The 72,089-nt window shown below is 35.2% G+C and overlaps 4 protein-coding genes and 1 pseudogene across 8 annotated transcripts in view; 3 read left to right on the forward strand and 2 right to left on the reverse strand.

The window, feature by feature from the left end:
• The window catches only part of LOC145802772 (sulfoquinovosyl transferase SQD2-like), a 1,564-nt gene extending 706 nt beyond the window's left edge, over positions 1-858 (reverse strand). Inside the window, exons 1-3 of the mRNA XM_082895549.1 lie at positions 795-858; positions 615-698; positions 366-453 (exon numbers count right to left, since the gene is read on the reverse strand). Of these exons, the coding sequence (XP_082751675.1) occupies positions 366-453; positions 615-698; positions 795-810 (188 nt within the window). The 5' untranslated portion in view covers positions 811-858. The remainder of the gene's footprint in view (positions 1-365; positions 454-614; positions 699-794) is intronic.
• A 4,240-nt stretch (positions 859-5,098) lies between these two features.
• LOC114295882 (bZIP transcription factor 68) lies at positions 5,099-14,628 on the forward strand. Of its 2 annotated transcripts, XM_082895868.1 has the most exons (14): positions 5,179-5,584; positions 5,866-5,981; positions 6,083-6,139; positions 6,234-6,308; positions 6,810-6,902; positions 7,669-7,758; positions 7,865-7,924; positions 8,022-8,191; positions 9,013-9,067; positions 11,629-11,671; positions 11,773-12,038; positions 12,860-12,937; positions 13,029-13,154; positions 14,207-14,628. In XM_082895868.1, the coding sequence occupies exons 6-14, from the start codon at positions 7,675-7,677 to the stop codon at positions 14,297-14,299; spliced, it is 975 nt and encodes a 324-aa protein (XP_082751994.1). In that variant the 5' UTR covers positions 5,179-5,584; positions 5,866-5,981; positions 6,083-6,139; positions 6,234-6,308; positions 6,810-6,902; positions 7,669-7,674; the 3' UTR covers positions 14,300-14,628. The 2 variants fall into 2 exon arrangements, with proteins under 2 accessions (XP_028095978.2, XP_082751994.1); XM_028240177.2 differs by lacking the exon at positions 6,810-6,902 and having other exon boundaries at positions 5,099-5,584.
• A 3,685-nt stretch (positions 14,629-18,313) lies between these two features.
• LOC114295881 (beta-casein (DUF760)) lies at positions 18,314-25,465 on the forward strand. Its single transcript, XM_028240176.2, has 3 exons — positions 18,314-20,386; positions 21,988-22,268; positions 24,516-25,465. Exons 1-3 carry the CDS (start codon positions 20,255-20,257, stop codon positions 25,324-25,326), a joined length of 1,224 nt encoding a protein of 407 aa, XP_028095977.1. The 5' UTR covers positions 18,314-20,254; the 3' UTR covers positions 25,327-25,465.
• A 4,813-nt stretch (positions 25,466-30,278) lies between these two features.
• LOC114295889 (putative xyloglucan endotransglucosylase/hydrolase protein 30) lies at positions 30,279-49,378 on the forward strand (annotated as a pseudogene). Its single transcript, XR_014344789.1, has 4 exons — positions 30,279-30,624; positions 36,492-36,580; positions 37,990-38,095; positions 48,803-49,378. The product of XR_014344789.1 is annotated as a putative xyloglucan endotransglucosylase/hydrolase protein 30 (transcript).
• A 2,820-nt stretch (positions 49,379-52,198) lies between these two features.
• On the reverse strand, positions 52,199-60,091 carry LOC114295888 (cellulose synthase-like protein D3). 3 transcript variants are annotated; one of them, XM_028240184.2, is made up of 4 exons: positions 59,794-60,091; positions 57,716-58,601; positions 55,502-56,309; positions 52,199-54,365 (listed from the first exon to the last, which is right to left on the reverse strand). In XM_028240184.2, exons 2-4 carry the CDS (start codon positions 58,570-58,572, stop codon positions 52,614-52,616), a joined length of 3,417 nt encoding a protein of 1,138 aa, XP_028095985.2. In that variant the 5' UTR covers positions 58,573-58,601; positions 59,794-60,091; the 3' UTR covers positions 52,199-52,613. The 3 variants fall into 3 exon arrangements, with proteins under 3 accessions (XP_028095985.2, XP_028095986.2, XP_028095984.2); XM_028240185.2 differs by having other exon boundaries at positions 59,615-60,065; XM_028240183.2 differs by lacking the exon at positions 59,794-60,091 and adding an exon at positions 59,121-59,703.
• Positions 60,092-72,089: the final 11,998 nt, after the last annotated feature.

Here is a 72,089-nt window from a genome sequence, read left to right on the forward strand (position 1 = left end):
TAAGATAAAGGAAAATGATATACAATAGCACTACTCTACGATAAGTAGAAGTATCTCAAATTCAAAAATAATTACATTATATTCTTAAGTTTAAAAGCTAATCTCATACAGGCCTTGCTAGTCTCACAGCATGTTATGTAACTTAATTATACTTGACCCTCCAAACTTCTCATGTTTTACTCATAAGTTTTGCTAAGACTTCAAATATCACTCATAAATTCATCTACAATGACGTGTGACAGTGACTGTTGTTTGATTTTTGAACAAATCAATAATTAATCTGTAGCCATCCGCATCGTTTAGGTTAAACTCAGGAATGAGATTTTAGGGATCTCAATCTTTTAAGGATTGAAAGAAAGCCATACCTTAGTCTTATTCGCATTTCTTGAGAGCGATATTTGGGATGGAAGCTTTCGGAATCAACACCCTTATTCCAAAGACGAATCTTGTTACCTGAAAATAAACAAAGAATTAACATGGATATGAGCTGCTATTTTCAAAGAAACATTTGAAAAAAATAAAATAAAAATTTAAGCAGAAGCATAAATGTCAAATTCTGTTATGTGATCAATATGAAATTTCAGAGAGTTATCTATTGGGCGATGTTCATTTACCTGCTGTTACCCTAGCTACTTCAAGCTTCTTTGCAAGGGCAGCTGATGGAACCAGTGTAAGATCAGCTGCCCTATGAAGAAACTCTGTTAAGAAAAGCACAAAACTTTCATTTATTAGTTCACAAACACGAAAAGTCAGAATCCATGTGAAATTGAGGCTAGAAACAAAAGTTCACGTACTTATGACCCACCACATAGGTTTGACCAGCCAACTAAAGGTGTATCTTGGTATGTATCTGCAAGTCAAAACATGAATCGGGCTCAACCCTTGTGGGGTGGCAAGCACACTGTGCAATTCCCGAAGATGATATGAAAAAAAATTATTGATACAAAGAAATTTTGTTTGATAAAATTTGATATGCATCAGCAGATTTTATTTTATAACAAATCAAATGTTGATCAGAAATAAAAACTACATAGAGATTAAAGAGTGAACTTTGAAAGATGACTAATTTTACATAGTGTACATAAATTTACAGAGATACTGTGTTACTTCGCATCACAATCAAGATTAATATTCCCATAGAGAAAGCTCAAGCAATTCATCAGAAACCGTCAAAACCACAAACAATTAACTAAATTTTCAGCAATTAAAGCAACAATAGGGGGTTTGAAAATTCAGCCCACAACAAAACCTGCTTGATTTGCAGGGAGAGAAACCAAATTACAAAATATTATTAAGGTTGCGTTGCGTTCGCTGGAATGATTTTAGGCAATAATGGAATGGCTATTCTTCTAAATTGGTGAATGGTGATTTCATTTCCCATATAAATTCCATTTTTTTTACTTAACCAAACATGAGAACGGATATTCTGATGGAATGAACCAAACTAAATAGGTACACAAAAGACCATCTAGGACTTTCATGCCATGTGCCAATTGAACCGTTACATCAACCATATCCTTATTTAGACCATAACCAAGAGTTGAATAGGTCAATAAAGTTCAAACCCATCTCCCATAACTCAAAAAATCACAAACTTTAATACACCAAAAAAATAATAATAATAAAAATAAAAATAAAATCTTGCATCCAACAAATAAGTACTGCATACAATTACATAAAATCATATTCATGCCCTTACCTTCTGTTTGAGTCTCAGATTTCTCTTTGCAAGAACTGAATGCTCCAAAACAACTCGTCTCTTTCACTCACAAACACTTCTGATAGGGACTGAAAAAGCTTAACTTGCAATCACATCTTCTCTTCAATCCAACACTTACCCAATTTTCTAACCACACAAACACTTACCTAATTAGTCACCAAAAGACACATCATTGACAATAACACCAAAACCCACATCGATCAAATCAAATCAATACCAAACCTGTGTTTTTCGGAGCGATTTCAATCAAATCGCGTTACACAACAGAATTGGGAAAGACCCATTGGGTGGCTCATCACCATCTTCTGAACATCCTCCTTCTTGATTGGGTTTCTAAACCACCTGTTGGGTTTCTAAACAAATAAACAACCAACTAATAGGAGGGAAATCTAAATCAACACTCAAAAAAATAAAAAATAAAAAATCTAATTTGACAACAAAATTGTTTAAAACATAATTGGAAACCATACCTATCCATTGGTTTACCAAGGAAACTCATAAAATGCAATACATCTTTCGGTACATTTCCGTTGCCTGCCACATTGTGGATGATTTTCTCGATAATTTCCTTCAATTTAGAAAAATCATCTTTGAATGGTGCCTTATTACCACAAACTAATTTAACATCAGTGAGTTTCATGTCCAAGCCTTCACTTAGCATAATATTCTGAGTATTTAATTGGCCACAGACATAAAACTGCTCATGTATGCTTTTGAAACTCTTTAAAATACCCCTGCATCAAGAAATATTAAAAAGTAACTTCACGAATTAGAATGATGTTAAGAGCAAATGAAGAGAAGAAGAAGAGGAAGAGGATACACATGACACAAACCCAATAATTGTTCTAACTTCTTGAGTCAAACGCCACTGAGTGCATTGGATATTTGGACCTGGCAGCACTTGAGTCTCCAGAATTTTAGATTGGTTAATTTGAAGCCATTTCTCAAGCGTCCATGGAAAGTTAATCTAAACCAAAATGATTATGAGTTAGCAATAGAGTTTCCTATTCTCTACTATCAAAACAAACAAAACTATCAAAGTTTAAAAGAAATAAATCACTTGGAATTAGAAGGAATGAAATTTGAAATCGTATAGTTTCCCATACGATTGTTAAATAAAAAATAAAAATAAAAGTTCATACCTAGGACCTTTACCACTTTGGATGAAGCTTCAAAATAAACTTAGCCTCTGTTTGGGAAGTGGGTTAGCTTTTTGACTTTTTCCTATTTTAGCCTGGGGCTAAAAAGCTTGGTTTGGGAAGGGCCTTTTGACTTTTTTAACTTTTTTTGTGAGAAAAGAGTGTAATGATTATGAGTTGGATTTGATGTTTTGTTTTTTGTGGCTAAAATAGCTTATTTTGTTTTTTGTGGCTATTTTAGCCCCTAACCCACCAAAACCAACTTCCCAAACTATGCCTAGAATAACTCCGTTAATTATGGTAAGGTCTTTTCAACGTGGAAAGTGTTGAAACTTAGAGATGCGGATAGGCATGATTTAGGATGGTCTCTTGTATGTTCTGGGGTATACCTTTAGAATCTGTACAGGGTTTTGTAAGATCTCATCTTACTCATCAAAAAAATGTCTCTCAAAAGTCTCTTTCAAATATTTGCAGACAATACTAAAATAAATTATCATTTCCTTGGATCTAGGCCTCATTGATGCTAATGGTGGTTACTGAAATGTGTAAATTAACCAAGCCAAATAAACATGCCTCTCGTTACCAATCAGTATGTTTCACAATGGAATATACATATTTAACTTTTCTCTAAAAAAAATTGAAATGCATTTCTTTATCACATGGTTATTTCGAGAAGGGTAAAGCAAAAATATCATATGTACAATGTTACAAAAGACACACCAACTAACACTTCGAAATAAGAGAAGAAATTTCAAACAATTGAGCTACATGTACATTGAAATTAAGCAATGGATGAGTATGACAGCTAGATTCATGCCAACACTTTCCTATCAATTTTTTTTTCTCAACAAAGTATTCAAAGCACATTTGCCAGACGAGTATGCTTCAGTGTTTTTCACCTATATTTCTTCTGCTTTTTCTTTTCCAGATTGGTTGTAACATGGTCAAAAGCATGAAGTAAAAACCTTATACTTAAATCGGTATCCAAACTTGAGTTCCCTAAAACAAACTATGGAAAAAGCTCCTTCAGGTAGGAAAGCAAACATACTAAGTTGAGCCAAAACCTCAATTACCATGGCAAGCATTTCAGCTATGTGAGAACTAAAAAATACAACTCAAGCTTGACAAAGGAAGCAGTTGATGGGCTGATGATCCCAATAGGCTGGCTCAATTAATTCAGCAATGTTACTTTATCCATCTACTTGCCAAGGTCTTATTGTAGTTTAACTTCAGCAAAGTTTAGACAAACCGTATAGACATATAGACAAATCGTATAGAATGATTAAAAAATACGCCCAAAAATATTAGATGGATTGAAAAATATTAAAACAAAGAACTGAAGTAGGATTCTCAAATTTGAAGCACAAAAACAGACACAACCACCAAAAAAAAAAAAAAAAAAAAAAGAGAGAGAGAGAGAAGGGGAGAGACAGAAACACTAAAAACAATTCTCAATTCTCTTACACTGTGCGTGCGAGTTCGAAGGGAGCCAAGTTCGAGAGCAGCGACAGTGATGATGAACAGCGGCGGCATATACTCTTTCTCTATTGGTTGAGAGAGAGAGAGGATTATACAGATTTTTGCGATTGGAGGAGTATCGATCGGTGTGAAGGATGAAGAAGGGGAAAGGTAAGAACACCTTCGGATGAAGAACTAAAGGAGTATTGAATGATCCTTGAGATTGTTAGCACCGTCGTTCGCTCCGTCGCTTCTATTTCTTCGGATGAAGAATTGAAGGATGATCGAATATGTGGGAGACAGAACACCTTCTATTTCTTTTTTATTTTGAAGAGAGAACGTGTCTGGACAGATGAAGAGATGTGTCTCGGCAGATGTGGGAGAAAGAGAGAGCAAAAGTGTTTGGGCGGAAAAATATTTGATCTCAACCATTACATATTATTTAAAAATCATCTCAACCGTTCAAATGAATTGTATCATTTTAACACATTTTCAAAATCAATTCTGTTTTATTAGATATATTTTTCTATTATTTTATTTATTTAGTGTCAAACATTTTTCATAAATCAATCACTCCCTGTTCAAAAAGGGTGAACGTGCTACACGGCTCGACAACAATGATTCATCCCACTAAAAACATTACCACTAATAGCACTAATGCATTAAAAAAGTAAAAAAAAAAAAAAAAAACACAACTCCAAGACCAAAACATCACATCTTTAACGACGGGACCCACTGCCACCTAATTAGTGGGAGCACTAATTAGTGCTCCCAAGCATTTTTCCACGGCTCGACGCATTTACTAATTCGGACTACCCAACATACATCTTATACCCACGAAACTATACGTCTAAGCGCATCACAGCCGTTGATACCATTCCCGACCCAAATCATCGAATCAATCATCATCAATTCATTAAAAGCACAAGAGGGCAATTGCACTACGCAGCAGATTGGGGTTTTTTTCCTTCGCCTCCAGCTCTCTCCCTCTCTGCAAATCAGCTTGACAGTGAGAGAGGCACAATTCGAACAACAACGATCTCTCACAAAAGCTTCAATCAAAAACCCTAACTCTCTCTCTCTCTCTCTCGCTCTCTCTACGTACCTTGTTTTCCCCAAATCTTCATCCGTGGTTTCCTCAAATTTGCCCTAGAATTTGTTGCCAGATTGATTACCTTGTCGCCTTTGTCTCAGTGCTCGAGCACTGAGTTGACTCACACGTTCTGATCTTCGATTGTGCTCGGACGATTTCGTATCAGCTTTTGCGGTAATTGAGCTCATCAAGTTCATATCTTTATACTCATTATTTAGCTTTCTTTGTGTTCTTTTAGGGTTTTGAATGTCAATTTTTTATTTTTTATTTTTTGGGTAGTATTGTTATTTTAGTTTTTGTGTGCATGATGGGTTAAAAGAATTTTCTCTATTTAGATCGATACTAATATGTTTTACACAAAAAAACAAATGTATTGTGTTCAAAGATATACAGTGTATGTGTATGATTTCGAATTGAATGAAATGCACTGTTGTAATTTTGTTTATGCATTGAAGGATGGTTTGAGGAATTCTTGAGGTGTTGGTGCTGTTGAATCATGGGTAGTAGTGAGATGGATAAACCTGCAAAGGTGCCGAAGGAGGCGAAGGAATCTAAGACGCCTACTACGCAGGTATACTTGTGTGATTTGTTGATTGCTGTTCAATTTGCAAGCATGCGTGTTATGCCGTTGAAGATCTGGTGCTAGTATGGTTGTTCTTTGGTGTTGTTCAGGAACAGCCTTCATCTACACCCACTGGCACAGCTGCTCCAGACTGGTCTGGTTTTCAGGTTCCTTTGTCTAACCCATCTAGTTTGGTCCTTTTTTGTTCAGTTGAGAACTTTGATATAGGTAGTTATTTGGTATAGATTTTGTTTGTAACAGGCATATTCTCCTATGCCTCCACACGGGTTCTTGGCATCAAGCCCTCAAGCTCACCCTTACATGTGGGGAGTTCAGGTATATTTTTTTTTTTGTATTAGTTTGTTTTATGAGTGTGGTTATGTCAATTCATATATTTAAAACTTACTTTTGTCAGTTATATATATATCATATTAGCTCATTGTAGAGATTGGATTTTTGGATTGCTAAGAGATATAATTTCATGAAGATGGGAGAGTTTGGAGACTAACTAGTTGATTGACTTGACCTATTAGCATTCCACGAGCCAACCCGAGCTCTATTTTGGCTTGTTGAATTAATCTTCACTTAGTTGAATATTGATCTAGCTAGAAAGTGCTCAACTTGCCTGGTTAAGCTTGTCTTTCAGCCTAACTTAGCGTCCCAATTCGTTTTGTCCCTCATTCATTTTGCCCAAGAGTTCAAAGATATTACCTTTGTAAACATGTGCTTATTCATTGTCAACCATTTATTTGGGCACTTGGAGGGTTTATGTTAAATGACTGTGTTACACCATACCAGTTGTTTGTTTACCTTAACGAGATGAACTTTGTTTTGCAGAAGTTTGGTATGCCTTAAAACATGAGTTCTGTGAGTTTGGTATGTTAAATGACTATGTTGCACTTTGGTGGTTTTGTTTGTCAGCAAGTCTAGGTAAGTTCTGTGATGACTAACGGTTTAACCTATTTATTCACTGGCACCCTGGTTCACTTGGTAGCACTACATTTTCACTAGACAATCCATGCATATGATATCTATATATATAGAGATGGAAATAGGCTTTCTGATAGTTTTGAAATTCCAGTACTTGCGTGTTATGTTATACTTGCCACATTTTTCTTGTTTATTTTTGGTAAATGATTGTCCTTGATACTGAAGGTGTTGGAGGGGGTGCAACCTATGTACAGTGAAATATACAGGAGCAAACAAAGCTGTGATCCTAAGTCCCACTAAAATGCTAGTATCACTTATAAAATCAATATAATTGTATGCATATATTGTAAAACATTTTTTTTTCTTCCTCAGATTATCTGTAACCATTATTATCATAAGTAAGCGATAATGGTCTGTTCAAGCAGGCTACAATCTGTTTTGCTATTGTACATGAAATCTTTAGAATATGCATTAATTGCAATATCCTGAACTAGAGTTTTTTTTCACTTTGCATCAGATCATTTTTGTGTAGCCTTGTCCTTATGTGTCTGTATTTATTTTTTTATGTACCTGTGTGGTTCGTATTTTTTTTATTTTTTATTTTTCTTCCAGTAACTATTGTCTAGAAATGGGCGAGGTTGGGTGATGGAGGCTTGTCCATTGCTTCAAGTGTCTGAGCTGTAGTGCAGAAATTTAGTTAATATTCTATTTGATTTTTGCAAATTAAGCTTCTGCTTTGTAGTGTAATTGTTATATTTATATGCAGCACATTATGCCGCCCTATGGTACGCCACCACATCCATATGTTGCTATGTATCCCCATGGTGGCATATATGCTCATCCATCCATGCCTCCGGTAATTCTTGCTGATCGTCTTTTATTTGTGCTTCTCAAATCATACCCTCATTGTTTGGATGCTATCATGCTACTAACTATATATGCCGTGTTTCAAACTTGAATAGGGATCTTATCCTTTTAGTCCTTTTGCTATTCCTTCCCCTAATGGCATTGCCGAGGCTTCTGTGAGTTACTTGAACTCCATTGTTATTTAGTTTGCTGTTAATTAATGTCACTGGCCATTTGGATTGGTTGTAGCATGACATGTAAATTTCCATTTAGGGGAACACGCCTAGCAGCATGGAAGCTGATGTTAAGTTATCTGAGGGGAAGGAAAAGCTACCCATCAAGAGATCTAAGGGAAGTTTGGGCAGTTTGAATATGATTACAGGAAAAAATAATGAACCTGGTAAAACCTCAGGAGGATCTGCTAATGGAGTCTATTCCAAAAGGTAAGATATGTGTGTCTGGGTCATGAATTGCATGGCCATAAATAAGTTTGAGTAGCAAATCCATGCCTACTGTGCACTGCCAGTTGATGTAATGAGGACCATTGACCTATGGCTTTGGATTCAAGAAACTAATTTATTGGACTCACTATTTTTTGAGTCAATCTTTTGGAGATTGGATGAAGGTGGGTTTAAAAAGGTTACATTGGTAACTAAGAGGAAACATTTATTTATGGTTAACGAGTAGGAAAGTTTGTAATAAACACAATCAAAACTTCAACGCTGTCAACAATTATAAGCATCTATGTATAGGGTTATCCTCCCTAGTCTCATTGCAGCCCAATTATATAGTAATAGAAACCCCAGAAAGACCCTACACCATCTGCAAGTCTTGTTTTCTTCAATCCATCAAAAGACCTGTTTCTGTTAACCCAAATGATCAAATCAAGCACAAAGGAGCCACTAGCCAAGCCTCCTTTTTGCCAGAGAACATGTCACTTCTCCATTGATGAGCAAATAAATTGTTTTTTGGTCTTGGCATCGCCCACGTGACTCCAAACAATGAAATAAAAAATAAAAAGCAGCGTATCATTTCCACCTTGATCATTTGGACATTTTGTGAAAGTTTATGATAATTGTCATTACATTTATGTTGTCAGCATATTATATTTGATGAATCTATTTAATAGTTTGTTCTTGCCTTTGGACTTGAGAAGCCCTGCTGCTTTTCTGCTTCATGGTACTTCTGGCCTAAGCTAGTGAATACAACCTACTTATCTTTACTATCACTCACTTGATACTGACGGCTGATGTTGGGTGTGCAGTGATGACAGTGGGAGTGAAGGTTCAAGTGAAGGAAGTGAAGGAAGTTCTCAAAATGTATGTATTATTGCTTTTAAGAATTGTTAAATTGAGTTGATTATGCATCCATTCCATTCACATCTGTCCAGTTTCTGCATGAAATTGTAGATGTTTGGAATTAAGGCTTTTATTGTTAATACATTTGGTTTATCTGTACTACGGATATTTAAGTTTTGTGTTGTATTTGTGATACTATCTTTAAGTGATTGAAGAACTTGCTACTTGAATTTGGTACCTCAAGATGGGCTCATATGTTAGGGTTGGTCCACTGTCTTTTGCTTACCATTCTTGCAAATTTACTCCCTGAGGCCTTTGAGGGGGTCAGAGTTCTGCTGGATTGAAGTCACTGTTTAAGGTTATGTTCAAGTTGTTCTGGAGGTTGTTATTTTCCATAACCCTTTTACTGTTTAAACTAGGAATTTCAAATATATCTGTTTAACAAATTTCTCTGTTAAATAAAATATGATATTTTGAAGTGAAAAAAGAGAAAATTACTAATCAATGTAAAGAAGCACTTTCTTCATCCCAATTTAGTAAAGGTTGGCCCAATATTCTTGTAGGCCTTAGGTGAAATCTCGAAGGTTTTATTTTTTAATATCTAAATTATATTATAAAAATTTTACATTGCTTTTTATAAAATTCATTTTTGTTTCATATCTATTCTTGTAGTTATGATTGGGTTTACCACCTTTACCATTGGGGGCCTTTGGACAAGGAGGGGTTTTTTTATTTGTTGGGCCTTAAGATAAAGCAGGGTTTTTGTTCATTTTTTTTCCTTGGGCTTTGAACAAGGAGTATTCTATTGAACCTTGATCATTGGGGCGTATCAAAAAGGATTGTTTTATTTTGTTGGGCCTTTGGACAAGGAATTTTTAATTTTTTATATTCCTTTGGATAATGAGGATTTTTTCCCCTTGAGACTTTGGATAAAGAGTCTCTCTCTCTCTCTCTCTCTCTCTCTCTCTCTCTCGTCTTTTTTCTTTTTTTTTTTTTATAAAATTTAAATAGGCTTTTGGATATGGGGAATTTTTTCAAGGAGGGCTTTTTATTCTGCTAGCCTTTAGAGTTTAGACTAGGAGGATTTTTTTTTTTTTTTAATTATTTTATTTGTGCTGGGTCTTTTGACAAAGATCAAAGAAGATAGAAATTTGGGTTCTCAGGCGAGTGTCTAGCTTGGCTAATGGGAGGGAAGAGTCAGCGCTGAATTTAGGCCAAGTTTGGCAAGTTGCCAAAAAGCCAAAAAGTCAAAAAGTTATTCAAAAAGTTAAAAAGTTATCACTGTTCACCAAAAGTAAAAAATTACGGCTGCACAACTCCCAATCCTAATTTTTCCCTACACACTAATTTATACAATTTTTTAATACACATTTTTCCATAAAAAGTCAAAAAGTTAACCCAAACATCCATATTTTTTTCCTCAATTTTTTAGTCCAAAAAGACAAAAAGTACACTTATTTAGGACACCCCAAACAACCCCTTAGTATAATCCTGAGCAAAATATGAAACTCTAAATATATGGGGGTTGGGTGTGTGTGGATTTACAGGTAATACACGGGTGTGCATGGCAAATACTTGTTTACTTGCTGCCAAAGAAGTATCACTAGCGATATTACGTGTGTTGTCTGTCTCTCATGTGGATGTGGATGTGGATGTGGATGTGGAGGCATGACATAAGCACATTGACACAATGAATATTGTAGAAGTGGGGCATGTGTTCAAACACAATGAGGACAGGACAATATATTGAGCTATTTAATTAACTATAATATATTTTCTTATGCGCAACAATAATATGATTTATAAAAATGTCTATTGTATGTGAACCTATACATACATACAATATTGTTCATGTAGTATGTATTGTATTTGTTGATTTTGGTCGTCTAAATAATGAACTTATATGTATGTCTCTATGAGATCAAATATGGAATTTTGAGCTATTTAACTGTAATATATTTTCCAACAATAATATAATGCATAAAAAATTCTTTGGAATATTTTTTTTTGGAAGACCAAAATCAACAAATATAATACACTACTATTGAATTTTGTTATATAGATAAATGTAGGTACAGAAATGTGTATATGTGCGTATATATCATTACAAACGTATTCTTAGGTCTTATTCAGCGCATCTGGTATATGATTCGCCTATTTGTTTTGTATGTATGGCATCGGAATTACTATTCTTAGCTTTTAGACGTGTTTGTGAGCAATGTTTGTCCATTGGTAGTGGAAGAATTTTCTCTGGCAGAGACTCAGACACAAACAAGGCTGCTTTTGAGATAGCCACACATGGACGAAATAAATTTTCATTTTATATTGACATGCCTATATTGTTGCATATAATAGCTATATATTATTTTGTCTGTTGACGCTTCATAAATTCTTTTTATAACTGCATGTCAGCCGAATGCACCACTTTGCATGAGGACTCGATGACTGTGTCTTATATGAACCATGTAATATTGTTCATTGACCACGAAATTACATGGTTCATGGTTGTAACTTCACTAAAAAAAAACTTTTTTGGGGGTAACTGCACTTTCATATACTTTCTTTGTTTTGATTTTGGGCAGGACTCACAAATGAAGTCAGGAAGCAGGCAAGATTCTTTGGAAGGTTCGGTTATAAGAATGTTCCTTCTAAATGCAGTCACTAATTTTGTAGTTTTCCATGATGTTTAATGAAAAATTATTGCAATTTCTTTGTCACAACTGAAGCATCTCAGAATGGCGGAGCTATGCATGGTTCCCAGAATGGAGGGCCAAATACACATCAAACAATGGCTGTCATGCCAATGTCGGCTGCAGGTGCTCCAGGAGCTATCCCTGGTCCCACCACAAACTTAAATATTGGTATGGACTACTGGGGTGCTGCAACTTCTTCTACGCATCCTGCACTGCGTGGTAAAACACCTCCTGCTCCAGTTGCAGGTGGGATGGTCACTGCTGGATCACGGGACATTCAATCACAGCTTTGGATACAGGTCTTCTTTTCTCCCCCCACCCCCCCTTTCTTTTTCTATCCATGATTTAAAATTTTAATCTAATTCATTTTCTTTATTCTTATGGTTTAGTGTTTACTTAATTAAATCTATCTAAGATTTCAAACTTTATTTGTGCCTGACCTTTGGTGATCACATTGTTTGTTGGTAAGGTCATAAGGAGTAGGATTAGGGGTCCCCTCCACCTCGCCTTTCTACTTCACACCTCCTCTCAAGATCGCATTAATGGCTTGCTTTCCAAGCATATATCTTCTACTTTTTATTAAACTGCTATATGGTTGCATGCATGATAGCATAAAGTGTGATCTTAGCAGTTTTTTAAGCTTAATGTTGGTTCGTTACTGTTCTTGTCCACCTGATCAGATAATGTTAAAAGAGGTGTCATAAGAAACTGTTAAAAACTCTATTGATAATTTTCCTTAATTTGTTGGGATCTCACTTTGCTTAGTATCACTATCTTCCATTAAAATTGTGCAATAAGCATCTGAGAAGAATTTAAATTAAGGCCCTTAACCACACAGACTGATTTGAGTATTACACCAATAAGATTAGGTGTGTTCACGAGTCACATTGTCTCAATGACTCAAGTTATTAGTGTGTGATATATTTATATGGGCACTGTTGTATTTTGTTCTTTGGTTATGAAAGTCAGTGTGGACCATCAGGTGAGTTTTGGTATATTAAACCATTTGCTTGTCCATCAATACTTTTCCACTACTTGCATTGTTATTTGTCTCTTTGTCATTGCTAGATCCCTATTGTTACTAAAATCTTGGTTTTACACCTCTTGTCCTTGAGTTCAGGATGAAAGAGAGCTTAAAAGACAGAAAAGGAAGCAGTCTAACAGGGAATCTGCTCGTCGATCCAGGTTGCGAAAGCAGGTAATGGTGTATTCCTTTTACTTTGTATATTCTGTTTGCAATTTTCATCACGTGACACGATGATTCTATTGTGTTTATGTTCCTGAGTCAGGCAGAATGTGATGAGCTGGCCCAGCGTGCTGATGTTTTGAAAGAAGAAAATGCCACTCTTAGATCAGAAATGAGTCGCATCAGGAGCGAGTATGAACAGCTTCTTGCACAGAATGCTTCTTTGAAGGTGATGTTGATATTTCAGTTTATGCATGGTCCTTTTTCATGCCCTCGAGGATTGAATCATTTATTGGAATTGTAAAGAGGATCATGTAAATGCTAGACAAAGTAGTGTTTGGTAATACTGTTAAAAAATGTAGTTCACATTATCAGCTCTATGAAATCATTTTGTTATCATGTGGTTGAATTGCCTCCGCTGTTTCCATTGAACCTACAAATGCTATGCATAATTTGGTTTGTGCTTCCCGGAAGAACATTTTTATGGAAAATTGTATTTGCTGCAGCAAAAATCAATATTGTGTTTGTCAAATAGTTTTGTGTATAGTGTTAGCTGTAATAAGAAAAGCATTTTATCTAAGAAGCACGGACACGGACAAGTGACACATGACACAACATGGACACGACACAGACATGCTGGCATGTCAATTTTCAAAAAGTGCAGGACACAGCATGTGGTGGACACACAAAATATATGATTTTATATCTTTATTATAAGTCATATATAATGTATACTAATATTTCATTAAAATGTAATACAAATATGACATAATAATACCAATTCCTAAAGTTTAAAGGAAGAGGGACTCATAGATATAACTCTATATTGTTGTTATTATTATTTTATCTTTTGTATTCTTGAAGTTATTTTGTTCAGAGTGTTTCATGTGTGTCGGACACATGCTAGGAAGTGTTCAATAAGTGTCGGTGTTGGACCTGCGCACATACACATTCTCAGGGGTGTCCGTGCATTGTATGGACATTGAATGTTGTAAGTTGTGAAAGTGATGACTCTAGTGTCAATTACAGCAATCCTGTGGGGGTGATGCGAGAAGAAAGCAAAATCTCTGCTTCCCATTTATTAGTTTTATTAGTTCTGCCGAAAGCATTAGTTTGCTTTACTACCAAAAACCGAAAAATAATTATTCTTTTGTGGAAATAAATCAAGCACATCTTTATTTCTACTTCTACCACATTTACTTTTAATCAAAAAGGAAAAAGAAGAAGAAAAAGGAAATTACTTCTGAAATGCTAATATCACGGTTCTGATTTTTGCTGCAGGAGAGACTCGGGGAAGTTCCTGGGCAAGAAGATGCTCGGTCTGGCAGGAATGACCAGCAAGTTGGCAATGATTCACAATCGACTGGGCAGTGATATCTAAGGAGGGGATTACGCTAACCAATCAGTAACATGTTGTCCTTATTTTACATAGTAAATGTAGGTCAAAATTCGTTAAAACCTGATGTTTTTAGTCACAGGATCTGTTTTATGTAATATTATCCGTCATTCTGGGTTCGACCAATCTTTAAGGTCGAAGAACCCAGATGGCATGTAGAGCCTGAAATCTGTGTCACACTCTTAATTATATGTGAAATGAGTGTAGGATGATCAGTGATTTGTCTTGGTAATATGTATTAAATAGGGTTTGATGAATGTGCTACACTGAGAATTAATAATCTTGAATATGCTGTATTTTGTATGAATTTCATGTTCAGGTGTATGAGGATTATGAATTTGTTGCGCTGAGCATATGAGTTGGTGGATGGATTTATTCATGTGCATGCAATAATAATGTGTTTAAATTACCAATGAGAGCCGATCATTCGCAGAATACTTTCTTCATGTTGAACTTGGATTAGCGCTATGACATCACTGTCCTGACTCCAGAGTTGATGCACTGAGGTGGAGTGTCCAGCCGCACAAGTGGCATATTGAACGCATGTGATCTGCTGGTGCCTAAACATTTACTAACCTATTTCAAGTAAATGCTATGGCATGATTTCAGTGATCAGTTCTATATTCTTCAGCAATTACTTCATTTTCTGAGTAAATTGGGCAGATCTCTCTCGCCTTCTTTCGCGATTGCTGAAAGTGTGTATTTGCTAGTGGAACTTTTCAATGCTTCGTTTAACAGCAACGACTTCTTTGTAGGTGGAGTGGTAAATTAGTTCTGCACGTTTAAATATTTACAAATTTTCCTAAATCGTCATGAACCAAGTCGGACAGGAAAGTCTCCTCTCTGAAATCTTCTGATCCTTGATGATCATTTAAGGGCCTCAGTTCGTCATCCGGGTTGTTTCCCTTATTCTCCCATTGTCTCAGTGGCCGACCTTGATTTCTGTTATTTTGAAGTCATATCTAGTATTTAGAGTTTGAGAGCAATCTGCAATGAAACAGTGCTTTACCCGAGCTTGAGGTGGAACAGTTTCGACCAACAATTGTTTAGACTGCTTCGGTTGTTCTTGAGGCTAGGGGGAAGACGATACAATTTAAAAATCTTCAGCCATGATGACCGTTGTTAAAGAAATAATTGTTTTTTATCACTATTTTAATCAATTGTGTACATTCAACATAAGAATCGTAGGTTGCTGGGCCATAAGGGACTGCTCATACAAATCCAAAAAGAAAAAGTTTGTAGAACTTTCTGAGTTTTTGTTTTAATTTTTTAATATAAATTTAAAAACATAGTCCCAGCTTCATAGTCAATTGCAAGCTTTTTATAAACAATTGTGGTGGCTTAGCATTTTTCTTTTCTAAATAACTATACATTAAAGTAATTTTATACAAATAAAATTTTTAACATAAATAATGTAATTTTTTTAATGATCTTTTTATTTCAAACCACAATATTTATAAGTATAATTATAAAAATACTCATATTATTCCAGATGAATTATTTGTGTAGAAATATTGTTCAATTTTCGTGTAAATTATTTAGGGGTCTTTTGGGAGGAAAAAAAAAGCCAACTTTTAGCTTTTTATTCGTTTTGAATCACATCACCTCTCTCATTTTTTACTCCAAAATAGACTACAAAAACTAAAAATTTAACTTTTTACCAACTTTTTAAAATACCACTTAATACGGGTTTTATTAAGGGATTTTTTTTTTTAAGGTCCCTGTTATTAAGATTTTATAGCATAAAGGACATTCAATATTTTCATAATGTCTAAGGTCCCTCAATATCGATCCAGAGAAAATTCGATCCAGAGAATTTCTCTGGATACATCACAGAGAAAATTCCAAATTTCTCTGGATACATTACAGAGAAAATCTCACCAGAGAATTTCTCTAGATTCAACCTAGAGAAATTTCCCTCTCCACCGCAGAGAAATTTACTCAATCCCAGAGAAAATCCCCTCCAACCAGAGAAATTCACTTGTAAACCCCTTGAAACAATGAAAACATACTTAGAAACATAGCAAGCCATTTAATCATTTGAGCTTCAAGTCCAGATTTCAGCCTTTGTAACTTCTTGAATTTATTTCAAATTCTACACAAGAGTTACTTCATTTTTGTTTTCTGCAGTTTGATGGCTTTAGTGACTTGGATACATATTCACAGAGAAAATCTCATCACCAGAGAATTTCTCTAGATTCAATCCAGAGAAATTCTTTAAAACCAGAGAAATTTTCTGCATCACCCCCCCCAAAAAAAAAAACAACAACAACAACCTAAAACAATGGCTTGAATTATTGAATGTCTCTGTAACTCTCTGCATCATCCATTCATCCATCAATCCCAAAAACCCAACTCAGTCAAATCTACAATTAACCAACTCTCTGCATATTTATCAAGTTCTTTTTAATTCTGTTTTTGGTCTTTGAAATTTCTCTGGACACTTCAACCCAGAGAAATTCTTCAAAACCAAAGAAATTTCCTCTCTACCCTAGAGAAATTCACTCAAACCCAGAGAAAATCCCATTTCAACCAAGAGAAATTCACTCAAACCAGAGAAAATCCCCCCTCTCTAACACAGAGAAATTCCCCCTTACAATCTTTTTTGGTTGAAAATCATAAACCTTAGGCAAAATGTGCTCCATGATTCACAAGAACAAAATAAATAAATAAATTGATTAGAACAAAATACTAACAAGTCAGAGAAAACTCATTCAATTGTTTACAAGAAAAATAAATAATAGAAATTACTTGCAAGAAATTTACTAGGCAAGTCAAGAGAAAATAACAAAGCATTGTCCATGTGAAGGTCCTCAACCATCTCACAGTGTCATCTCCTTGTAAAGCAAGGAAGTGTTCATCTTGCTTAATGCTCTCTTTAAGAGACTTCCCTTTCCAAAAATCCAAAAAATCCCTGACCTGTGGAATGTAAAAATTAAAATCCATAGTATGAATAAACTACTTAAGACAAAGAGGAAATTCACTCAAACCCAGAGAAAATTCAAATTTCTCTGGGTTCTTTTTGACCAATTTTCTCGGGATTTTCAAATTTCTCTGGGTTCATTTATAAACCAGAGAAAATTCAAATTTGATCAATTTTCTCTGAGTTTATTTTCACTAATTTTCTCTGGGTTCATTTTGATCAAAGTGTTGCATCTCAACTTCCACAACAAAAGGAGTTCAACCTGAAGAAACCTGCTTCATATCATTATGACCTCCTTCTTTTGGGCTTCTTAGTGAGCTATTGGCCATAGAACTTCACTTTCTTTCGTTTTGTTTTTTATTGACTTTTATCACTTCTCCAAGGGTGTCACAAATTATTGAACCAGAGTGATTGCCTATGGTTATAGTAAGTGCAGATTTTGCCTTCACTCTTTGATTTTTTTTTTTTTTCCCCCTTACCAGGTCATATTATGTGGTCTTATTGGTATTCCTCCTGCCAACGGAGTTATTCCCCAATCTCCAATGCATACGAAAAGTTTGGCCACTCTGAAACATCAGGTAATATTTATTTTACACGGTTGTTGTTTTAGCAGAATCGTTTTCTGTATAAACCATATCAAATTTCAATGTGTAGGAGTTTCTTTGCATTATGTATCTCTACCTTTTCTAATCCAATGGCATCTTACTTCCTTTTTTGTAGTCTGTTTTAAGAACTCCCTTGCTGTTTAGAGTGTCTCTTCATTTTGTCACATCAGTACCTGTGTTTCTATTCTTGTTTTTCTGTATTAATATCTGAAGAGAAAAATATTTCTTTTGTCTTCCTCCTTGAAACAACTTCTACGAAATAAACTTGTATCAACAGTAAAAAGAAGTATGAGTAAAAATTCAAACCTGGGTCAATTGTACCGGAGCATACAAGAAGCATACAATGAAATGCAGACTATGATCAAGGCAAGTGTCTGTCTACTAATTTCTCAAATCCTAACTACATTTTGTTTTTCTTTCTACCATACCCATCCGAATAAACTTACTTGTATTGGTTTAAACAGCTTTGCTGCAGAACCCTAATACTAATATCTTTGACCTAAAACTACCATTTCTGATTTGCTTGGTGTTTTCCCTATTTTGGTTTAAACAACTCAGCTGCAAATAATCAATCACTCTCTCTCTTTCTCGAACACATGTAGAAACACTCTGAATTATATCTATGGAAATATACCAAACTGATTGAAAAATTCTGTTTGATTTGTATATGCCTCATAACCCACAAAAATATACCAAGTTGATCTGAAGGGAGAGGCACTGGCAGTGGTGGCAGAAACAGTGGAGGAGGCGGTAGCTGCGGTGGAGGTGAAGTGATGAGATCGGGGAGAGAGAGAAAGGTGAAATTGATTTGGAAATTTCTCTGTGTATATATGAATGTGAGGGTTAAGGACCTTAGACATAATAAAATAATATTGTGGATCTCTTACATTACTAAATATGAGAGAGGGATCTTAGACTAATTTCCCTTTTATTAATAGTTGACCATGGACGCCAGTTGACAGATTTAAAATTGTTATATGTACGTAGAATAAAATATTTTATGAAAGTGGCTATTTGTAAGGCAATAGTACAAAAAAAATTAAGATTGCGTTTGGTAGAATTTTCTAAATTAGATTTGAGAATGGAGTTGTATTTTAAGTTTGTGAGTTTTGGAATTATGATTTGAGTGTGGAAAATTTGTTTGGTGAATGAGTATTGAAAAGAGTTTTGAATTGAGTGAGAAATTTTTGATGTGACATATGATATTTGATATAAAAACTTACAACTCATAACCAAACACACAACTCAAAATTCTATTAAAGCTCATAATTTTTTTTTTAAAATTCGGAAATTATTTTTTGTTGAATATATAAAAATTAACATCTGTTAATTGCAAAAAAAAAAAAAAGTTACACTATTTCAGTCAACCGATGGGACAACATGTTAGCTTAAATTTTTTCACCTTTGACCGAGTTTTCAAAAGTAAGTATGAAATTAATTTTTAAAAGTCACAACCAAACAACATATGCAAACTAAGAATTAGAATCACAATTCCAAAGTTGTTCCAAACAAAGCGAACAATACATTTGAGTCTCAATGATTAAACAAAACTCGTTTTTTAAAATAAAAAAATTTAAGTAGGGCTTGGTAGAACTTTAGAATTATAATTTGAGAATAGAGTTATATTTTGAGTTTGTAAGTTTTAAAAATATGATTTGAAAAAAAAAATTTGTTTGGTTATGAATTTAAAAAAAAAAATTGAATTAAATTTTAAATTTTTGGTGTGATATATGAAATGAGAAAAGTTGTTTGATTATAAGTTTTGAAAAGAGTTTTCAAAAGTTAATTAAAAAACTTATAACTCATAACCAAATGCACAACTCAAAACTCTATTAAAAATTCTATTTAAAACTCATAATCAAACTCTTTTTAAAATTCAATTCAAAAAAATAATTTATCATTTTAGTCTAAAAAAATAACTTCCATATTTAAAAAATATCAAAAAAAATATAATTTTTTTTTTCCAAGTAAAAGGTGGCGATTGGCAATTGCCAAAAGAAAAAAAAGTTATACTGTTCCGGTCAACTAGCCGAACGACCGGTTGAACATCCTCCAGATGTCCAGGTAGACGACCTGATAGACTAAAAATTTAAAAATTGTCTGCTTTACGAAACATATTTTCAAAATATATTTTAAAATTGATTTGAAATATAATTTGAAAACCCAAACCAAATATAACATTAGAATGTACAAGTAAAATTAATTTTACAAAACTCCACCAAACAGGGTCTTAAATTTTAAAAATAAAATAATTACAAAAATAAAATCAGAAATCGAGAGAAAATCATTCCCATCTGTTTCTGCTCTTCAACCACTGGACTCCACCCTCCTCTCTCTCTTTCTCTCTCTCTGTGGAATTGGCTTTTCAAAACCCTAACAACCACTGAAACATTCAAGCACGAGACATGGGAATTTCCGGGGTAATCACCGACGTATTGGTGGCTCTGCCGTCCGCCGCCGGCTTCAAGTCGCCGGAATTGAGGCATTCGCACGCACTCTCCGATTCAAAGTTCCTTCTTCATTCTGGATTCATCAGAGTAAGCTTTTCAATCACAATATCTCTTAATCTGTTTGTATACTCAGGAGCATTTCTGTGAAACTCTGGTTGGTTGCTGAGAAACTGTGAGAACGGAAACGAAAGGCAAAAGGTCGTGTAACTTTCGATTTGAGATGTTTTCTGGCCCATAGAAACAGTAAATGCAATAAAATAACTTTTAATTAGAGAATTTTTATTGTAATGAAACGAATTGAAATTTGTCAGAGCTGTTTGATGATCTAAAGAAATGGAAAACTCAAATCTTTACGAGGACTCTTTAATTATTAACCTTTAGGTAAGTTGATTTAGCTTACAAGTTACAAATGAGGAATCAAAAGCTCAAAAATGTGAATGACATTGACAGAACTCAATAACAGTAAGTCTCGTACCTTGAAACCATTCAATTCTTAGTCATTTTTTGGTTAATGATTTGAGTGAGGCGTGTGCTTGGATCTAGGTCGAATTTAACAATTTGTAAGTCGCGAATTGTTTTAGAAGAGATGGAAGTGAATAATAGTGATAAAACTGAGCCAAAAATTGAACTATTTTTGCATTCGTGGCATTGCACTAGTATAATAGGGATTGCTAATTTTTCCTAGAAATACACACAAGGTATTCTTTTATTTTCTTTCCATAAACTTTTTGAGCTACCAAATGCAAGTTCATGGTGTTTTACTGAGTTATCATATCATCCGAGTTTTATACTGTATTTTACTTTCTAATCTAATTTTGAACCTTATTTATGGCTTGCAATTTCTCTTTTCACTTAAGAATGGAGCTTGCATTAAAATTATTGTTTTAGAACTTTTAATTAATTGTTAATTTTAATTTTAATAAGTTTGATCTGCAAGGTACTTTGTATTGTAGTTTAGCTTGCTGAAGAATGTTTGCGTGATCTAGATTTGGGTTATTTATTATAGTTGGTGGTGTTTTATTTCTTTAATAAGACAAGGTTGTTAATTTAGGGACAAACGTATTGATCCACCACGTGGCTTGAAGGTGGATTATTTTTTATTCAATTAAAGTTCTGCTATTGTTAAATATTGGTACTCAATCTAGATAAGTGTATTGAATTTTGTTAGTAAATTATGTAGACTGTACAGCTATTAATCTAGTAAAAAGGCTTGAAGCTCAATGAGTGGTAAGTAAATTTATCTTCTTGCATTTTCAGCTATTCACAGCTGAATTGTATTACAGAAGACTTATTTTCTATTGAGAAAATATAGGAAGAGACAGAACCTACTTTTCAGTCCATTAATTGTGTCGTGGAAAAAGGGATCCTCTTCTTAATTGATCCTATTAGAAGTTCTTGAAAATTTTGAGAAGAATAAACTTCATTTTTTCTCAGAGTTTTCTTGATAACTAAGCCTTGCAAGCTAGGTTGCATATTTCTGTACTATCCTACTGAATTTGATTTAGAAAATCACTATAACTGGGCCATCATGCAGAGATTCCTACACTTCTTTGCCGCATGTCCTATTCTGGACTTCTTGTTTTGTTTGAGGCTTAGAAACAACAGAAAAAGTTCAGCGTTTAATACTTTTTAATTCAACTTTTTAGATGGCTCCTTCCCGTGTTCTCACTTCCACTTTTATTTTGTAGAGCTGTCCTTCACATTCCACTCCTAAGCTAGGAATTGGATTGGATAAGTCCCAAGTGAGAAGCTTAATAGTGAGAGCATCAGGAAGTTTAGGTGGTGATTTGGCACCAGTTGCTCCTCTTCAATTTGATTCCCCAGTTGGCCAACTGTTAGCGCAAATATTGCAAACGCATCCACATCTGCTCCCCGCAGCCATCGATCAGCAGCTTGAGAACCTTCAAGCTGAAAGAGATGCCCAGGGAGAAGAAACTCAGGCTTCATCACAAGATCTCCTTCTCTACAAGTAAGTTGTTTGATCTCCTTACACAAGCGGATAGAAGATTTTCCTCCTGTTTAATGGCCCCAGAACCATTCTTTTTTTCAAATTTTTTTTTTCTTAGTTATAGTGTGCAAACTTTTGTATATTACACTGGAGATTTGAAATCAGAACTGATGCCAGACTAACATGTTTGAATTGCATTGGTAGAACCAATTATTGTAGGCTAATGCAATTGCATTCAGCGTAAATGTTTGCCGGTTTATGACTTCCTACTTAGGGTGCTAGGCCAATTTAGATGGGATGTTTATTATAGATTGTAGATTGTACAATTTTGGAGCTATACGCTGAGGAAAATGCTCAAAATATTCTCAAATTGATAGAGAGCCGATTTAAGAATTGGTGGAGCTGATGTAAGCATTTTCTGTGACACGATTTCTGTTTTTGGGGAAAATATGAGAGTTAGCCTCATAATGCCCTTAAATACCCAACTCTAAGAAAGGCATTATTTGGGGCTTGGGTCTCTGGTGCAACTATCTAGGGATCTTGTGAGCTAAGCTAGGTGGCTTCTCTTGGAGATGCATGATATTGATTTATATAATTTATACTTTTTTATTCGCTCGTCCATGTTTCAGCTAGCAAACTCCTGATAAACGCCAGTCCAATCCCATTCTGTAAATGGGGTAAGCTTGGCCTGAAAAAGGAATTGAGCTTTGTTGAAAACATTGGGCAAAACAATCGTGCTTTAACTCTGATGAAATCACCAATATAATCTGAATTGAGACATCATTATATTCAGTTATATGATATCATTTTGCTTATACAAGTACATAAAATTCCAAACATTTCATTCTGTAGTCACATTTTCTCTTTGTGAAGTTGATCTTATGTATGTATATATGTATGAAGTTGAAATTAAGCCCCCCCCCCCTTATTGGAAATATTTGGATTGGAAATATATGGATCTTTGTGGTTAAGTTGTGTTGGTTATGTTTGGGACTTAGACTTGATTTGGGCATGCTTCTTAACGTGATATGTCTAATACTTTATTTCCTGCAAACAATATATGCACAATAAACATGTTTTAGAGGGTCACCATCCCCGTTGAATAGACTTAAGAGACATCAAATAGAATTGAGAATGATTTCTTAACCTGAGTGGGTTTCTGGATTTGTGATTTTATTTTGAGCATCATTGTAGCATCACTTAAAAAATTTTGTCCATGGAATATGGCACAATATAAAGACACGTCAAATGTTGTGCAATGTTTTCTGTACATAAGGTATGCCCTTTTTTAGAACAAAAACTCTTTATGCTGCTTTTTGACATTAGTCGAGAGTAAGAAATCCTACTTACCCAGAAATGGTGTGAAAGATGTTTACCCAAATGAGGATTGTGCGGTGGCGATTGAAATTTTGTTGTGTGGGGTCATATATAGAAAAATTTGGACCATAGATTGATAATTCTGGGTAAATATTCTGGTTTGTAGTGTTACTTTGTCATATTCTGCTAACTGGTAACCTGCTAACTAACCAATGGATGTAGAAGTTTCCCAGATATTTCTAATTTTTAATTCATGTCTGAAGTCTCAAGTCTCAACTGTTTAGCACTAGTGCAAAGATTGGGACTCAAAAATCTGTGCGGATCTATGATTCTTTTCTTCTTTTTTTTCACCCAATAGTTTGTCTAGATTGATGGTTCTTAAGAATCCTACCCCTACACCAGGTCCATTTCTATTTTGTTGCAAAATGTTGAAAGATTTGATTGAATTGAATGGTTAAAATTATCAGCAATTTTTTCTATATAATTTTATCAGGTATAGATAATGTCTAGTATAGTTGTTGAACTGAACTTGGAGAGCCCCAGACTATGGTGTTGACATGGCTTACAGGGTAAATTCAAATGAATTGGATCCAAATTTTAGATAAACTCAGTTATAGTAAGTTGAAAGAACACTCATTCGGAAGCAAAAATTTTGGAATGTCACTGATTGAGGCAGTAGTTAGTGCTGAAAAAAAGAAATGAATCAGGTTGATTGTACCACATTCTGTGGACGTATATGCATATGTTGGGTGCATCACTCATTCCATTGACAAGACTTACTGTGCTTGTCAATCTTCTCATTTTTTTTTTATTGCATCTAGAAAGTAAAAAAAATAATTTTTCTGTCTTGTAAGATTTCATAAAACCAAATCTTCTCTTTTCTGCCATGGTTAATTGATCCAATGCTGGTAATATGGAAGTGATTAATATAACCAAGAAACATGATTTCAGGAGAATAGCTGAAGTGAAAGAGAAGGAAAGACAGAGGACATTGGAGGAGATAATGTACTGTTTGATTGTACAGAAATTTGTCGACAACAATGTTTCAATGATCCCAAAGATATCAGAAACCTCAGATCCAACTGGCCGGGTAGATTTTTGGCCAAATCAAGAACAGAAACTGGAGTCTGTGCACTCCCCAGAAGCATTTGAGATGATACAGAGCCACTTATCTCTTGTTCTCGGAGAACGGGTTGTGGGACCCCTAGATATGATCGTTCAGATCAGCAAAATTAAACTTGGAAAATTATATGCTGCTTCTATCATGTATGGTTATTTCCTGAAACGGGTTGATCAGAGGTTCCAACTTGAGAGATCCATGAACACCCTTCCCAAAGGCTTTGATTTAGAGCAGATAAAGTTTGAAGATGCGGTACCAGTAAACCCGCTTTGGGATCCGGATTCACTGATACGTATTCCACCTGATGACGGTGACGGAGGCGGCATAACCGATTCCAGCGAGGGTAAGTCATATAGATTGAGATCCTATGTGATGTATTTAGATGCAGAGACACTTCAGAGATATGCAACCATAAGATCCAAGGAAGCTATTTCTTTGATTGAGAAGCAAACACAGGCACTGTTTGGAAGGCCTGATATTAGGATTGCCAAGGATGGTTCGCTCGATGCATCAAGCGATGAAGTTGTTGCTATTACATTCTCAGGATTGACAATGCTAGTGTTGGAGGCAGTTGCATTTGGATCATTTTTATGGGATGCTGAAGGCTATGTTGAATCCAAATACCACTTTCTTAAAAGCTAAACGACGAAGTGTTTGTGTGTGATATTTCATGTTTCAGCTTTGTGAACTGTAACGCTCGTTTAAAAAAAAAAAAAAAAAAAAAAAAATCTGCCAATTGAGCATATCGTTGAATGTAAATACCTTCCAGTTTTTCCCTTTAGATCTTCTATGGAGAATTTTTAGCATATACTTGATGTTGATCAGCATCAAGTGATAGTTAAGCCACTCGTGGCACACTTTAAATAAGGAGCATGACTCAATGCACGAGATTTTTGTTAAAACGGGGTTTGGGGAGACATTTTCGTGACTTGAACTTGTGTCACTGGGGATGACACTAATTGTAAGTCTTGCCATAGGGCCAGGTCAAGTATGAAAAGAAGCTGGGAAACTATGGGATGATGTTAATTGTAGATCTTATCATTAGACCAAGTCAAGTGTGAAAAGAAGCTGGGAAACTATTCAATAGTGAAAACAAATCGAGCAAAGGGAAGAGCTATATATTCACATTATGCAAAACCTACTCATATTTGATTGAGGATTTTCTATTTCTTCATCCCAATATTCTAAGGGCATGAAACGAAATTAAATAAAACATACTTCTAATTCTTTTAATAATTTTTGGTAATATCTTAATCGATATAAATGATAAAATTTATTGAGAACATGCATAAGAGATAATATAAACTTAAACACATATTATACTTAAAATACTTATAGATATTAAACAAAGTATGTACAGACACTCTACACTCAAAACTCACAAAAGAAATATATATATATATTTAAAATTTTCTTGATACTTGTAGACGCGTCCGCGAGGGACCCCGCTATTACAATTCGGACTCGATTTTGTTTACGGTTCTTAATCTGAACCAAAGAGTCCAAATCCGGCAAATCGTTTTGAGAAACAGATTTTTGAAAAAGAAGTGCCAAACATGGACTGCTTTGCCAGATACAGAGTCGCCACCTAAATATTTTTTATGGGGGAATTTAGGAAACCCTGACTCGGTGCCGAAGGCCACATGTCCGTCATCACTGGAGTTGTCTCGGCTCGGGAGCTAGGGTACGATTGGGGAAGGTCAGCTATGAGCACCTCCTGTCGCCCGATCCGAAGATCGGCCTCTACTAACCGTGATATCCGTTTTTGAAAACGTTATGTGTTCTTATTCCAGTTATTAGCCTAGAATTACTATGTTATGCGCACAGCAAACAAGTATAGACTAGATTGCCTAATTTGGAAATAAGCATTGCATATCCGTTTGTTTTGAAAAAACATTTTGGAATTTGCTACTCGCAAGTAGGCTAGAATACGGATTTCAACGAGTTTTTCCAACTCAGACAAGCCAACCTTCACCCACAGGCATTCAAACAGTTTAACACACAAACATCTAGCCACATGGTAAGCATACTGTCATGGTAGCATTCACACGCATGCGATATGCTAAATCATTAAAATACTTACATAGTACTCCATGCCAAAACAATAAACTTGTTAGCAAATGTGCATGGTCCTAGTTCATGTCAATTTGACTAATGCAACACATACATGGTGCAATTTAGAGTAGGCTCGGCTAACCTAAACATGGCATGTGAAATGCAACCAATTGATGCACGTATTCAATTTGGAATTGAAGTACAAATGCAGTTAGCATGATGTACCGAGCCCGGTGCATGCAATACTGATGAATGATGCACGCATGCATAGTATAAGGTATGCTAAATTAAACATGACCTATTACTAACCATCATAAGCAGGTAAGTAAAAGGGAGAAAAAAGTGGGGGTTGGAAGACATGCACACACTCACCCACACTTATTACAGATTCGCCCTCGCTCGGAGGGACCAAATAAATATTACAGATAATTAACCTACAAGCTAATTAATTATTACAAATCATCTAATTAATTAACAAATTAACTAAGCATAAGAAAAGCAATAACAGGGGCCTCGGGAAGAGGGTTCGATGCGCGGATGCTCAGATCTTGCTCGGAAGTGCACTGCCATGCATAGACTGCCTCTGTTTTCCCTGCTCTGCCTCTTTGAAGACTGCCAAAGTCTCAGAATTTCTTCCCTGGACATAAGGAGACACTACCGGCTGAGTAGAATGGCCACCGGCAGTGGTGTGTGATCACCGGCCGTTGGTGAAGCTATCGGCCCAGGAAGGATTGCCGATCGGCACTGGAAACTGCCGGTCGGCAGAAAGTTCCTGCAGAATCTGCAATTGACAGTAACAGAAGGCAAGGCACAACATGACAATGCAATTCAAGCAATGTATGCACCAATCCTATCCCTTATCATGCTAGTGACTCAAAGGGATACGCTCCTTGGTTCTCGGACCATCAATCGCGCATTTCAATGCGTGATGGCCCAAAGAATCAAGTGTGCATTTTTGATATGGAATGCAATGCACATAAGCAAACCAATGGGACTCAACCTCTATCATACTCAAGTCAAGAGGCCAAGCATGCATGCCAATGCAATGCATCCTAGGCATGTGAGCTAGTATGCAACATGGCAATGCAAACAAGCAAACAACGAACAAGCATGCAAGCTAGTGGTCATGCAAGACATGATGCAATCGAAGCATGCAAAGTGTAAGACATGTAACAACATGTAAAGAGTAGACTTAAGCTAATTTGGGCAGCCCTATACTAGGCCTAAAACAGTGGCCAAATGCCATGGAAATGAGGGCCAAAACACATCCAAGCATGCATGCACACAAGGTCCAACACTTAGGCACCAAAGAGCAACTTTTAAGCACACTTAAAAGATGATAAACATGGATACATGGCATGCATAGAAAGCTCTGAAATCATGTTATAGAAGGTGTAAAACCAAGTAAACAAGACAAGCCAAGCATGCAACAATGGTCTAAAACTCAAGGCAAGCCAAGGGGGGTTACATGGTAGCTATACAAAGCAAAGCATGGATGACCCGAATGACCCAAAACAGACCTCAAGCACACTAAAGCATGCATAAAAGCTTCACAAAGCTAAGCCAAAACAAGTAAGCATAGTGGTCTAAATGCTAGATACATGTTAAGGCAATTTCATGGCATTACAAGACAAGTATGCAAGGCAAGCGTGGCGTGTCTAAACCAAGTAAAAACAGTGCTATATCGTGGAAAAATAGGCACAAATAACACTTAAGACATGGCCAACATGAACTTAAAAAATGTGCTCACACATGAGGCTAAAATGGCACTTTTTGAAGATAACAAGGAGAGGGGATGACCCTCTCATTCTTAAGACCTTAAACCACCATCCTCACCACTAAAATTCCTCAAGATTTCAGTGGTGAGGAGGCCCAAACAAGGTGGTCCCGAAACTCACCAAAAATAGCACAAAATGGGGCCAAATAAGGCCTAAGAGGGGATAAACGACCCCAAACACAAAAGTGGTCTTAATGAAGTATCTCAAACACAAAAAAACAGAACTTTTTTATGCTATACACAAAGCCCAAATCCGAAAGCAAGATAGGCTAAAAGGGTGTGCAAAAACGGGGAATAAAGAGGGTAAGAAGTTACCTTTGAAGACCAGCAAGAACCAGCAGCCTTTAGGTCTCAAAAACCAGTCCTCAACCTCTGAAAACAAGCTCCAAGAACCTCCAAGTGATGATGGAGGTGTGTGGCTATGAGTTGTAGTTCAAATGGCCAAAAACTAGACTCTTTTGGACCCCCTAACCCACCCAAATGTAGAGAGAGAGAGGGAGATATAGAGAGGGAGTGATATATATGTCATATATATCAGATTCTTCTAACCCCTAAAATGGAAGGAGAGGCTCTCCTTATATAGAGAAACCAAGGGGGCAAAGCTTCTCTTAGAAGCTTTGACCAAAAAGGCCAAGCTTCTCTTAGAAGCTTGGAGCAAAAGGGCCAAGAAGGCCAAGCTTCTTGGAGAAGCTAAACAAAAGGGCCAAGCTTCTTGGAGAAGCTAGGCAAAGGGGTCAAGAGGTTCAAGCTTCTTGGAGAAGCTAAAAAAAAAAAGGTCAAGCTTCTTGGAGAAGCTAAAAAAAAGGTTCAAGCTTCTTGGAGAAGCTAAAAAGGGTCAAGCTTCTTGGAGAAGCTAAAAAAAGGTCAAGCTTCTTGGAGAAGCTAAAAAAAGGTTCAAAAGGGTCAAGCTCCCTCAAGAAAAGGTCTCGGTCAGGACAAGTGGCCGATTGATCAAAACAGTGGCCGGCCGGCCAAACACAATGCTGACCGACCATCAATAGTGCCGATCGGCCATCACCAATGGCCAGTGGCAAGGAAACAAGGTCGGTGGCCTCAAGCCATGGCCGGTGAGGTGTGGGGATGGCCTACAAGCTACTTCCCACCCTCAGAAGCAAAACAACAAGTGTTTGGTGCAAAACCAGACACAAAATAGTCGAGTCGAGAGATCCTGAGGCAGGGCGCGTAGCCGAGACCTCCGGGAACTCAAGACGAACACGAACAAGGATGATCATCGAGTGTTCAAACGATGACGTCCAAGTCTTGAGGACGGTCAAAAATGGGGTGTCTACAATACTTTATTCATTTTGAGTTGCTACTTATATAGAGGGTTGAAGTCAGATTTGAAATCGTTCAAAATCTGAAGATATAATGTTTTAGATATGATCACATGAGCAATTTGGTTCCACTGTGATGAAGAATTTACTCATGAAGAGTCAAGAATCTTTACTTTTGCAGTTGTTGAGACTTATAATATATCTCACAAATTCACAAATCCACACAACATCTGAGACTGAAAAAAGCCAAACCTTAAATATTATCTTTCCCTTGTTTCAAATTATTCAAAATCTGTCATTTATATTAGGTTTTGGACCTCGATATTTTTTACATAATTCAATAACTGTAAATAAATATGAACAAAAACCAATGAAAATGGAAGGCTATGGATGTAACAAATTACATAGTAGCCAATCAACAGGGTATCTTCGTCATTAAAAAATAAAAACCATAGTAGCCAATCAAACACCGAGACCTTGTTTCTCACTTGGCATTTTCCAATTCTGTTATCTATATAAAGCTTGTAATGGAAGAAACAGATGGGAGGAGAGAGAAACCTTAAAAAGAACAAAAACAGAGGAAAAAAAGAAAAAAAAAACACACAAACAAAATGGATCGTTTACGTTGTTCTCTCTCTAGGACAACAATAACTCCTTCCCTCTCTCTCCTCTTATTCTTGTGTAATATACCCAACTTGGCATCAGCAGCAGCAGGTTTCAACAACCTGTCAACCATAACATTCAGTGAAGGCTACAACCCTCTCTTCAACGACTTCAACATCCTCCGATCCTTCGATGACTGGACTGTCTCTCTCCTCCTCAACCGCTTGTCCGGTATGCCACTCCACCCTCTTTTCCCCATTTTTTACGAAAAAAAATGTATAGAAGTAAAGAGAATGATTTGATAAGTGACTTTCTATTAAAACTCTAAGTTCCCAAACAAGGCATACGGGGGAAGAAAAGAAAATTAGAATTTGAGATTTGTAAATAAACTTGAGTTTTTAATTTTGTCAATTTAAACTAACATTTAAATTTTTTTATTTTTTTTTTTATCTAAAGCATCTGTTTATTTTTGTTAAGTAAGTTTGTCAAAAAAAAAGTATTTTACTCACTAAACTTAATTTAGACATTTTTTTGTAAATCTACATGAAGTTTAATGGCTTAAATATATATATATTTTTGACAGTTTTACTTAATGAAAATAAACTGATGGTTTAAATTAAAAATAAATTTAAAAAATTGGAGTTTAAATTGACAAAATTAAACTTTTAAGATTTATTTTGTTACAAAACTTAAACTTTAGGATTTTTTTTCTTCTCTACATATAAAATATATGTACATCATAATTGTAAATAGTATTATGGGAAGTGTGGGGACATAATTTTTGAATGACAACACGTGGTCGAAGTGTCACCGAAGTGCCAGCCGAGGTGTCACGTGTCCTAGTCATGACGCCGAGATCATCTCGGTTAGGCCGAGATTATCTGCGAAGATACCGAAATCCGAGATAAGTGGATAAAGGACAAGAGTCCTAGAATGGGAGAGGACTTCAATTTGGATAAAGATAAAACTCTTAGAGAGTTTATGCCAATCCTACTGGGAGTCTAAAATTAGCAGTAATCCTAAGTCCATTGAAGCTAGGCTTCTATTGGGATTAGGTGTAACGCCCTCAAAATAACAACATTAAACACATCCATATAGAGACATGCATTGATACATAAAAGTCCACATTCATCTATTCATCAGAGTATTTCATTACAAAAGTATTACATGGTTACAACAGAAGCAAATGCCTTACGGGCTTACAGCTTTCCAAGTTAACACTTGGTTACAAAAGAGGGTGCTAGCTTAAATACACATTAAGTTCTAGGCTCAAATCTATATGTGATACAATCAAGAAAGAATAAGGCAACAAAAAGTATGTCTGCCTCTAGCCTTCCAAGCTATGTCCTCAGAGGTGGCGTGCTACCTGTACCTGAAAATGATGTTCCCATATAGGGTGAGCCACAGCCCAGTAGAAATATACTAAACCGACTATGAACAATGCCTAAAAGATTAGCAACTGATAGATAGTCAATACTTACGCTTCCATTTACATCTTATAAAAATTCCATGACAGCCAAGTCTATGTTACAATTCACTTTTCATTTCTTATTCAACCTTGAGTTTGAAAACAAGGCTCAGTACTCTGGCCAAAACATTTGATGAGATTATAGTTCATCACTAGAACACTTTCGAAATCCAAGGTGGATACACATTTTGGTGTTGTATCAATAACGCATAAACTACTTCCATACTTCGCAAACAAAGATGATATACATTTTAGTGTTATATCAAATCAAACAAACTTTTCAGTAGATAAGCATATGAGCTATATCAATACCTCAACAGATAAGCATATGAGCTATATCAACATTCCAATAGATAAGCATATGAGCTGTATCAACACTTCAATAGATAAGCATATGAGCTGTATCAACATTCCAATACTACAATGGGTGAGCATATGAGCTGCATCCCTGGGTCCATCCCCCATCTTCCCGTAACCATTAACCGGTTTAGAGGTACATCCCCCATCTTCCCCTAAACTGTGGAGTACATCCCCCATCTCCTCCCATACACAAGTAATGCATATAAACACAGAATCACATATGCAATCAATCAATACATAAAATTAATGTATTCTATCAATCGTCTACATATAATGCATATAAACACATTGGTCACATGCACAATCCACAGATACATAAAGTTAATGTATTCTATCAACCGTCATACTCTATGACACATCCAATTGATTAGTTTTAGTTTGCCTAATCATCATGCATTGTCTACAACAATCAACACTACCCTCCACCGGTAGCCCAAAGCAATTATTTCTAAGCAGGAAATAAATGCACAAATGGATAATATATCAACATTTTAACATTCTCAATACAACTCCTCATTTCCAACAATTAATTATACAAATTAATTAACCAATGTAATTAGGGCATATTCCATAATTAACATCACAACTCTTAGGTTCCATTTTCATTAATGTTTTAACATTAATTTCATTTTTCCATGCCCAACATGCATTTAGGTTTTATATGATTAAAACCCCAACTTTTGTAAAACTACACAAGGCCCAAACTTTCTCAAAATTACCCAACAATCCCCAACATATCAAAATGCTAAAATTCAAAGACAAAGTTCATAAGATGGAGTAGGTTATCCCTACCTCAAATAATGGGACCCAACGAAGGAGATGAAGAAACGGAAATGCTCCAAATCCCGAAATTTTCAGATTAAAAGATAGCCCTCGACGATCAACACAACTTTTGTAAAGGCCTAAGGTGAGAAAACAACTCCTACTAGATCAATCCTAAGAGAGAAGTTAGGGTTCTAGTGTGAGGAACTCTCAAAATAGCTTTTTGGAAAAGTAAGAGAGAGAAAGGATGTTGAAAAGTGAACAAAAAAGTCGGATCTCGGCTTTATATAAAAGTCGCCCCGCTCGAGCGTCGCTCACAGACTCCCGCTCGAGCGGCGGATACACACTCCCAGAACTTTTGCAGACAGGTCTCCCGCTCGAGCTTCCAACTCCCCGCTCGAGCGGCACTCACACAATCCCGCTCGAGCGGCCAATCCCATGCTCGAGCGTCGAACACTGCATAGGAGATACTGGATGGGTGAAACTCCCGCTCGAGCGCCAAAACCCCCGCTCGAGCGGACAGGTCAGAATCTGGGCAACTAGTTTTGGTTTCTAATCTCAACCAACCTATAACAAATCTGCCCAACACATCCTATAACTCAAATACAAAGTAAGAAATGATGTACACCAGGTAATAATCAACTACTATCATCCACGGACACATGTCCGGATCACTGTACAACAAGGGTAAACCCGGGATCGCTATATTAGGTTTGTGTTGGCTATAAAAGAGAGGCACCCTCATGGGTCTAAGATATGCTTTTTATGCTCTGAATAGTGAGTTAAGTGCTTTTGCTATCTTTGAGAGATAACTGACTTGATCGTCGGAGTGCCCCCGGGCGGACGAACCGCCACCGGAATATCTTATTTTTTGTGACAGGTCGTTCGGCCCTAATCTATTCTACCAGTGTTCTCCAGCTGAGTGCTTGATTGACAGTGTGGTCGGAAATTGACACACACAATTTGGCGCTGTCTGTAGGAAAGAAAGGAGAATAGATGGCCAACGACGGACAGAAAGAGAAGGTTAAGGACGACACCCCTACTGGAAGCGAGAAACACATTGACCTTGACATCGAAAAAGACAACTGCACCGAAGAGACTTGTGATAAGAATCACGGAGGAAAGGACGTCGGCCAGGAGGGCGGCGTATCGAAGAAATCGAACCGGATCGGGTATTATAACGAGGACGACCTCCAGGTACGGAAAGGTAGATGCCTACGGAGAGAAAACAAGATAAAGGGAATGGCGGACCTGCAAACGGTCGTCAATTTCATGATGCAGAACAATGTCATGCAGCCACCGTTCCCGTTACAAGATACACCGATTTCAGCAGCCAAGAAAAGTGCCCAGAAATGGGGGCAGAAAATGGTTCATGCAGTCCCTTAATATGGCGGGACCAAGGGTCGGGCATGGAGAATCCCAGAAGACACGTCGAACAAACGAAACCTGCACCAAAGAACATCAGGATGTTTAGGGGAAAGAATTCTGTTTTGACACGACCAATGGAGGGAGGTCCAAAAGGACTCACAATGACACTGGAAGTAGTGCACCAAAGAGGCTGAAATCCGGAGATAGCCGAGTTTCTGGACAAACCAAGGAGGATCTGAGGGATTACCTCCAAAGAAAGCGGCAAGATGCTGAGGTGACCTCTCCGGTCAAGCCGAGGATACCGTTCTCGGTAGAGTTGGACAAATTTGAGGCCCCGAAAAGGTTCCACATACCGAGATTCCAAATATACGATGGTAAGTCGGACCCGAACTTTCACGTTGGCTTGTACCTGAACTCGATGGCATTATACACCGGGAACGAACCGTTGCTCTGCAAGGTGTTCCCCTCGTCCTTTGGGGAAATTGCATCAGAATGATTTCACAAGTTGCCGAAAGGAACTGTGAAAACCTGAGAAGGCCTAGCCGAGATGTTCGTGGCCAGGTTTGTGACAAACAAACTACAACCATTAAGGGTGGACTCCCTTATGGCCATGAGAATCAGTGAGGATGCAAGCTTTAGGGCTTATGCCAAGAGGTATTACGAGGTGTTCAACCGAATACCAGGATGCAACCAAGAGGTGGCGGTCGTGTCCTTTAAGAACGGCCTGAAAGATGACTGCCTGCTTCGAAAATCACTGGCAAAGACACTGCCAAAGAGCATGGAGGAACTCATGGCCAGAATTGAGAAGTATGCAAGGGTCGAGGAAGACACGTGGGGGGCAGAGGGCTGGAGAATGATGCTTGGGACTTGGAAATTTACAAGTTGCAGTTAAACCGAGAATGTGTTTAACACTTGTTGAAATTTAAATTTACAAGTTGAAGTTAAACCGAGGTCGTGTTTAACACTTGTTGAAATTTTAAGAAAAATTTACAAGCTGAAATTAAACCGGAATCATGATTACATAAAGGAATGATATAGGTTCCATCACCTCAGGATGCCGAGGTAATAGAACCTAGGGGACAGTTATGGGGACATAATTTTTGAATGACAACACGTGGCCGAGGTGTCATCGAAGTGACAGCCGAGGTGCCACGTGTCCTGGTTATGATGCCGAGATCATCTCGGCTAGGCCGAGGTTATCTGCGAAGATACTGGAATCTGGGATAAGCAGATAAACGACAAGAGTCCTAGAATGGGAGAGGACTTTAGTTTGGATAAAGATAAAACTCTTAGAGAGTTTATCCCGGATAAAGGACAAGAGTCCTAGAATGGGAGAGGACTTTAGTTTGGATAAAGATAAAACTCTTAGAGAGTTTATCCCAATTCTACTGGGAGTCCAATATTAGTAATAATTCTAAGTCTATTGAAGTGAAGTTTCTATTGGGACTAGGTTTGTGTTGGGTATAAAAGAGAGGCACCCTCATGGGTCTAATATATGCTTTTTATGCTCTGAATAGTGAGTTAAGCGCTTTTGCTATCTTTGAGTGCCCCGGGTGGACGAACCACCACTGGAATCTCTTCTTTTTGTGACAAATCGTTCGGGCCTAATCTATTCTGCTAGTATTCTTCAGCTGAGTGCTTGATTGGCAATGTGGTCAGAAATTGACACACACAGAAAGTATTCAGTGATATGCATAGAAATTCAAGTGTTAGGCTCGTGAATATGTTCAAAATTTCAGTTGCATATATTTATATATATATATAAATTATAGTAATCAAAGTGGCCATATCAGTTGTTAATTGATTCATGAATGTTTATGAATTAACATGCATTGAGAATCGACTGATATATGTATTATGAGAATGTTGAGTACATCAATATTAAAATAGCAAAAATTGAATACATATTAACGGTTGATTGATATATCAAATTGATTTTTTTTAAACATCCATTGATATTAGAGAAATTATCAATTAGTGAAATTTTCAAAAACTAATTACTGAATCATGATAAAATTTATATTTTAATTACTAATACATACAAAATTTATCACTTATTTATAATTAGTTTTCAAAACTATAAAGTGAAAATTTTCCATTGATATTTAAAGTCATGATACTATTTTTGTTCCTCAATTAGGGTCTGGTTTTATTTCACCGGACTACTACAATTATGGGCTGTTCAGTGCAAAAATCAACTTGCGATCCAATCACTCTGCCGGTATTGTGGTTGCATTTTATGTAAGTGATCCTTTATATATAGGGTTTCGTTAATAGGTTAAAATATTTTGGCTTCTTTTGGCAAAGAGTTTTTGAGTCATATTATTTTTTTATTTTTTTACATATTTTTTTTATAAAAAAAGTTAATAAAAATTAACTTTTAACTTATTTTCCAAAACAATGCGTAAAAGTGTAATAAAATATGTATAATACTTTTGAACTTCCTTATTATGTGCTCTAAGGTACATGTTAACAAAATTCATATTTATATATTTTTTTGTTGCTTACAAACCCATAAATTGTACAAACTTCATATAATGAAAAACTTATTGTTTGCTCCTTGTACATGCTGATATGGTGCTCCAACTTAGGTTTTATTAGTTGAACTTAAAAAGTGCACTTATTTACTATCTTGTGGTCTCCTTTTGGAGACAACTGGACAAGTGTCCCTTTATAATTAATATGAAACAATGTACCAAGAACACCCAATAACTCCTCTCATATAATACTAGGGAACCTTGAATTTTTATTTTGCTCATTCTAAAGGGACAACAGTTACTGTTGTGCAGTCAAATAAGTATATTTTGGGAGTTTATTTTGATAATCTAAACCGTTCACATTTTAAAATACATCAAGTAGAACATACTTGCAAAAAATCAAGTTCATCAAATATCGTTAACCCTTTCATCCACTCACATTTGTATCTACAAAAATAAATAACAATTATAATTTAAAATATTAAAATGAATACAAATGTGAGTGGATGAAATGATAGACGATATTCAATTAACTTGATTTTTTTACAGGTATATTCTACTTGATATATTCTAAAATGTGAACGGTTCGGATTATCGAAATGAGTCCCAAAATGGACCTATTTAGCTGCACAACAATCAGAAGCCACCCAAATCCATTCCAAAGTGATGTAAATGTATATAAGAAAAATAATATATAAATCTACTTTATAAATTCACTTTCTAAACTTAGTGATATGTCAACAAGATGATTAGTTGATAATTAAAAAATAAATGAGATATAAAATTGACTTAAATATTTTAATAGAATATCATATCATTAAGTCTAATTTTTTAGTCTAAATAACAATACACTTTTACGAATGAAAGTAGTGATACTTGAATAAATAAATACAGGTAGAATCTATTATTTTGTATTGAGTGATAATAAAAATGGGGTAAAGAAAATGGATAGCCAATCATTGATGTATAACATTTAAAATCCATGCAAAAAAGGTTGTTTTTCCTTAATTTTTTAAAACTATATTAATTAGTCCCCATAATGATATTAACATTATGCATAATTAATTGTTCTTGTTATTCCTAAAAAAAAAAAAAAAAAAAAAAATGCTCTTGTTTGCTTTCTTTTTTTTTTCTTTTTTTTTTCTTTTTTGACATGAACAGACATCAAATGGAGATGTATTCGAGAAAACACATGAAGAATTGGACTTGGAGTTCCTACCAAAGAGTTTCATCGTTACACCATTCTCTGGACCTCCAAATCCATCATGTAAGCTTTTCATTTCATTTTCTTTTTTCTTTTCTTTTCCAGGAAAGTTTTAGTTGTAAACATAAATTTCAGAACATAAACCTTACACTTTGGATCATTTACCATGTGTATTATCAAGAAATCAAGACAAAATGACATACTTGAATCCATTGATGAACGGTTAAACGGAAGCGTGATTATCAATGAACTCTTTGTTATTGATTATGTTATTGCCTTCTAATCCTTTCCCCTTTGGTGCCTTATGTTTCTCCTTGAGAGGATTTAGGAAAAAATGGCAGTGTTCTTATTTTTCACCTGGGAAGGAATAGGGACCATAACCTTTTAAAGGTTATAATTGGTTTTCAAAACTGAAAGGTTGTGGAAGTTCAAAAGGAATGAAAACCAACTTTAACCAATATGTCTTAATTTCTATTTCTGCCCCTCATAGAAATAGAAATTATACAACTAGTATCTACACATTAGGTCCATAACACATATACCCTTAAGCCTATTAACTAAATTGAATCACTTAAATTGTAGGCTTCTTATAAATGATAACACCACATTTAATTATGTGGTCCCATTGAGACATTATCTAACAATCTCCCACTGGACCACACATGTATCCTGAAAAATGTGCTTAACTTTAGTGAGCTCAGAAATTTGTTATCATAACTTGAGGTATCCAAACAATCTTGTCCATTAACTATATTAATATAGGATCAAAGCGGTCTTCGTTACATCAATCGTAACTCGACCCACCAATGGTCACGTATACTAATACAACTAAATGACATAGATCAATCATGGATGCGTAGCATGGAAATTACATGTGATGTGATCCATATATGCCTATTTCCAACTGGTCCTACTTAACTTTATTGAGATCAATACTTCACAATACGTAACTGTAAAACCCAAGTTTTAAATATTATTATTTTATTGGATAGATTAGTAATTAAATTAACTTATATGAGTCATTTATTAATATCAAAGAATTAGTTATGAGATGGCATTATATTTCCTATTAATTTTGTAACTTTGAGAAATTAGGTTAATAAGTCCACCTATTGTGGCTTTAAGTCTTGGAAAACAAACAAAACAGAGGCTATGAATTGTGCCATAGGCGGCTAGGGTTTGAGAAGGTAAAAGATAAAAGAAAAGAAAAAGAGAAGAGAGGCTTGTGCTGCAGAAAGGGTTTGGAAGAGTTGAAGGTGAAGGCAGCAAGCAAGAGTTTGGAAAAGTTTAAAATTAAAGAAAAGAAACCCAAACCAAGGAAGAGGGAGGATTCATAAGAGTGGTGGTTTTGCTTTATTCATCACTTAGGTAAGATTTATTTTATTGTATTCCTATCTATGATTTTAGTGTTAATATATCAATAGATGATTTTATGGGCATATATGATTAAATAGATATATTGATGTAGTCTATGTTGGGGGTCTCAATTTTGCTCAATTTTAGAGTGTATTTTGCATTCCATTTGGGTGGTTTATATTTTGAAATCGATATGTGATGGGTTAAGTTTAATGGTGGTGTATTTGTGGGATACACGATTGACTACAAGCAATTACAAATTGTTACGTGTATATAAACAACAATAGAATAATATGGGTTGAGAATTTCCGAAACCGTGATGGCTTTGTTTTGATGCTAAATTGGGGGAGTTCTCAATAGGCAATTGGGTTAATTTATTTTATTGTTGTTACAAGAAGAGATGAATGGATGCACATAATAATTGTTTATGCGGTGTAATATTTTATTAGGTTTGTGAGATTGAGGTGGATCTTGATAAATTGAGATTAGCTTGGAAAATATTATTTTAGCTGTTTGAAGGTAAGTAACCCTCTATCACTGTTGGTTCATTTTCATTCGTATCAAATCGTTTAAAATCATAAATATTTATTTATAACCTTTATGTTCTCTTAAAATAAAATATGGGTCAAGTATAAAATAACATCGAATATTATTACGAAAATTATTCGAATATTTGGTGAAACTATTCTGAAAATTGTACCAAATGTTTATTCTGAAAATATCGAATATTTTTATTTAAAAGTTGTGTATTGTTTGAATTCTGAGCATCACTCTAGTCTGACTATGATTTGGACCCTAGCCAATGGGGGTTATTTATTGGCACAGAAACTAGTTTCTTTTGGGGCTTTACCACCGGCCTACGTGTGGTTCTGGGCCTTGTCACGGGCTAAGTGACCGTAGTCACCAAGACTTGGGTTTTGTGAATTGCATCATTGAACCATTTGAATATCGAACCATCAATTTTGAACAACGAAATTTCATTGAATTACCTCATTGTCTTTTCAATTAAAATGTATTGCTACACTGTTTATTTTCAGCTACGAAACATCTTACAAAATAATTGTTCATTTATTGAATGGTAGCAAAAAAATATATTTATTGGTTATCTACTATTTTTTTTGTATACTTGATCCAGCTAACAGTGATGGTTGGTTATTTACTGGGCTGTCTAGCTTACCCTTATTTTATTTTTCAGATTCTGAGGAGTAGAGCTGCGCGGGGTTTTTACTTGTGGGAGTGCCGAGAATAGGACTATGATTTAAGTACTTGGATTATTATTATTATTTCTTTTATTAGTGGACTTGGTGGACAATTTCATATGATAAGAATTATCTATTTGTATGGTTTTTAGCATTATGATATTTAGGGATTTAATTTGAGTATTTTACAATGTTGGTTATGTGTTGGACTCTTAGCTTTGCATGCTCACTTAAATGAGTGTGCGGCGTTGTCACGGAGCTTGGGGCGTGACAATTTTATGGTATCAGAGTCAGGTTATAATTTTAAAGGCTGGTATAAAATAGTGGTGAGATTGGGTAGATATAGTATTGGGAAGGCTTATAATTTGATATAATGTTAATTTTATTTACATGTTATAGGGACTTGAGAATAGAATAAGATGAAGTTTTATTATTGATGCATATAGGTTGCAATGGAACATGAGGAGACATTGGGAAATCTCGTGTGGTTAGTACAGATAGCAGGAGATTGCTTGTAGACTTGACTGTTTTAGATATGCGGGACTTTGACATAATTCTTGGAATGGATTGGTTGGAAACCAATTATGCTTCTGTTGATTGTCGAGGCAAAAGGGTAGTATTTCAGTTTCCTGATCAACTAGGATTTTGTTTTCTGGGTAGTGGACTTAACACTCCTCCTTTGGTAGTCTCAGCTTTGCAAGCTAGACGATTGTTGAGGAATGGTTGCGAGGGTTATTTTGCATCTGTGAGAGATATTCATGAGACTGGATTGAAGTTAGAGGATATTCTAGTTGTAAAGGGATTTCCCGATGTTTTTCCTGACAACTTACCGGGGTTGCCACCAGATAGAGAGATTGAGTTTGTCATCAAATTGATACCCGGCACGGGTCCTATCTCTAGGGCTCCGTATCGAATGGCCCAGCAGAGTTGAAAGAGTTGAAGGAACAATTACAAGAGTTACTAGATAAGGACTTTATTAGGCCTAGTGTTTTTCCTTGGGGTGCGCCCGTTTTATTTGTGAAAAAGAATAATGGTAGTTTTCGCCTTTGCTTTGATTATCGAGAGTTAAATAAGGTGATAATTCGAAATAAACATCCTTTGCCTAGGATAAATGACCTATTTGATCAGTTGCAAGGAGCACAAGTCTTTTCTAAGATTGACCTTCGTTTTGGCTATCAACAGTTGAAGGTTAAGGCGGAAGATATACCTAAGACAGCCTTCTGAACTAGATATGGGCATTATGAATTTTTAGTGATGTCATTTGGGTTGACCAATGCGCCTGTTGCTTTTATGGATTTAATGAACAGAATATTTCAACCCTTCTTAGATTAGTTTATGGTAATTTTTATTTATGACATTCTTGTGTACTCGAAGAGTAAAGAGTAGCACAAAGAACATCTGAGAATAGTGTTGCAGATATTAAGGGAGAAGAAATTATTTGCTAAATTAAAGAAGTGTGAATTTTGGCTGGAGAGTGTATCATTTTTGGGTCATGTGATATCTAGAGATGGGGTGTCTATTGACCCTAAGAAAGTGGAGGCGGTGGTAGAGTGGAATAGGCCTACTAGTGTCACTGAAATTTGTAGCTTCTTGGGTTTAGCAGGTTATTATAGAAGGTTTGTTGAGAGATTTTCCCAAATTTCTATGCCTTTGACTCGTTTAACACAAAAAAGGGTTAAATTTGAATGGTCTAATGATTGTGAGAAGAGTTTCCAGGATCTAAGGAGTCGATTGGTGTCTACTCTAGTACTTCTAGTTTCGTCCGGAGATGAAGGTTTTACCATCTATAGTAATGCATCAAAGATGGGTTTGGGTTGTGTCCTGATGCAGAATGATAAGGTAGTGGTATATGCGTCTAGGCAATTGAAGCCATATGAGCAGAATTATCCTACGCATGCTTTGGAGTTGGCTGCAGTGGTGTTTGCATTAAAAATCTAGAGGCACTACCTGTATGGGGTGAAATGTGAGATATTCACTGATCATAAAAGTCTAAAGTATATTTTCACTCAAAAAGAATTGAATATAAGGCAAAGGAGATGGTTGGAGCTATTAAAGGATTATGATTTGACTATCAATTATCATCCAGGAAAAGCCAATGCAGTGGCTGATGCCATGAGTAAAAAGACCCCAAGTAATTTGGCTACCTTGATCACTGACCAAAAGAATATCTTAGAGGACTTGCGAAAGTTGAATATTGAGATTAGATGGCACAACCATGGAGCGCAGTTGGCAAACCTTAGGGTTCAACCCACATTGATTAATAGAATTAAAGACGCTCAAGGAAGAGATCCTCAGTTGCAAAAACTTAAGGCTGAAATGGAAATAGGGCTACAGATGGAATTTTGTATGCACAAAAATGGAACCTTGAGATTTGGAAGGAGGTTATGTGTGCCTAATGATTTAGAGCTCAAGAGAGAAATCCTTAGAGAAGCTCACAGTTCAGGGAAATTGCTCAGTATGTTGCTCAATGTTTGGTATGTCAACAAGTGAAAGTTGAACATCAGAGACCTGCAGGTAAGTTACAACCTTTTCTTATTCCCGAGTGGAAGTGGGAACATATTACTATGGATTTTGTGACAAGGTTGCCTAGGACCCAAGGTGGTAACAATGCTATTTGGGTTATTATTGATTGATTGACCAAATTCGCTCACTTTCAAGCTTTTAAGGTAGGGTTCTCCTTAGAGAGGTTTGCAAAATTGTATATCAAAGAGATTGTGAGGTTGCATGGTATTCCGATGACCATAGTGTCGGACAGAGATAGCAGATTTGTATCTATGTTTTGGAGGAGTTTGCACGCAGCTTTGGGTACTAGTTTGAATTTTAGCACGACCATTCATCCTCAAAGTGATGGACAGTCTAAGAGAACTATTCAGACTCTTGAGGACATGTTGAGGGCCTGTATTAATGATCTTGGAGGTTCTTGGGATGAATATTTGGCCTTAGTGGAATTCTCTTATAATAATAGTTATCATGCGAGCATTCAGATGGCACCATATGAGGCTTTATATGGACGAAAGTGTAGATCACCTATTTATTGGGATGATGTGGGCAAAAGGAAGTTGTTAGGGCCTGAGATTGTGCAACAAACAGTGGACAAGATCAATCTTATTAGAGAGCGACTTCGCACTGCACAGAGTAGACAGAAAAGTTATGCAGATAATAGGAGACGCGATTTGGTGTTTGGGGTTGGAGTCCATGTGTTCCTTAAGGTGTCTCCTATGAAAGGAGTAATGAGATTTGGTGTTCGTGGTAAACTGAGTCCTAGATTTGTTGGACCATATGAGGTTTTAGATCGAATTGGTGAGGTAGCTTACAGACTTGCCCTACCACCTTCACTAGCTGGAGTTCATAATGTTTTTCATGTCTCAATGTTAAGGAAGCATATATCGGATCCTAGTCATGTGATTGATCATGCACCGTTGCAGTTTAAGGAGGATTTGACATATGAGGAACACCCTATACGAATTGTTGATAGGAAGGAACAGGTTTTGAGGCATCGAGTCATCCACTATGTTAAGGCTCAATGGAGTAATCACTCAGAAAGAGAAGCAACTTGGGAACTCGAGGATGAAATGAAACGAAAGTATCCACAACTTTTTGAGACATCAGGTATGTCAAATTTCGAGGACGAAATTTCTTTTAAGGAGGGAAGGATGTAAAACCCAAGTTTTAAATATTATTATTTTATTGGATAGATTAGTAATTAAATTAACTTATATGAGTCATTTATTAATATCAAAGAATTAGTTATGAGATGGCATTATATTTCCTATTAATTTTGTAACTTTGAGAAATTAGGTTAATAAGTCCACCTATTGTGGCTTTAAGTCTTGGAAAACAAACAAAACAGAGGCTATGAATTGTGCCATAGGCGGCTAGGGTTTGAGAAGGTAAAAGATAAAAGAAAAGAAAAAGAGAAGAGAGGCTTGTGCTGCAGAAAGGGTTTGGAAGAGTTGAAGGTGAAGGCAGCAAGCAAGGGTTTGGAAAAGTTTAAAATTAAAGAAAAGAAACCCAAACCAAGGAAGAGGGAGGATTCATAAGAGTGGTGGTTTTGCTTTATTCATCACTTAGGTAAGATTTATTTTATTGTATTCCTATCTATGATTTTAGTGTTAATATATCAATAGATGATTTTATGGGCATATATGATTAAATAGATATATTGATGTAGTCTATGTTGGGGGTCTCAATTTTGCTCAATTTTAGAGTGTATTTTGCATCCCATTTGGGTGGTTCATATTTTGAAATCGATATGTGATGGGTTAAGTTTAATGGTGGTGTATTTGTGGGATACACGATTGACTACAAGCAATTACAAATTGTTACGTGTATATAAACAACAATAGAATAATATGGGTTGAGAATTTCCGAAACCGTGATGGCTTTGTTTTGATGCTAAATTGGGGGAGTTCTCAATAGGCAATTGGGTTAATTTATTTTATTGTTGTTACAAGAAGAGATGAATGGATGCACATAATAATTGTTTATGCGGTGTAATATTTTATTAGGTTTGTGAGATTGAGGTGGATCTTGATAAATTGAGATTAGCTTGGAAAATATTATTTTAGCTGTTTGAAGGTAAGTAACCCTCTATCACTGTTGGTTCATTTTCATTCGTATCAAATCGTTTAAAATCATAAATATTTATTTATAACCTTTATGTTCTCTTAAAATAAAATATGGGTCAAGTATAAAATAACATCGAATATTATTACGAAAATTATTCGAATATTTGGTGAAACTATTCTGAAAATTGTACCAAATGTTTATTCTGAAAATATCGAATATTTTTATTTAAAAGTTGTGTATTGTTTGAATTCTGAGCATCACTCTAGTCTGACTATGATTTGGACCCTAGCCAATGGGGGTTATTTATTGGCACAGAAACTAGTTTCTTTTGGGGCTTTACCACCGGCCTACGTGTGGTTCTGGGCCTTGTCACGGGCTAAGTGACCGTAGTCACCAAGACTTGGGTTTTGTGAATTGCATCATTGAACCATTTGAATATCGAACCATCAATTTTGAACAACGAAATTTCATTGAATTACCTCATTGTCTTTTCAATTAAAATGTATTGCTACACTGTTTATTTTCAGCTACGAAACATCTTACAAAATAATTGTTCATTTATTGAATGGTAGCAAAAAAATATATTTATTGGTTATCTACTATTTTTTTTGTATACTTGATCCAGCTAACAGTGATGGTTGGTTATTTACTGGGCTGTCTAGCTTACCCTTATTTTATTTTTCAGATTCTGAGGAGTAGAGCTGCGCGGGGTTTTTACTTGTGGGAGTGCCGAGAATAGGACTATGATTTAAGTACTTGGATTATTATTATTATTTCTTTTATTAGTGGACTTGGTGGACAATTTCATATGATAAGAATTATCTATTTGTATGGTTTTTAGCATTATGATATTTAGGGATTTAATTTGAGTATTTTACAATGTTGGTTATGTGTTGGACTCTTAGCCTTGCATGCTCACTTAAATGAGTGTGCGGCGTTGTCACGGAGCTTGGGGCGTGACAAACAGAGCGTAATAAAATGAATATTTCATTTCTGCAGAAATTAATCTAATTACATAGATAAAACTCAAGGCTGACATAAAGCAGTAATATAAATACAAACTCCCACTAAACCAGAATGTTCTCAAATAGAACAACACCCATCTGAGCAGTGTGCTCATGAAAGACCTTGGGTGGTAGTCCCTTCGTAAGTGGATCCGCTATCATGGAGTTTGTCCCAATGTGCTCTATGAAAATCTGTCCACTCTGCACTCTTTCTTTTACAACTAGGAACTTGATATCAATATGCTTTGATTTTGTCGAGCTCCTGTTGTTATTGGAATATAAAACTGCAGACTTATTGTCACAATATAACTTAAGTGGTCTTGCAGTGCCTTATATTCTTCATTCATGGCTTCTATCCACTTATGAGAGTTGGAACTTTCCATGGCTTGACGAAAGTTGATTGGATTATCTTTCGACATTCCATTTTCTACCTCATGTTCCTGGAGATATACAATATAATCATCTGAAAATGCAAATCTCCTTTCTCTGGTGGATCGCCTTAATGGCACAGATTCTTGAGGTTGAGGTTGTAGAGTTTGTTCCTCAGGAACAATTACCTCATCTTGAATGGGGGTTTCAACTATATTATCTTGAACAACATTGTCTGGTTGAGGATCCGAAATTACTTCTCGAGCAATGACAGGTACAGGAACCTGTGATTGGTCAAAAGTAGTAGTAAGAAGTGGGATTACTCCTGCTTCCTCCTCAAAGACAATGTCTCTAACTGGATTTCTCCCCCCAAACTCAACATCCTCAAAATACCTAGCACAACATTAATACCAAGCCTTTGGGTAGTGATATTAACTGTAAGTGGTATTCTTGTTGTAATGATCAAACATTGACAATAAGTTATGTCAAATAACAAATCTATCTTTTGATGGATTTATTATTCACATTAGGTTTTCTTGACAATTGGCACATGTTTATCACCACAAAATGTGTATGTAATTCTGCCAAGTCTTAATCATGTCTTTGGACCGATAAATACCCGCATGAGATACACAGACATGAACTTCAAAACATTTCATATAAAATAATCTAGACAAGAGAGATCACTTTTGTGACATCTTGTTTGAATTGACTTATATTGAGAATGTTAGAAAATTAAATTTCTGTAGACGTTGTATGAAATAACATTAAATTTAAAGATTTCTAAATTTGTGACCCCATATATGTTATATAATCTGCAGCAATTCCAATTATATATATACATATATAAATAGAATTGACGGGTCCAAAAACAAATAGTTTTTTTTTTTTTTTTTTTTATGATGTTCAAAATTAAACCGATCAAATCGCAAGATATATCTATATATATATATAAATACATGATGTTCATCCATTTGAGAGGAAAAAAAAAACTGCCCACCGAATCATTTTACAATTCCAGAAAACAGATTGCCATTTTCACAGAACAAAACAGGAAAAAACAGAATTTACATCCATAAGAAAATTCAGAATCTGATTCCAGGAAACTAAATAGAATGAATAAAGCATATCAATTCTGATAAGACACATGATATGCTGGCTCTGATACCAATTGTAAACATAAATTTCAGAACATAAACCTTGCACTTTGGATCATTTACCATGTGTATTATCAAGAAATCAAGACAAAATGACATACCTGAATCCATTGATGAACGGTTAAACGGAAGCGTGATTATCAATGAACTCTTTGTTATTGATTATGTTATTGCCTTCTAATCGTTTCCCCTTTGGTGCCTTATGTTTCTCCTTGAGAGGATTTAGGAAAAAATGGCAGTGTTCTTATTTTTCACCTGGGAAGGAATAGGGACCATAACCTTTTAAAGGTTGTAATTGGTTTTCAAAACTGAAAGGTTGTGGAAGTTCAAAAGGAATGAAAACCAACTTTAACCAATATGTCTTAATTTCTATTTCTGCCCCTCATAGAAATAGAAATTATACAACTAGTATCTACATATTAGGTCCATAACATATATACCCTTAAGCCTATTAACTAAATTGAATCACTTAAATTGTAGGTTTCTTATAAATGATAACACCACATTTAATTATGTAGTCCCATTGAGACATTATCTAACAATAGTACACGTCAATGCCCTTCTTTGGTCTCATTAGCTTTTTAGATCTTCTAATTTAAAATATGTTGTAAATCTTTTAGTGTAGCTTTTCAGAATTTGTAAAAAAAAAGGTTAAACATGTTTTGATTAAATAAGTTGTTGGATAACTTTTTTGTTGTATAAATATCCGCGACAATCTCAAAAATTATATTTAAGGCAAAAAAGATGAGATTAGTTTGTTCATATTCATTTAATGGTTTTTTGATTGTAACTTAAGAAAATTTCAACTTTTTTTTTTTTTGGTCAAATGAGCTATAATCTAAAATTATAATCATACACTACTAACTTCTTTTTTTTCCTATTATAATCTATAATCTCATTTTGTTTTTACTCCAATGTGTATCCCACAACATGTATTTATTGTGTGGCCTATCTCTTTTCCTATAAATCTTTTACTTCGTAACCTATAGATTCGGATTCTATATGGTTGGTTGGCCACAAGGCCAAATAACACACAGAATCCATATCCATTGCATACTAATTATTTGGTGTAAATTCAGATATCCATTGCATACTAATTAGTTGGGGTAAATTCAGATTCTACATTGATGAAGTTCCTATAAGGGAGGTGCTGCGCAACGATAACATGGGCAGCGACTACCCATCAAAGCCGATGTCCTTATATGCCACCATCTGGGCCACCTCTGGCGGCAAATACAAAGTCAACTACGCCTACCAACCCTTCATCTCCTCCTACAAAGACCTCGTCCTCCAAAGCTGTGTTGTTGACCCCATCCAGCAAATCCCCTCCTCCGCCAGTTGCGACGACAAGACCGCTGCCCTCGAGACGGCCGAATTCGCCACCATCACCCTGGAGGGCCGCAAGGCCATGAGTTGGTTTCGAGAAAGATATATGTATTATTCGTATTGTTATGATAATGTGAGGTACCCCGTGCCACTACTAGAGTGTGTGATTGTCCATTCAGAGTGGCACTTGTTTAAGAACACCGGAAGGTTGAAGCAAGCCTTGAAAATGAAATTCAGCCGCCACCAGAACTACCACCGTCGTAGCTCAAGGCAGAAGAGTTGGGTCCCAGCTGTTGCTGCTTCGGGTGCTACCGCCATCATGTGTGTGTATATTAATTAAGAAAATTATATTTTGTCACCAATGAATTTCACTGTTACATCGTAACATTATTTTTGGGGTATAATAGGTCTTACCTTGGCACTGTGTCACGGGCCGACTCCTTTAGAGGCGCAGCGGATCAATTTTTGCTCGTGTGGCGCTCAAACTCCACCAAGTTTAAGCCCGCCATAGCTCATTGACAAATCGAGTGTTGATGGTCTCACCCGTTTGAACATTAGGCCCCAATGCTTTGTCGAGAAAAACAACTTCACAAGGAAGCTCCGTCTTCACCCGGATGCCACAAGTAGGCTTGACGCCTCAAGGGCACCAAGCACGGCATAAGTCGCTTCATAGCGCCAAGCTTACCTCAAGCAAGGTGCTCGCCCAACTTAAGTTTATGTCATCAAGGTGCCTAGCCACACAACAATGTGCTAGTGAAGGTCCTCAACTTAGCCGACAAGCCAACGTTGCATGTTGGGTCTTTAAAAGCATCCCGAAGTGTCGTAGGGTCAAGCATGCCTCAATAGATGCATATTGGATGGCCACTTGATCATGCGAAGCCCACAAGCCACCGGGGTCAATCTCTTGCCCACGGCGTAGTCCTCGTGCCAACACGTGTGCTAGATTCCGCCTAAGGCCATTGCGCACCTTAGCGTTGCACCAACGCGTAGCATGAGTAAGGCGACGTCTTAATCCGTAGCTTGCTCGTAGCATAATGTCGTCCCTCAATGAACGTAGTCATTGCATAGCTTGATGCCTTCATTCGATAGCCCACATATGCGGTGTCGCCTTCCAACCGCTTAGCTTAAGCCACGGGATCCCCTCGTGCAAGGTTGAACCCAAACCAAGGACTAGAGTTGGCACACGAGGCCTTCAGTGGTGCCTCGATAGCCCATTCGGTTCAAAACGAATCCCAAAGATACCATATTGCGTGGCATAATGGAAACAACGTAGTGGACCTCCCCTCGGGAGGACACGCGCAGTGCTTACATTAGTGCACCGTCCACGGGGCTCCCAAACCCACGTGGAGACTCTAGACACCCCTCTGGATGCCTAAAGCTCGCCCTTGAGTTGCCCCAAGGTTGCTCACTTCAAGCTCAGTTTGGGCGGGGAGGCAGGTAGGTAGCACACCATACCCCCTTATATATGCTTGTTAAGCAATTTTCCATCTGGCAGGAGGAAACATCATACATGTCTGAGGAGTCATAATGACTGGTTGGCTATTGGCATGGACTGCGGCTTTGCCGTTTGCTGGTTATTAGTGGCATACATGCCTTGGGCTACTTAGGGCCAATGTTAGGCCACGTTGGGGCACTTCCAATGGCCATTCTTGAGCACTCAAATGGCCACACCACCGTGAGCGAAACGTCACGGAGTTAGCCTTGCAAGGCAACCCGTGACACACTGGCAGCTATATCAGGGAAGATTCATCCATGTGTTTGGTGGAATCACTTTGAGAGAGTGAGAGATGGGGTCTTTCATAGGGCATATTCTAATATGCAATGTTTGTTGTGTAGATTCATGTAAAATGTGAAAGTGTGAAATTTATACAACGATGTTTTGTTTGAGTGCTATTAATCGCACCTTACTTTTTACTTTAGAATCCCGTCTTTTGTTAGTTATTTTTTATTTCATTATAAAATTTTAATTTTGTTCACATCTCTAACCTCTCTAATCTTATCGGCCACCACACCTTTCTCTGCCCATCCTCAACTCCGTCAACTCTCCCTACCACCTTTGCTAGCCCCTTCTTAGTCTATCCCCGCAACCCCCAACCCCTTCACACCCTCACCTCTACAACACAAGAGAGAGAGAGAGAGAGAGAGAGAGAGAGAGAGAGAGAGAGAGAGAGAGAGAGAATGGGTGTAGGGTTTGGGTGGTGAGGGCAAGGCTGGGAAGGAATGAGGGGAGGCAAAATGGTGACGTTAAGAAAGGGTGCAAGATGTCCAATCTATTAACCCCTATTTAGGATCGATCGATGCCTACTATTCCCAATCTTCTCAAGCTCTATTTAATTTACAATAATGAAATTGAAAGATTATTCCCTTATAATGGCGAATAATAATTCCATATCCGATGCATTTTTCATTTTTTTTTAATCAACTAAACATATGAATAAACATTTTGATAAAATAATCATTCAATTCCATTATAGCGAACCAAACATTTCCTTAGTAGCCATGGATTATCAAGACGGTTTAATTCCTTGAAACTTGGCCAATTTCTCGACCTCAAGTGATATTCCCATATTTCCCTCAAAACCTAGATATAATTTGGCATTAGTCCAAAATTCCATCCAATCATAATGGAAACACCAGAATAGGATTATTTGTCCTGTCCTGTATCCAAACAGAGACTATATGAAACCTCTCTCTCTACACGTGCTAGTACAAACTAGAAACATCAAAAGGCTAGTCAAAGGCCAAAAAATTAAAAAAATTCTGGCATGCAATGAAAAGGAATAAAGAATATCCTTGCACTAGAGAGCACTCTATTAAAGTTGTATTTCATTCCCATAACAAACAGTTGAGAATTGCATCGTAGCATGGAATTTCGAACTCTGATGACTAATTCCTGGATTGTTAGTTCAACCACCCAAACCTAACGTCAATACTTAATACTGAAATATAAGAAGTAAGTAATGTTGAAGAAAATAAAAAGACCTAGTGATAGGATGCAATAAAAGAAATGAAAGAAATTTTGTATTCTCCGCGTCTCGTGCTAAGAATCAGTCAATGAATTCCTAATCCAAACTGATTTGAGGCACATAAGAATCCGCAAACAGATACCGTTGAAAAAATCAAAATTTTCGGCTGGAGATATAATTATGACTTAATAACTCAGAAAAACAATCACACGATACCCCATTTGCCGAATTCAAATATGTTTTGTGAATAAACAGTAAGTTTTTCGAGTCAATAAACAAAAAATGGCAAACAAAAATACAGCTTAGAAGTGATGGAATTCTCAATTCTCAAAAGAGATTTGACAGATATGACTGAACATTGCAAGTTCAGAATGTCAGAAGAGCACAACTATGAAACAAATCAACTTATAATTTCAACTAACATGTGTCTCTAATTACAAAGAATGTGTATAATGTCTCCCACTATGGACATCCAAAATTTCAACAAGAATCAAGAAATAAAGATTCCAATGAATCCGATATCATCACAAGGCCTTCCCCCATTTTACTTCCCAAGTTTCTGGAGAAAAAACAGCAAAAACTTGGATTCTAATAGGGCTCAATGATAAATGAGTTTTTACCTTGAGAATGAAAAATCATGGAAACGTGAAAGATCCACCAATTTGAGTACTGCCCGCTGGAGGGGAGATTGCAACCCAGAGGAGAGAGATTGTGATCGCAATAAGTCCCGACCAAACAAAAACAATTGTGGGTGTCCTTCCCCGTCTTCCCATAAGCCCTTTTGCAAATGGGTAGAGATGAGCCAATACCCAGAAGCTGAAGAACACCCCTCCTAACAAGCGGCTCCATTCCGGTATGGTGCTATATATCGTTCGGCTGACCCCAACCGCTATTGCGATCAAGTTAGTCATCATGATTACAACTGGGGGTATCATCAGGGACGTCCATTTGATAATATAAAGATCGGCAAAATCATCATCATCATCACCAGAAGACTTCGATGTCAATGTAAATGATATCTCGATTCCAGCAATCACTTTCAAAAGACCTTGAATCACAGCAGCCAAATGAGCACTCGTGCCTCCGATTAACCAGAATTGCTCATTTCGCCACCAATCTTCCAGAGCGATGCCAGACCACTTGATCTCGAGCACAGCAAGCATGCAAAGAGTCAAGGTGATGACCAGGAGGTACGTGAGGAACGCGACGTTGAGGGATTGGACGATGAATTGACCGGAAAACAGAGAAAGTGCTGGAAGGAAGCAGTAAACAATGAGAAAAACGGAGGTGAACGGGTAGATACCAACGTTGAGGTAAGCAATCCTCTGCAAGAACTTCATTTTGGAACTTGCCAGAAGAGCATTGTTGCGAGAAAAGAAGATCTCAACAGAACCGGTGGCCCACCGAAGCACCTGGTGAAGCCGATCGGTCAGATTAATTGGAGCAGTCCCACGAAAGGCGTCCCTCTTGGTGACGCAATAAACCGACTTCCATCCCCGATTGTGCATCCGATAACCAGTCACCACATCTTCGGTTACAGATCCATAAATCCACCCAACTCGATTGCCCCATTCGGTTTTATCTTCATACCAACATGAGATGACACTAATTGCTTCAGCAACAGTAGACGCATCGAGAAGCTCCCGAGGAATAGTAAGAGCACCTGGAGGCCGTCCGTTCTTCACGGCAGGGTGATCAGCAAGGGGACGGCCTTGAAATTCCGCAACCGGAATCGAATCAACAAGAAAAGACGAGTTCCCGAACTTCTTGGGAAACAGAGAAATGTTCATTCCTTCATCATCAGAATCTCCCATTCGAAGTGATCGGTTCTCCTCATGAGAAGAAGCAACGGTTGAAGATTTTTTACGACGAGCAAAGCAACAGCTGCAGCAACCGGGGTGTTCTTTTGATCTTGGAGGGTCAAAACCATATAAAGCAATCCGGCGAAAGAGACATCCTGTTCCGACATAGACTGGACCTTGAATCCCATCAAGGGCACGCATGTTGACATCAAAGAAAACAGTGTTGTGATTGGCGTAGCGATCAGATGGGTCAATTCCTTCAAACCTTTGTGGAAACTGGACGTAGCAAAGACGATCACCACCACGGTCCATCATAAAACACATACCTTCTCTTAACGCCTCAGAGTTGTAGATGTAATGATCACAATCGAGATTCAGAATAAAGGGTCCATTGGACAGAATGGCTGAGGCCCGAACCAAAGCATTCATAGCACCAGCCTTCTTGTTGTGATCATACCCGGGACGCTTTTCACGTGAAACATAAACCAACAAAGGAAGCCGAATGTCAACTTCTGTCAGATCGATAGGATTAGAATCAACTGATGCACCATGTAATGGTTCATCACTTGGAGGTTTCAACATAACCTGCAATTATAGAGACAGCTCATTAGAACCAAATTCATAGTCATCAGTATTCAAGCTAGGTTTGATGGGGTTCAAATTATGTTACATTTTACACATTTTATATCAATTATACAACAATATATACATATAATGATATTGTTAAATGCAAATATATAAGAAGTGTCTGATGGAAAAAAATTGGACACATATCCCACGCCGGAGTCCAAGTGTCAGATGTCCAAAAGTCCATGTAACATAGGGTTCAAGTGGCGCTAGTTTGAATAACAAACACTAAATTGGCATAAATCTAAAACTGATCCTCATGATTGAATAACATACTCTAACAGTACATCAAAAAAAAGTGTGAAGTTCAAATTTGGATCAACTATTGTTGCATATCTTTTATTACATGATCCATTCAACAAAAAAATAGTTAAAAAATAATGAACATGTTTAGAAAATGTATGTATCATACTCTAAGAAGCGCGAACACTTCCAAAAAGGTGACATATCCGTGTCGGACACCGACACTCTTTGGACACTCTTAGGACACGTGTCCAATACTCTTCCAAACGTGTGACATTTTTAAATTTTTTTTGAAGACCCGGACACTCTTTGGACACTTGGAGGACACACATGTCAATTGTATAAATACACGTGTCTATTGATTGGACATGTGTGAAACTAATTATAAGTTTAAACAAAACAACTTAAGATACAATAATAAAACCAAAACCATATAAATTTATAGAAATTAGTGTCATATTACATTTTTTATTATCTTTGAATGATATATTCATATGTATAACATATAATAAATATATAAAATTACATATTTCATGCGTGTTCCCCACGTGTCGTGTCCTGCATTTTTTGAAAATTAACGTGTCGGCGTGTCTATGTCGTGTCACATGTCCATGCTTCTTATATCATACTAGTATGTAAAGCGTTTTAAGATAAGATGTGCAATTTATACAATTATTACATATTATATACTTAGGTCAATTTCAATTGGTACATTTTAAATCTATATTTGATCTATTATCTTATCAGATTACCTTATCAATTTATATAAAGCATAATTAAGGTTAATTGTCAACCAAAATAAATGCCTAATGAAAACCCTAATTAAGAATAACTGTTAACAAAAAACTCACCTGAATAATTCCTGCATGGTCCCCCTTAGAGTGCTCTTGACCAGAAACAATCCAAGTGCCGGGCCAATGCGTTCCATCAGCCATCCAGGTAGCCTTGGCGATCTTTATGTTTTCCAGTGGTTCATCGTTGCCATTCTCTCTCTGATGCTTCATAGCCTTGATCTCCTCTCGAGCATTATATGCATCAGAACGACGCCGAATCGAATCAGGGAGGCCATTAATTCGAACCTTGAACTCATCATACTCACGCTTTACCCGTCTACGATCCTTGACAAAGTCCTGGCGCATCTTGTCCTTATAAGGATCTCTCTTCAAACTGAAATAAGTTTCTGGGTTCCTAGGCTCAATATCATGTTTCCGGCAAAATGGGACCCACAAGTTGGCAAAACTCGCAGCTTCTGCCATGGCTTCAAAGGTTAGAAGAGCACCTCCATCATCAGAAACATAACAAGAAAGCTTTTCTACAGGATAATCAGCTGCAAGAATTGATAGAATGGTGTTGGAAGTGACAAGTGGTGGTTCTTTCTCCGGATCTGCAGTAGAAACAAAGATGTCTATGCCTGGAAGATCAGATTTTCCGGTGGGATTAAGGGGACCAGGTAATTCAAACTTTTCTTTCAAAACATTAAGATCCGTAGCACGATTCACGGGGCAGAACTTCGGAAGCTGGTCAAGTAACCATGAGAATGCAAACCAGATCTCACAAATCACGGACATAAGCCACAACCAAATTGCATCGTTATTTGGGTTGCGGATCCTCCATGCAAGAAATAATCCCAGAACAATCATGCGGACAAAGATTAGGAGCCTGTATTCATATGGCAGTAAAATGAAGTCGAATGTCAGCATGCAATTTTATTCTACATTCCCAATTAGAAAATACACAAACTTCTTTTTCATCATTATGGCTAATTTCACATTAGACAGAAGCAACAAACACACAAAACACGTATGAATAGAAAACAGATTGAAGTATTTCAAAATGTAGCCAGCACTATATGGGAGCTTATCCAATAATCTAAGAAGTACGGACACTTCTAAGAAGGTGTATGTCTGTGTTGGACACTAACACTCATCTCATACTTCCAGCAAGTCCGACACACGGCTAGATGTGTCCTATTTTTTATAATTAAAAAAAAAATAGATACATGCGTCCATCACTAGACACCCACGAAACTAATTATAAGTTTGAGCAAACTAACTTATGATACAATGATAAAAGAAAAACAATATAAATTTATAGAAATTAGTGTTATGTTGCATTTTTTATTATCTTTTAATGATATATTCGTATATTATGACATATAATACGTATATAAAACTATACATTTTGTGCACATCCCCCACGTGTTGTGTCCTGCATCTTATAAATTAGCCATGATGGTTTGTCCGTGTCGTATCTGTGTCATGCTGCCATTCCTAGCCTCTGCTTCTTAGGCCTCGTTTGGGAACCCTCATTTTTGGCCAAAAAGTCAAAAAGTTACTAAATTAGTCAAAAAGTCAACAATCCATACCAAAAAGTCAAAGATTCTCTTTTTTCTCTCTACTTTTTGCACATCTTTTCGTAAAAAGCCAAAAAGTCATTCCAAACATACTAGTTTTTTTTAGCTCATATTTTAACTAAATAGCCAAAAAAGTTACTAAATTAGCCTGTTCCCAAACGAGGCCTTAGTCAATAACAGCATGTTCATTGTGTGAATATTGATATATAAAGACTAAACTTTGAGTAGGAATAACTGCCAAGAAAAAAAATAGAAGTAAAAGAACATATACCACCAACTGGTATGTTTTGGATCGGCAGAAAGTGAACATGATTTTACTACGCAAAAGAACATCAACAAAGGTGAAATAGATACCACTGAAAATTTCATACATCACACTAAACAAAAGGTATTACATTTGTTCTATATATTTTTCATATAACAAAGTCTTCCATTCGAATATTTTTTGTTTATGTAATACTATTTAACACCTTTCAATAATTTTTCTATTGGTCGGCCTTTCAATCATGAACAGTAACATATAACATAATCTATGATGTCAAGGTAATGTGCCATATGGGCTCAATGAAATCTTACGCAATCAAATACAAAATAAAAGTAATATTAAAATGGCTGCTTGATTTTGTATCATTCAAAACAAAATAGAAAAAAGGGGAAAACAATCAACATAAAACAATGATCAAGAAAGATCAGTGAGGGAGAGAAATTATACCGATATGGGCTCAAAATTGCAGCAGATATCTTCAATTTACGAGTCAGGGGCCTCCAGGGCTTGCTAAGAAGTTCTGCAGGCTCACCGCCCCCACCATTATTCTCATTCCCATATCCCCCCTCCGTAGGCCAAATAGCATTCCCGTATCCATAAGTTCCCTTGGTCTCAAACAACCATCGGTTATGATCAAAATCACCTGTCTGGCTCCTCATCAACACTGATTTTGTTGATTTCATCAAGGACAACCTCCTCTCCATCTTCGACAACCCCATACTAGGCGGCAGAGGTAGTGGCCGGTTATTATCCACTGCCTTCTCATCCAAATCCGTGGCCTTGTAAGGCTCTTTACATCCGGGACAAATCCCATCTCCGGTTTTCACAGCATCAACATAACAATCACGACATATCTTAAAATCACATTCACAAGGGAGAATATCTTCACCTCTCTCATCGCTCATCACTTTCCCATCACAACCGCGTATTGAGCACGAAGACCCTTTTGCACCTGCCATCTGGGGGTGGCTCGTTTCCGACTCAATTACCTTATCCATCAAATGGGCACGAGTAACGCTGTTAAACCCTCCTGTAAACATTGAATTCGACACATATTGCTCCTCAACCCTCTGTGTGATTGATGCATCCATAGGTTGATTATCAGGTGTTGGTGGTATATGCACCGTGTAGTTCATGAACTCACCACTGCCAATTTCACCGCTGCCAATATCACTATCGAGATCATTCGACTCTCTAGAGTAGTCAACGTATCGGCCTGATGAAGTCCTCCTTGCAAATTTCACTGACATAGGAATTGACTTTCCTTGCAGTGATTCAGAACCTCTAAACGATCTTGAAGTCATGATATTAAAATGTGTAGTAGTATCAGTTCCTGAAATTAAATAACACAGAAGTGAATCAACAAAGGTTTCAACCACAAAATTTTCAGACAGAGTTTAAAGTAATTCAAACTCTAATCCCTTAAAATGTGTAGTAGAAGACTATATATATAACAGTTCCTGAAATTAAATAACACAGACGTGAATCAACAAAGGTTTCAACCACAAAATTTTCAGACAGAGTTCAAAGTAATTCAAACTCTAATCCCTTAGCTCTCTCTCTCTCTCTCTAGCTAGGAGATAATGATTTATCTTAGCACTACTTTCAATTCTGTGTTTCAAATGCAAATGGGAAATATTTGTATATAAAATAGTGAAACAAAAGAGGGCAATTTGGCAAAATGGGAAATCTTATGCTAGATCAAAACAACAAAATCATGAAAAAAATCTCTCTCTCTCTCTCTCTCTCTCTCTCTCTCTCTCTTCAACCTCTGAACCAAAACCCCAAGATTTTTTCCCCACCAACACAAAACAAAAGAAGTTCAAAAGCAAAAAAATTTACAAAAAAGTACCTATGATCTGGAGATGCAAAAACAACAGTACTTTCTATCTGTCAAACAGCATTTCCAGAACCCAACTCTGCCCAAACGCATAAAATAGCCGGAACCCAAGAAAATAGCAGATACGCAAATGTCAATGAAAGATATTATATGAGTGCGTATATATATATGACAAAAACATCTCTATTACTCGTTTTCTAATTCTTAGTAGAAATAAATAAATAAATAAATGAAACGGCTTCAAAGGGCGTGTCTAAAGAAACATTCAAATCAAATATGATGAAATACATATATCTACATACACACACACATATACATAAGTATTAAAAGTCACACAACTGTCACAAAGCTTTCATGACCCAGTCCTCCATTTTTTTCAATAACAACTACAACAAACCCTTCTTTTATTACTATTATCCAACAAAAACGACGTAATCACTCTCTCTCTCTCTCTCTAAGTAACAATTCAAAACAGAGACTGAGTCTGTGACCGAGTACAAACCTACCTCAAAAACTCAGCTGAGAATAGTCTCAAAAGACAAAATCACCATCCAAAAAAAAAAAAACCCATAAACAATCCGCCGGCGATCAGGCCCTCCACTCATCATCTATACACAAAAAAATATTTATATATATATATATTGTGTGTGTGTGTGTGTGTGTTTGGATAGAGAGAATTTTTTACCTTTTAAAATGAAGAGAGTAAATGGTGTTGAGAGTGTTGTGTGTTTTTTTGAATCTTTGGGTTTGCAAAGATCTTTCGGGCAAATCGAAGTGTGTAAAATGGAGACAAAACAGAGAAAGATTAGTGGTTCTTGGCTGCTGATGCGGATGGGTGTTTGATTTGGTCTTTGTTTCTCACTCTGTGAAGAAGAATTTTTAGAGAGAGAGAGACAGGAGAGAGAAGGAAAAGACGGAGAATTGGGGATTTAGGGGGTCAGAGGGCTACGCGGTGGTGGAGCTGTCTTTCCCTGCGGACTGATGTTTTTGAAATCAGCACAAAAACAAAATTTTAAAAAAATAAAATAAAAATTTACAAATAAGAGAAATTTTATTATACACACCTTATGTATTATTATTTTTTTATTTATTTTTTGTTGAACTAATTTTTTATTTTTTTTTAAAATAATAATATGTATTTTGAAAATGAACCTATGGTGTTGGTGATTATTATTTTTTCAAGTAACAATAAAGACTAGAATTATTTATACCGAAATCTCTTTAGTGAATATTAATTTATTCTTTTAATTTTGTAACAATAAAAACTAAGATTATTTACATTAAGATTTCGTTTGAGAAGAATGGGTTAGGTGGGTTTGGAACTATTTTAGTCACAAAAAGACAAAATAAGTTTTTTACCCCAATGAGACAAAATATTACATCTAACCTATAATCATTTCATTCTTTCTCTAAAAAAAAAATCAAAAAAAGCCAAAAAAACTCTTCACAAGCAAGACTTTTTAGCCCTAAGTTAAAATAGTCAAAAAATCAATCTACTTCCCAAATAAATCCTAAAATGTATCATTTTTACTTCTTACAAACTCCCTCCGAACCTCATCAAAGGGGTATTATATGATTTTTATAGTCGGGAAATCAATACATGCAAGTTTATAAATTAAAGGAGTATTTGAAATGAGATGATTTAAATAAATATATATTTTTTAATTTTTTATAAAAATATATGTAAAAAAATAGAGAATTGATATTATTCAAATAAATGCACTAATACAAGTTGTACCAAAGACCCCAAAATAAATAAAGTGATATACTAAAAGTGATATTGAGCTTAAAAAAGTATTCACGCGACATTTTTAGGATAGAGGTAGGCTGCTATGATCACAATGGGTCCATTTCAAGTTTCACATTGATAATTTGAATTATTTATTTTTTAAGACACATCGAGTAAAATATCCTTATAAAAAATTAAGATTATCGGATATTGGTAACCTTATAATCAAGTCAAATTTGCATTTTAAATACAAATTTAATCTAATCATAGCACTACCAATATCTGGTTATGGTTATTTTTTACAAAGTTTTAAAAAGGGAAGTAAAACTCAAATTGAAGCCTTGTTTGGCATAACCTATATAATCCATCTTTTTATCTTTTTATCTTTTTTTCATCACATCACCTCTCTACTTTTCTGCACATCTTTTCGTAAAAAGACAAAAAATACACTTTTTTAGGACACCCCAAACCAACCCTGAGTCTCATTATACTTACAACAATGAGTGTTGTGCCAAGGTGCACAACAGCCAACCTCCATCCACATTTCTATACAACTTTGTATAATTTTTTTTTTAAATATGTCATCAAATTTATTTGGTATGTCACATACCGCGTGGTCCACATCCAATTTTAGTATGAATTTCCTTCTACTTTTTATATTACATTTTTTTAGATTACGTTTTAGTAGTGAATTAGAAAACGTTCTTGGCACTCTATCTATATATATAACGTGCTTTAAAATTTATCCTAGCGAAAATTGCTATGTGTAATTTTAGAATAATAAAAGATTAAAAAGTGAACTGGGAATTACGTTTCCCATTAATTTTGTCTCTACGTTACATTAATACCTAGTATTCTTTATTTATATATACAGAAAAATTAGATATATGAGATTTAAATCCCCATTAGATATATATATGTGTGAAATTATATATATGAGATTTAATTATACCTAGCATTCTCTTTATATTAACTCTCATCAATTCAACCTAGGAGATTGGTTATTAGCACCTGATTTTTAATTGAAAAATGGTTTTCCATTTGGATTTTTATACAAATTTTTGCACCGTAATGATTTGGCAATGTCATTTACGTAACTAAAGGTATCGAGTAATTCTATTTCCATACACTAATTCTTCTCAATGAAAATTTTCATTAATATTATTTTGTTCTAGAATAAAAATATTATAATACTCTCATTTTCTTCTACCCAAACCCCTACTTCTAAAACATCACAACCATTTTCTATCACCAATGTCACCTCTCTCATCCGCCATCCTCTCCCATCACCTCTTTCCCTTTTCACTCCCACAAGTATTCCACCGCGAATCACTCAAGGTTGATTGTGGAGATCTAGAATGGAGAGGGATGAGCTAGATGTAATGGTGGTGGTGGCGATGGAGGGTTGAAAGTGGCAGCAACAACAATAAAGGATGAATGGGTGAATGAAAAAAAAAAAATAGGCCATGTTTAATCTAATTTTAGAATATGTTTTCAAAAATAAATAAATAAAACTTCTCATTTCAATATGGTTTTATCTATCTAGGGGCAAAAGAATTTTAAAAATTTAAAATATTGTTTTGGTATTGATTTTTGTCAAATTAATTTATAATTTTCTCAAAAAAATTGATTTAAACATTGAAACCAAACATATCCTTAAGGTTTTAAAATTGAAAATGAGAGTAATATTGGAATATAGAAATGTGTAATAAGAATTTATATTTTTATAATGTATGTATTGAGAAGGTGTTTATTAAGTATGTGTACTGAAAAAAATTAATGTGTAAAAATAGAATTATCCAAACATATCTCAATAGACTATTCGTTCTAAAATTATAGGTTCAAATTAGTTAAATCGTTATATATATTTTATATTTGTATATTATTATTTTTATTTGGAAGATATTTTCAAAAATTCTATTTGTAATACTTATATACCAGTTAGTCCAATTGATTTCTAATAACACATCTAGTCTTGCAGCTATTTAAAAGACCAAAAACTCCAACTTTAAATTTAGTACAAAAAATGAAAATTAAATTTATATTTTAGAAGAAAATCACTCCAAGTTTGAATACTTGTCCCATTTGAATTATAATCTATATATTATGAGAAAATCATGCAAGCTAATAAATATCATATTTAAAATCTTACTCTTCATATATATATGCTGTGAATGTTTTTATAAATGTGAAATTTAAAAAATGTGAACATTCATACTTCTAATAAATAAAATAATATCTATTTTTAAAACGATAAGTATAAATATTTACATTTAAAACAGTTACATAAATGAGATTTCTAGATACATCTCTCTTTATATATTCTGATGATAAAGTGTTTGAATTTGTTCACATGAATCGATGAACTATGTGCCTGTTTGGTGCAGCTTAAAAGTTACTTATTTCAGCTTTCAGCTTAATTTAAGCTATTTTGAAGTGTTTGGTTTAGCTTATAGCTTTTTGGAAGTCAGAAATCAACTTATTCTTTGAGTGGGGCAGGAGATGCTTAATTTATAAGTCAGAAATCAGTTTATGTTCATAGTTATAAGTTATAAGCTGTTTAGACATAACCTATAAACACTTTCCCACAGCTCTACCAAACAGGGCCAATGCCGTTGGCCGTGTATCCAATTTTTATTTATGATTTTTTCATAACAAAACACACAAGTTAAAGACATGTAATTTAGTAATTTTAACTTTAAAAATGAAATAAAATGATAAGGTAACTTTTAAAGCTAACACTTCAAAACGATAATGTTTTATTTTAATTTCATTATGGGTTTCTTTTTCAGAATTTGAATTATTTAATTTATATGATTTTTTTGTGTATATTAGTTATATAAAAAAAATTAAGTTAATTTGATAATTATAATATTTTTAATTTATTATATTTATTTAAAAAAATAAAAGAAAAATACTTTTAAAAAAATAAATTATCCCTTTTTTTGTGACAATAATATATTGGATATTATATAATTATTAACTTTTTTATAAATAATATACATAAATAATTTAAATTATCAAAAACGAAATTTATACACCTTCCAATTGGAGAAACTAATCTTAGAAACAATGCAGACTTGATTTGACTTGAATTTAAAAATTCAATTTTTTTTTTTTTGGTTGTTTTATATTTTTGAGGGGTCATTTAAGGGGATAAGTTAAACGGATTGTCTTTTTCATTTGTCAAAGCTTTTGCACCTTTTGATGAGTTGGGGGGGGTGTGGGGTCCATCACGTGGCCGGTAAGTTGCTGTGACAGGGGGATAGCATGACTTCTCAAACTCCTCCCAAACAAAATCGTTCCCCTCCTAGCCGTTACAATCAACGATGTGGCACCACAAATTGTGCCTAAGAGTATTTTTAACGGTATATTAATTTTTTTATTAAATTTAAATAAAAATTTCTTTTGATATTAAATATTTTAACGGAAAATTTTAAAATTTCAACAAAACATCGAAATGATCGACTACTCGACTGAGTAGAATAATTTTTTCATAAATTTTTACTTTTAAGTAGTCATCTGGAGACGATCGAGAAGACATCTAACAACGACAATAAACAGTGATTTAATGAAAACTATATTGATCCTTAGTTTAATGAAGAAATATTGAAATTCTTGATTTAATAACTATTTGAACAAAAAAATGAGTCATTTTTTTATCAAATTTAAATTTGATAGAAGGTTTGAGTAATCATTGGAGATGGTAAAGTCACTAGCCTCGTTTTTAGTGGTTTTTTTTTTTTTTGGGGTGTGTTTTTTAGTTTTAAGTACATTTTCTAAAAATTTGTTTTTTTATTTTTGCCTTTTAGGCATATTTGAAGTAAAATATTTATGAATTTTTTTTAAAAAAATTATTATATACAAAAAATACAAATTATTATGTTTGGTTTTAAGTTTTCAAAAACTATTCTTGATTTTTTGAGTATTTTAATTTTTTGCATTTTGTTGTTTTTAGTGAATTTTTTTTCATATATTAGTCATTTTTTTAGTTACACCTAATCTAATCTACTTAAAAATTAAAATATTTGTGAAAAAATCTATAAAAAAAAATTCAATAAATACAAAAAAAATTTGAATTTTTTGTATTTAATAAATTTTAAAGAAAATTAAAATTTTATGTTTTTAAAATGTATATAGATTAAGAGAAATCTAAAAATTAAAAAAATTGATTAAAATATTAAAAAATAGTAAAAACCAAAAAATACATACTGAAAACTCTTAAACCAAACATTCTATATATTTTTTATATTTAATAATTTTTTAACTATAAATATGTTACTTTTTAAGTGTGTATAAATTAAGAGAATTTTAATTTTTTTTTAAACAAAATTGAACCAGTATGACTTTTTAATGAAAGAGAGAAAAATAATTGAAGGGCATCTTTAATTCTTACTCAACATTCATCTCTATTTAAATTTATATCTATCTAAATTTTACTTCTTAACCTAATATATTTGTTTTATTTGAAATTTTATTTATTTATTAAATTGCCACTATTAAGATGGGAATTTTTTTAAATTTTAAAATAAAAATTTTAAAATTTAAATTAAGAAAGCCTAAAAAACAATAATGTTATATTTACCATGTGCTTATATCATATTCAAACTATATATTGCGACGCAATCATAATGATTAAATAAAAACTCATATGGGACTTAGTGGTGTTTTAAGAAATTGGTAAAAAGTTGATTTTTAGCTTTTTTTTTAGCCAAAAAAAACCAACTTTTTGGGTAGTGACTTGGGTAAAAAAATTAACTTTTTTGACTAAAAAATCTTAAAGTTAGCTTTTTGCTAGCTTGCCAAAGCAAGCCTAATGATTGTGATCGTTTTATATCACAGTGACTATAATGATATAATCAATGTGATATAAAACATGATACGTACAATATTATTATAAAATAATAATACATTTTTTATTATACTTATTTTCATACATAATATATTTTTTAATGCGTACCCTATGTAACAAAATTCATAGTAAACATTAGTGTTTCATTGGACTGCTTCAAGAAAACTACATTGTAACCCCTGTTGTACTAGTCAATTTCCAAAGCTAATCGACTAATTAAGGAAATTTCAGCTCTCCTAACAGAATTTGATCTATTTTATTCTTGTGTTTTGAGTGTTTTCAGGTTGGTTGCTTGCCAATTACTTTTGGGTATAATTCTATTCTCCACCATAAAACATTACGGTGTACATGCAGTTTGAATATGAATTTTTAAATAAAAATAAAATATTCAGACATAAAAATTTTTAAACAAAAACAATTATTCGGACATAAATAGTTGAACAAAATATATATCTAAACAATACAAATACTATATATTGAAATTTTACATGGCGAGGCGCTTAAAATTATACCCATTAACTTATTAATAACTAGCCATATACGGTCACGCCACCGATGATAACACACGATTTAAATTTAAAAATTAACTGAAATTAATTTTAATTTGTGCCAACTTTCGCTCTTTGTTTTTCCCAACGTTGGATGAATCTTAATCTAATCGTTAAAAATTCAAAATTAGTTTCAGAAAAGTAAACACAAAACAAATTTATCACTTTTAAAAATTATTTTTACTTGAAGACAATGTGGCTTTTTATTTTTTATTTTTCTCAACAAACTATTTTAAAAAAAATAAAAAAACATAATTTGATAATAATTTAGAAATAAAAGTTAAATTAATTTTTTTATTTTTGTTATCGTTCTTTGACTACACATCTCAAGATATAGTGCAATGAAAGTTTTGACCAATTAGCTTTGCTGTAATTTGGTAGCCACTATGCTTTTATTTGAGATGTGAGTTAGTTTTTTAACTTTTTAGTTATTAACTCGGGTTAAAAAATTATATTTATGATAAATTTTTTGATTTTTTAATTTTTATAAATGAAAAACATAAAATAATTATGATTTTGATATCACATCTAAGAGCATCTCCAACCCACTAGGCATATCATGCTTGTTAGTCAAAATGCCTAGTATAACTCATTTTTTTCAACTCCAATGCACTAGGCATATGATTAGGCATTTTAGCTCAACTCACATTCACTAGCTACATGTAGCTAGCTTTCAAGACTAGGCAAAATATATTTAATCATTAGGATCATTTCCCTCCATCTTTGTTGCTGATGTGGCATTTTATAAAATTAATAGTATTTAGATGAATAGCTAAAATAAAGAGCATGGTTGGAGTAGAAACATGAAATAGTTGATAGACAAAATAAAATATATACTTTATAGTAATATTTAGATAGGTAAAATGCCTATTACCGTTGGAGATGCTCTAAGTTGCCATTTTTTTTACAATGATATTAATTTTAGCTACGTGTTGGATATGCTCTCATATTTTATAAGATGACAGAAATCACCTGGAATTTAGGATATTTTTCGGTGGGATCCTTTCTAAATCCACCAAAATAATGATAACGGTTCATTATAGGTGGTTTGTCTCTGATCCAATAATTGAATTAGAAGGTCCAACTGAGGCACTTGTGATGTGAATCCATTTTAATGATCTAAATCTACTAAGCTTTCATTTGAAAGTAACTTTTTTAGTTGATTTTTTAATTTTTTTAACTTTTTTAGTTTGAGATTTTTTTATTCGTTTAATATTTTTGTTTGGTTTTTTTTAACTTTGGAATGGTATATATATATATATTTTTTGTCTTTTTGCTTATTTTGTCCTTTTATGATTTTTTGATTTTTTTTTGGTCCTTTTGTGCTTATTTAGCCCAAAAGGAAAACCAAACACCACCTAAATAAATCATTAATGTAAAAATTTATATTAATCATATAGCGATAAGTACATATTTTATATAGTTACTGAATACACTGTATTTTTTTATAAAATAAATTATTTAATAAATATAAAAATATTAACCGATTTAAACTACTAAAATGAATGCGAAATATTGGGAACACTGCAGGCAAGACAGAGAAAGTCGTTCATTTTATATTGTAAGGACGACAATAAACAAACTAACAAAAGGCGTTCACATCCGGCAACGTAGGAACTACAGAATGTAAAACCCCCAAACCAAACCCAATCTTGTCCGCTATTCACACTCAGCGTTAATTTAGAATGTGGATTGGGTTTTTCGTTTTTGATTTTTTAATTATTTTAGTTTTGAGTTAAAGTCTCATTTATGATAAATTTTTTAGTTTTTTCAACTATTATAAGAGAAAAAATTAGATGATTCTGATTTAAATGTGATATTTTATTTTATTATTTTTTTAATATATTTTATTATTTTATGACAAAAATAGTCAAAAAAAATAAATAAAAAAAGAAAAATTCCTGGTAGCTCGAATTCTGTGGCCCGAATTCGGCTCGACGTTTTGAGTCTCGAATTTTTTTTTTTTTTTTTCTTTCTCTTCTTTCTCTTCATTTTCTTTCTTTCTTTTCTTCTTCTTCTTCGTTGAACCAGGCAACATAGGCGAGAGAGAGAGGAGAGGAGAGGAGAGGAGAGGAGAGAAGGGCCCCTGCCGCCGCCGATCGTCGCAGCACGCCGCCGATCGTCGCAGCCCGACCGCAGCTCGTCACAGCCCCGCCTCCGGCCCTGACTCCTCCTCCAGCCCCATTTTTGTGGCCCCCTCCCCTCCAGTCCTCCTCCTCCTCCTCCTCCTCCTCCTCCTCCCTCCTTCTTCTTCTTCTCTTCTTTCTTTGCTCCGAATTCGAGCTACGAATCGGAGCTCATAAAAAAATATGATGCTAAACATAGCCTTTATTGTTTAACTGAAACTAGTTGTACTACCATTATATCATCTATTCACATACATCACCATACATTCACATTTTAAGCCTTTTTACCAAATTATGAGTTGTTTGGGATGACCTAAGTAAGTATATTTTTTATCTTTTTATGAAAAGATGTACAGAAAAGTAAAGAGGTGATGTGATGAAAAAAAGATAAAAAGATGAACTATTTTAAATATGTCAAACTTGACCTAAATAATAAGAGGGCATGGCCTGTTAAACAAATTGTATGCAAATGTGTTAAAATGTTTTAAAATATTTTTAAATGAGTGAAGATTGATTTGAATTATAAATATTTTAATGGGTGTTTATTGACAACCTTTAAAATTATTATTTATAGCACCCATTAAACATATTATGATGAGCCTAGCCCTCACTTTTTTTTATGAGAATTTATAAACAATTGTTCGGCATAAGTTCTATTTGATTTGATTTTTTAAAAGTTATTTTTAGATTGATTTTTATTTATTTTTAGTAAATTGTTTTAAAACTTTTTAGATGCATATTCATCTAAAAAGTAAAAAATAAAAAGATTAATTTTGTTTGAATTTTCATTTTGTTGGTTTTTTAGCTTTCGAAAGTTATTTTTGTAATTATGAGCGTACCAGTAAGGATCAATCAGTCATTACAGAATGTTAATTGCCAACCAATTATCAGACGATTGTGTTTTAGTTCTTTCAGCCTTAATGAAGAGGACTTTTACTGGTGACTTCGTTTAGGAGAATTAAGCAAACAATGATTAAATGAAGAACAGTTGTGGTATTTCATTAAGCAAAATGAAAGACTTACAAAGATCCGAATCAGCCTCGTAGAGGTTTACAGCAACAAGCTACTTGAAAACTACTCCTATGAACGAAATGCAGTGCAGGAATTTGAAGTACAGAAATGTAAAGAACAAGAAATGTAAAAACTGGAAAGGAAATAAAGTAGAATAAAACTGATTTTATGGTTCTGAGTCTGGGGGCTTTTTCTGGGGCCTTCTCTGCTATTTATACTTCTCAAAGATAACCATCGAACTGCACTTCTAACTGTCGAACCGCTCCTCTATGATCGCTGATCATGTTGCCTTATAGTTAGCTCTACTATGCCAATACCTGCAGTTAGGCTTCCCTCATGATTTTGAATTTAAATGTGAGCAACCGTTGAAGCCACATCACTTTGCATCTCTTTGCTGATCTAGTACTACGCAGATCTTGTGAAAACCAATATTAATTGCCACGTGTATGATCACGATCGAAAATTTAAATTCTCTTCCCTCATTGCCCTTATCTTGCCACTTGTCGAACTGTGATTGATTTATACAAAATATGTAGCCAACATTACCCCCTGCACTAATATACCCAATACTTGGTGATGTTAGTGGAGCAAGATATTTTATCCACGTCTTAGAACGTGCATGGGCTTTTACATTTCTCAGAAATACAACTGTCATTCATCATTTGCATTCAATTCTCTTCTAACCCTTGAACACTTCCACTATCTCAATATTCGAAAAGACTGAAACATCTTTTATGGCCATTCCAATCTTTTCTTACATTGATCATGCATACGAAGAGTTATTTGATGACACTGTTCGTCCTCGAAAGAACCTTCATGCATTGATTAGCCATCTCTATCCACCTCTATTTATACAAGTTATGGAAGCTTTCACAAATCACCGTCCTTCGAACCAAGAACCTACTACTTACGATTCTCTAGAACACAAATTTGTAATCATGGATGTCGGAAGCTCTTCTTCTGGAACGAAACTATCCGCGTGGGACGAAGCTGCTGTTGCTTCTTCTTCTTCTACGGCTTCTGGCTGGGGAACTTGGTCCACTACTGCTCAACCTCAGACAAGGGAACGCATTCATCATCGTTTCCCTGAATTCGATGACCCTCTTGACTTTCCTTCTTCCAAACGCAGTTTAGTAGTATATCCATATATTTCTATTAATTGTAGATGCAGTCTTGAAGACAATCTGCTTACATCATGGTATACTTCTACCTTGCCATCTCGGATGGTTCGACGTGTCCCACATCCCATTGCAACTCTAGGGATCAACCCTGCGCTTTTAGCCAAAAAGGCAAAACTTTACCCCTTTGATTGGCTAGAATGTGTGACCAGGCCTGAATATCTGGACTCACCCAAGGAAACTCCGACTACTCCTCCTCTCATTTCTAACCTAGATTGGATTAATGAGTTGAAGCTCACTCTCTCTAAGGGCCAATCATTTCCCCCTTACAGGGTCCTAGTGCCTCAAACTCCCTATCAGCAATTCAGGGCTCAGATATTGCTTGCTGCATTTTCTCATTTATCCTTCAAGGTCCTTCGAAATGATATTCCCCACCAAGACTTTCTATGGGCTTGTGACATTATGTCTCGAAGCCATCTCCTTAACCCTGTGGTCCAACTGGAGGTCTATACCTTTTTAGACCAACTTCCTCTTCTGCTTAACTGACACTTCCATGCTTCCATTACCAGTGAAGTTTTGGATGAAGCTAATTCTACTCGAATCCAGGTTCAGTATGAGGCAGAGAACCTTCTTGATTGAATATAAATCCTTTAAGAATCAGGATTCTGAGTATGGTGAGGATGCTATTATGAATAAAGTACATGAAGAGGGGGAGATGGACGCCACAGATAAAGCCTTAAAGCAAATAGAATTCAAAGTGAAAGCCCAACAACTCACTTCTCAATTAAGGGCTTACCAATTAGACAAGCCAAACTTAGACAAGATAGAAGATAGAGTAGGAAAAGAATTTTCGCTTATTGAATTTTGCTGGACTAAATTTCATGACCTTGTAACTTTGTCCATTCCGTATTTCTACGAAATCGAGAATGTAATCAAATGAACTCTAGTATCAACAGCATTTATCAATAAAACTGAGCTTTTCGAATTTCATTTGTTAAATTCTGATTTAGTACTCAAATTATGAACTATGTGGTTGATGTGCTTTAACTCCACTTTGACTCAAATTCTTCTAAAGTGTGAAGTCTTTTCTTTTGAGAAAACAATTTTTGCCTTTCATACCGACCCTAGGGCTAACATAATTCTTCATCCAACGGCTTCGAATTAACCAACCTTACTCTTCAAAACTTCATTCGATCACATTCAATTCCCCAACATATGGTTAATACAATCAAATAATTTCGAATCAATTAATTTTCTTTCGAACAAACAGTCTATATTTTCCAAAATATGGAAACCTCTGCTAAGTACTGCACTGTTTTATTTGGAAAGAGTAATTTCTTCTGTATACTATCAAACCAGCTATTGGTTTCAAAACTTGGACCAAACAATTTCCAGCCATGAGGTATTTCAAATTTTTGCTTCGAATTATTCTACTCTCATTAAGAAACCTAAGCATTCTTGCACAGTTTAGGCGTGGAATGTGCTTCGAAGTAAGCTTTCGACATTCGAAGCTGTTTGTCATTTCATTTTGGCGCCAAAATTTGGTTTCGAAGCCAAATATTTCGTTTCGAAGCTGATATTAGTATTTGAGATGTGT

Source organism: Camellia sinensis, chromosome 11 (genome assembly GCF_055761805.1).
Source record: "Camellia sinensis isolate YWXY chromosome 11, ASM5576180v1, whole genome shotgun sequence".
Lineage (NCBI taxonomy): Eukaryota > Viridiplantae > Streptophyta > Magnoliopsida > Ericales > Theaceae > Camellia > Camellia sinensis.

Excerpts from the sequence above, each read along its gene's own strand:
- LOC114295882 (XM_028240177.2), top strand. The coding sequence starts at position 5,907 with ATGGGTAGTAGTGAGATGGATAAACCTGCAAAGGTGCCGAAGGAGGCG. Across the intron at positions 7,759-7,864 it reads CTCATCCATCCATGCCTCCG|GGATCTTATCCTTTTAGTCC; the intron begins GTAATTCTTGCT and ends AAACTTGAATAG. Across the intron at positions 12,938-13,028 it reads GATCCAGGTTGCGAAAGCAG|GCAGAATGTGATGAGCTGGC; the intron begins GTAATGGTGTAT and ends TTCCTGAGTCAG.
- LOC114295881 (XM_028240176.2), top strand. The coding sequence starts at position 20,255 with ATGGGAATTTCCGGGGTAATCACCGACGTATTGGTGGCTCTGCCGTCC. Across the intron at positions 20,387-21,987 it reads TTCATTCTGGATTCATCAGA|AGCTGTCCTTCACATTCCAC; the intron begins GTAAGCTTTTCA and ends TTTATTTTGTAG. Across the intron at positions 22,269-24,515 it reads CAAGATCTCCTTCTCTACAA|GAGAATAGCTGAAGTGAAAG; the intron begins GTAAGTTGTTTG and ends ACATGATTTCAG.
- LOC114295888 (XM_028240184.2), bottom strand. The coding sequence starts at position 58,572 with ATGACTTCAAGATCGTTTAGAGGTTCTGAATCACTGCAAGGAAAGTCA. Across the intron at positions 56,310-57,715 it reads GCAATTTTGAGCCCATATCG|GCTCCTAATCTTTGTCCGCA; the intron begins GTATAATTTCTC and ends ATATGAATACAG. Across the intron at positions 54,366-55,501 it reads ACCATGCAGGAATTATTCAG|GTTATGTTGAAACCTCCAAG; the intron begins GTGAGTTTTTTG and ends CTATAATTGCAG.